At 38.9% G+C, this 72089-nt stretch overlaps 1 protein-coding gene across 1 annotated transcript; it reads right to left on the bottom strand.

The window, feature by feature from the left end:
• Nucleotides 1-37899: 37899 nt before the first annotated feature.
• On the bottom strand, nucleotides 37900-52034 carry LOC149252939 (purple acid phosphatase 8-like). The gene is made up of 7 exons (XM_089459838.1): nucleotides 51729-52034; nucleotides 51466-51622; nucleotides 51071-51184; nucleotides 38864-39000; nucleotides 38629-38757; nucleotides 38380-38447; nucleotides 37900-38267 (listed from the first exon to the last, which is right to left on the bottom strand). Exons 1-7 carry the CDS (start codon nucleotides 51903-51905, stop codon nucleotides 38069-38071), a joined length of 981 nt encoding a protein of 326 aa, XP_089315964.1. The 5' UTR covers nucleotides 51906-52034; the 3' UTR covers nucleotides 37900-38068.
• Nucleotides 52035-72089: the final 20055 nt, after the last annotated feature.

Below are 72089 nucleotides of genomic sequence, written 5' to 3'. Positions count from 1 at the left end.
TAGCCCTTGTCTCATTTTAAAGCTAGGTCACCAACTTCAAGATATCTGTTAGAAGAAGACTTATTATCAAACCATCATTTTACCAATTGTTGATGTTGATTTAAATTGGTTTTATCTTTCTACCTCTCTTCTTCTAAATTTAATAAAGCATTAATTCTATCCTCCATAGCTGATGACTTAATTTCTTGAACACTCTGGGACAGTTGCAGGGAAGGAAGAAAAATGTGAAGATGTAATATAAATTCTCTTCCATAAATGAGGAAAAAGGGTGAGTTTCCAATAATAGCTTTCGGTGTGACCCTATCAACCCATAATGAATTAAATAACACAGTATGCCAATTTTTATGATTTTCCAAAACTATTAGTTTAAGGAATTTTAATAAGTTCTTGTTTGATGATTCAACAATACCATTTCCTTACAGATAATAGTTAACTGATTATTTAGATGTTATCCCTTTTTATATGGCATTTTCATCTAACTCATGAGATGAAAATTAAGATGCATTATTAAAGACCAATAACTTAGGAACACCAAAATGGGTGATAATTTGATATTTAAGAAAATTAATAACTTGATTAGCATTTACCACACACAGAGGTGTTGCCTCAACCCATCTAGTAAAATAATTTGTAGTTGTTATAATGAATTTATGTTGTTGGGATGAGGGAGGATTAACTGGTCCAATTATGTCCAAGCCCCATTGTTGAAATGGAGCCTCAATAGTGACAGGTTGTAGGGGAAAGCATGTTTCTTTAGCCTACCACCGATCTTTTGGTAGGTTTCACATTTTCTAACAAGGGTATGGATGTCTTTAAACAAAGTGGGCCAATAATAACCTACCCTTAGAACCTTATGTGTGGTGGTATCACCACTAAAATGTCCTCCAGTAGGGGAAAATTTGAGTTCATGAAGTATTTTTGAAGCGTCTTCCTGCTCTAGATAGTGGAGTATCACTCCATCGTATTTTTCTTCTAAAAAGAACTTTATTAATAATATGGTATGATGTTTCTTTTAATCTTAATGCTCTATTTTGAGTTGCATTGTGGTGAGTGGGGGTTGTACCGTTTTCCAAATAAAATCTAATGTCTGAATATCATGAATCAAGACTATATGATTGACGCAAGACTTCATTTTGTATTGAAGATAATTCATTGTTTAGAGAGGAATCATATAGAAAAGTGGAATGATCAGTAGGGGAAGAAATAGGTTCAACAACCAATTTACAAATACCCTGACCTTTAATGAATTGTGTTGATTTAATTTCCAGGTAAAATTCTTGCAAGGTTGTCATCCAATAAGCCCTTTTCTCCTTGAGTTCCTTTTGGATAAAAAGATTTCTAGCTACTGGGTATGGGACTATAATTTTCTTCTTGGATTTAAGTAGGTAGAAACGAAAATGCTTAACTTCTTTGTACATAACAAAGGATTTTTTATCCAATGGTGCATAATTTAACTTTACTCCCTTAAAAGTGGAGCTCATGAAAGCAACAAGGATTTCGATACTAGGATCATCCCTTTGTGTAAGCATAGAAACATAGGTAGAGTCTGAAGAGAATGTATACAAGAGAAACTCTTTAGATAGATAAGGACTTATCAAGGTAGGAGCATCTGCAATTGCTTGTTTAATAGTGCTGAAAGCTTGTTTTTGTGATTTTCCCCATTTAAAAACAACATTTTTTTCACTAAATCTTGAAGAGGTTTCACAATATTAGAAAAACTACGAACAAATCATCTGACAAAATTAATATTTCCCATAAAACATTGAATGACCTTTTTAGAATTCGGAGGGGTTAAATTTTTTATGGCCTATGTCATATTGGGATCAATTCTAATTCCATATTTAGAGATAATAAATCCTAGCAATTTAGCTTCAATAACTATGAAAATAGATTTTTAGGATTAAGGGAGATTCTAAATTTTCAACATCTTTCAAACACATTTTTTAAGTGCAATAAATGGCCAGACCTATGTTTTCAAAAAACAATTATATCTTTCAAGTATATATCCTCTAAAAGAAATATCCATTGCCTGCTGGAAAGTTTCCCTGCGTTTATTAATTCGAAGGGAATTTTCCTATAGGCAAAGTTACCCTAAGGAGTTCGAAATGCGGTCTTTAAATTGCCAGTAGGTGCTACCATAATTTGATTGTAACCCGAGAAACCATCCAAGAATGACAACATCTCGGAGCTTGAAACACGCTAGAGAATTTGTTCCATTGGTGGTACCAAATAATGGTCTTTTTCAGAGGATTTTTTTTTTAAATTCATAAAATCAACACAAAGACGGATGTGACCATTTTTATTCCTAACAGGTACTAAGTTAGCAACCCAATCAGTGTTTCACACAAGGAAAATGATCTTAGATGTCAAGATTTTATTCAATTCTTCTTTAACTGAGGACTCAAGACTTAGGAACATTTTCCTAAGTTTTTGTTGAAAGGGCTTGTTTTTGGGTTTCATAGGAATACCATGTTTCATGGTAATTGGATCGAAGCTCTTGAGATCATTATAAGTCCAAGCAAATACATCTTTGTATTGCTTGAATAAGTTAATGAAATTTCGACCTTTCTTTTGGAGAACAATTTATTCCTAAATTGATGCATTGTGGATTATCTTTTGACCCCAAATTTATAACTTCATCTTCCATGGCAGAGTTATTAGTTTTATAGTTCTTAACTCTCTTAAATCTATCATGCAAGTCATATAAATTCTCCAATTTAACAACAAATTTAGGGACCAATTTTACTATGTCAAAGAGTTCATCTGATGACCATTGTTTGCTGATATGAGAGAAGTCTTATAGATTCTCCTCATGAGTAGCCTCATCAATGAATGCATCATTAAGCGTACCCTCGATATTTAGAAATTCAATAATCTATTTATCATCGTTAAACACATGCGAATTAGTGAAATTGTCAGGTATGGCTGGTCTAAAAGGAAATTCTACTATAAAAGAACCAGGTTTAAAATTTTCAGCTGGAATCAATTTAGAAGCTACATTATCTAACACGTTTACCTTTTGATTTTCAGTTCTAGAAATAGAATCAATATTGAAAGTTGAAAACATTGATCTTAAATCCCATACCTGAGCCCGATAAGCCTGTAAGTATGCTGAAAGGCAATGAATATAATTTTTTCCTGTCTAACAATTATTTCAGAATCACCATAAGCTCTTAAACCTTTAAATCTAATGTCCAAAGCTTTGTGAAGTCCTTGGCAATATTGTTATTACATTGAAATTCTAACCTACATGCAATAAGTTTTTTGTTTTGTATTGTTTGTTTGTTTGTTTGTTTTTTTTTTTTTTTTTTTTTTTTCCATAAGGATCTAAAAGCATACATCCAACACCAGTTCCTTCTTTAGACATATAGCCATTGAAATACAATGACCAAATTTCATATTTCTCAAGATTTGACACATTGCTAATATCAAGAACCCTGTGATGAGTTGTAACTAATGTATTGACTGTTTCCAAATCAGATTTTTGTTCTAAATCCAAAACAAGAGAAAAATCAACAACAAAATTTCCAAAGAAAGAGTCAACAACCAATAAATCACAGTATTTACTAGTTCATTTGAATCATTTAAATCAATAATTATATGTCTCATGTATGGATTTTTGTTAATCTTAATTTTATTTGGCTTCCCTTTCCAGGGTAGACACAATTGAGTCAAATCAATGTACGCAAATACCTTAAGGTGTTGCAACCAATCCCTACTTAAAAACATTCCACAGACTTCTGGAATATCAACAATCACAATATCTATAATCCGATGGACTCTATAGTCTTGTGAAAATATGATCAAACATCATTCAGTTCCCCTACTACTTTAACATATGTTCTGTAAATTGTATAATTTTTATATCAGAAGGTTTCATATTTGCATTAAAATTTTTACAAATGGAAAGTGGAATTACATTTGAAGAAGCACATGTTATATTAATCATACAATTTTGGACATTACGGTTAAAAATTTCCAAGGTTAACAAGAATGTAGGGGTTTCATTTTCTGAGTAGAAGGGTGTTTAAGATCTGAACATTTTCCAAAGAAGTCTTATCAAAAGCAACTATATATTTACTTGTATAAGATTTTAAGCCAACAATATACTCCTGATTTTTTTTTTGAATTACAAGAATTTTTCGAAGTTCATATAAGGATATATTATCTTTTATTTTCTTAAGATCATCTATTCGATCATATTCAATATTTAATGTTGTAGGTTTCTGAGTGCTAGGATATGAGTTGTTTACATTTTTATTTTATGTAGTTGGTGTTTGGCTTTCATATAAAGTTTTACTATGGGTTAAAATAGGACTAATATCCTCTTTAGAAATATTCAGCGAACTTTAGGAGGCTGAACTTCATCGTGATGTTCATATTCTGATCCAATTTTCTTTTCTTCATTTTTATCAAGGGTTGAATCAAGATCTGCGGTTAAAGCCTGAAAAATATTTTCCAATTCTTCAACATTCAATCCTTCAATCAAGGGAGGTTATTTTTGAGGAGGTGGTCTCCTAAATGGTTGCTTAAAATTTCCCCTGTCAGTTGATCGTTCATATTTTCCTTTTTTAAGGTGAATTATTTCATTGGGTAATTTGTTTATAACCTTTTGGAGGTTTTCTAAATCTAAAGCTAACTAGTCCTTTTTTACTGTCGGATGTTTTGATGTTTCTGGTTTTTTTCCAGAAGAGGAAGTAACATCTAATTGTTTATTAGTAACAAGTTTCAGACTAATAATGTCATTTTCAATTTGTAAGGCTTCCTCAAAGGATGCCTATAAATTTGGTTGTTGTGCCCTTTTTACCCACATGGTTATATCATGAGGTAAATCCTTGATGTAGTAAGTGACTATTAGATTTTGAGTCAGCAAGGATTCAACATGTATCTTGTTTTTCAATGAAATAAATCTAACGTTGAAGTCCTTTACGTTCTCTTTGTTCCTAATTTTTATGTTTGATAGTTCATTGAATAGAACCTCTGGTGACTTGTCGTCTCCGAACATTTCAAGAAAAGTTGTCTCAAACTGTATCCAAGAAATGATGCTTTGGGGAGGCTGAGAAAAATACCATGTAGTGGCCTTTCCCTCAAATGTATATGGGAAGAGTCTACAGACTACATCCTCATGGCGAAAACGTTTATGTCTGATGGGAGGCATAAATACTTTAAAATGATACTTAACATATTGCTTCGAATCAGGGTCAAACTTTGGTAAGAACTTGTGGGGATTCATTGGCAGAGGATGTTGCATGACAGGAACAATCACAAAATCCCTATCTAACCAAGGGGTTGTGGGATGATTTTGTGGGTTGCCCTGATAGTCACTCTGATTATCTTCCATCCTAGGAGATCCTTCAATTATGAGGACTCATAAGAGACTTCTTTATTAGAGGAATTATCTAAGGATGAAGGTGAACTAGGTGGAGAAGGAGAATCAAATCCTCCCAACAATGTTGGTTGATTGGTCTCACCAGCAGGTAACTCAGAAAAGTCAATAAGTTTATGAGTGAGGATGCCATGCAACCTATTGTTTGTTGTGACGGTAGTATGATGAATTCCTTCGTGTGACTCAAGCACCATAGGTTCTAGTAACTGAATATTAAGAGGTGTGACTAAGTGCTAAGACAATCTCCTTTGAAGAGAAGAAGTCCTTTCGAATCTTTGTTGAGTTCGAGTAATGAGTTATCGATATTTTTGAAGGAACTCGTCAATTTCAACTTGTGAATATGGTCAATTCGGGGTATTAGGCTTACTGTTTCATTCTTCAGGTTGTGGCTGAGAGCTAGTTGATGTCTCATCAAGGGGAGGGTTAGTGTGACTCCTAGTGACAATCAGTGACCTAATGTTTTGGTGTTTACAACTGCCCTTTTCCATCTGTAGTTGTTTTTCCCCTCCTTCTATTGCCATTTTGTAGACACATGCATTGTACAACTAAGTCAACAAGGGAGGAATAGCTTAGACCGAGGCTCTTTGATAGCCCAAGTCATTTTGTAAAACTACCCTCGATGGGTTTATAGACTTTTTTTAGCCTTGGATCCTTTCTTCTTACGAAGGATTGAATCCAAGAAAACTAATCCTAATATAAACTAATCTAAAATACGGTTATTCTATGCTAATATAAACTAATTTTACACTAAACTATGGTTAAAAAAATATACTACGATTAAATTTTTAAGTTAGTTTTGTAAATGAAATAATGGAAATCAAATAGCCTAGGTTCGATATATATATATATATATATATATATATATATATATATAAACGAGGGCTAAATGTTTCAATGTAAATGAGTTAAGATATACTAAATAATTTTAATTTATACATTTCATTTAGAAATTTAGAATTAAAAGATGAATATAATACAATATTTTATACTACAATATCATGCCACGATACAAAATGTACGAGACAATGTTACAATAGATAACAAAGACAATATCATAAATAAATTGGTTCAAAATAGGAATGTTTTGTAGATAAACTTATAAAGAGATATCCAGGAAAGATAAAATAAAATACTTTTTCTACATGCAGTTATATATTAAACTTATTCTCAATTTAAATGATAAAATAACATATAACTGTAAAACTACAAGTTCCTCATTCTCATAGACAAACACAGCGTAGCTATGTTTACTTCAAGGTTTCACATAATAAAAGGGATAATTGTAATGATCGTTTCTACAATTCATATTCTTCAATCCTTTGGTTTATGAATACAATCAATAAACTATCAACGAAAGAGATGATATAATTAATCCAATCAATCACAACCATAACATTAATTTAACTTGTAAAGAAAATAATACATTTTACATGAACTTGAACATCTGGAACACACTTAAAGACATTTACATCAATTAAATGCCTAAATGGATATCTCTCTCAGGACATAGGTCACTGGAGAATGATATCAATATAATTAATAAATAAAAAACTGGAATAATTCTTAACAATAAATAAATGCAACAAAAAAAGTCCTTTGTTTAAGAAATCAAATCATTAAACAAAATAAACATTTATCTTATAAATCTCAGAAAATAATTTACTAGAGAATAAAGAAGATATCAATACCACCATTGAACATAAATATATAAGAAACAAACTGAATCAAATCAAGCGAATTAATTGTATGTAAAAGTATTCCACAGTTAAAATTTGAGCAACATTCCCTTGTCCCAAGTTCCCTTTTTTGGATCTGTATTTAAATGAAAGTTAGGGTATATATAACCCTAGGCATTAAGCCTTTCAACATAAAGTAAAAACTAAAGTTGTCTTTAAATCAGTGAATTACAGAAAATAAAGAGAACTATTGCATTTTCAGGCCTCTCGGATGAATGACCAAATTAAAATAAAACATGTGGTAGACAAGATTCCCATACGGGGTTAAGAACAAGTCATGATGATTGAAGATATCTCAGGTCGTGATATCCAAGAGGACTATCTTGCCAACGTGGAAAACCTATTAAGGAAGCAAACTAAAATTCGACAATCTGATAATGATACTCGAATGGGGGTTGCTACATAATCTATGATTTTGTAGCAACCCTTTTATTCTAAAATAGAAAACTAAATAAAACAAATATTACCTGTAACACTTCTCATGCATAGATAAAGACAAATTGACTATTTTCCTCCATCAGATCCCTCTAATTCTGAGGAAATGGGAACCTCAAGATTGAGAGAATTGATCACAATGTGATTATAATTGGATCAGGTTTTACCTTCTGACACTGGGTGATTTTTGTTCATTATACTTATCCTTTGTTTGGAATCCAGCTATGAGTTGTTGTTTTCATAAATGAGTTGGCTGATTCGATATTCAAGACAAGGGACAGTGAGAAAATATTGTTGCTTCCAATACATATTGGTAATTAAATCATTTAGTTGAGATTTACCAGAGAAAGAATTATCACAATTGGCAATATTATCGTGATGAGGAGGAGCACCTTGGAAGTGAGGCTTGTTTCTTTTTAGTGATGGCTCAAGATTAGTTTCCAAGTTGACCAACGAAACAGTCTCAGGGGGGCTTTTCTACATGGTCTTTTAGGCTCTAGAAATTTTCCTTTGCAATTGTTTTACCTTAGTCATATCTTGTTCATTTCAAAGTATTTAACCAGTTTCTTATTTTTGTGCAGGTTAAACAAACTGTGGTTCAAGCTAAGGAGATTTGCAAAGGGCTTCAATTTGTGAGCTCTCGTTGCACTCCTGGTAGCCCGAAGAGAGGTCAATATTTTTGAAACCTTAACCTGACTATCCTGTGAAGAGGGTGACCCTCACACTTGGATAAATGCCTTGCACTTATCCTATTGTAATTCCTCATCCAATGATGGAGTTGAATCTATTGGAGAAGGGTCAAGAGAAATAGTGGCAGAAGACTAAACAAGGCAAAACTCCAAAGATTTATCATAACCATTACGAGAGAGAAAAAATTCCCAATTATCACCAATCTAAGCCAATGATGTATAACCAACATGTAGATTAAACTATGGTGAAAAAGGGACCTTTTCGAGGTTCTTGTGGTGTGCTTGGAAATCCATAGACATTCTGTTTAAGTGTTTAAGCAAGTAATAAGGTAGGTTAAACTTTCATCCTAAGAAATCCATCAAAATCTAAACATGATACATAAAAACAAAACTATACCAACCTTCACAAGTTATGTATCTAAAATGAAATACAAGAACTAGTGCCATTTTGGTTTTAGGAACAATATTGGCATACCTTTGATAAAATATTTACAGTTCCTTGTTAGCTAGCAATTTTCTCCATGGAACACTTTGGACTGTGTTACCACCATTTTGTGGGTGATATACCTAGGAGAATTTTTTTCTCCATGATGAGCCTCAGCCGGAATCCAACAACCCCTTGATGCCTCCTACTAGCTCGTTGTGCCATTTATCTGCCATCTGAACCAACCATGTGGTCCCTTACCCACCTGTATTGATCGTATGTTTGAAGGTGGGCCTCCTGAATATAAAGGTACGTCTTGTCATTTGGTAATTTAGTATTGGGTTTACTTATCATGGATACTTCTGGGTATGGATTGGTGGGGGGATTTGGTAGAAAGAGTGGTCTTAGTTTGTGCTCCTATACCCTTGATCTATTTTGGTTATTACCCTTGGATATTAGTCCTATGGGAAAAGCATAATTGGCCACATTTAACAAGAAATTGTACCACAAAATGCAAAAGATGGTCGAGACAAAAATAATTAACATGTGGGAAAAATCTATTACATGAGATCTACCCCAATCATTTTCCATCACCTTGGTTCCATAGGCCCTAGATGAGCCTCCTTTATAATTTAGGAACCCGTGATTATCCTAACCCCTAGAGGGCAATGAACCACCCTACCTAAAAGGGGTAATCATTGCTATATCTTACACATCATGCTCTTGTCCTTTCAGCCTCAAACAATTAATTAAAGAAAATTCGTAAAAGTAAAAGGGTATATGAAGAAGGGTGGAAAAATCAAGGTCAGGGCACCTCATGTACCACGACTGCTCCCTCCCACACATTACATACCCAGGTGTGGGCTTCCCCTTATCTAGCTATCCCTATGCCCCACTATGTGGCCCAAGATTTCCGCTCTCATTCCCTATTCCATTCCACTTATTTGTCCCTTTCCACCCCCATTAGAGGGATGTACCTCAGACATACTATCCCTTTAAGGGCTAAAACCACCTAATAAGGTGCTTGGCTAACCCTCTTTGGAGCTTGGAGACACTAGCACATGCCAAAGCCCACTAAGGAAGGGCATGTCATTATGAAGTGCCCATGTTGTTATCCAAGATTTGTAAGCATTTTACCCGATTAATTTAATGACTGGTTGTACTGGAAGCCTATGGGACGCATTAGATCTTATTCAGGATTACAGGTGGTTTCCATTTGGGTTTGGTTTCCCTATATGGGATCCTAACCCCTAGAGGTCTACATTAGCACATGTAGGTTGTGCATAGAGAGCCACAGGCCTCCACAACAATAGACAACACTCCACATATCTTCATGGATGCTCAAAGATTACTAGCGATACACTTTTGGGATGATGATGATATGCTTGGTACATTATGCCCAACAGGCCCTGACAGAGGCCCCATACTCTTGAAAGGTTTCCCAGGACTTGTATGATGTCATGGAAACATTCATTACACCACTTGGACCCTTGCAGAGGATCTTCAATTCATATGGAGACCCATGGGGTCATATATGTGCCCTCATACCCAATGGGAGCACCACAGGTCTACTACTTGGAGAACAAGGGGTCACCCCCTTGTCCATCATATTCCAAGGAATTTATTCCTCAATATGGCACTTTAGGATATCATTGAGCCTTTAGAGGGCCATACGACATGCACATATCATTATTTGGCCCCTTTTGAGGCTTGTTTTTACATTATGAGCTAGTATGGTGGGATTGTCATCATTAGGAGTTATTATTTGCACATTATTTTATCTTTAGAGGCCCATATGATAATTCGAACTCATTATGAGGCTATATATTGATGTTATATACATTCATTTGTATCATCACTTGACTTGGGATCTCTCTAATCATAGAGAATTTTCGCACTTTTTCCTTGGTGGATATTTTTGGAGATGGATGAATTTTGATATATGGATTTGGGCTATTTCTCTTGTCTTGGAGATTTATTGAGCAACCAAAATTCTGGTTGGATATAATCTATAACATTGTAAGTAAATTTTGATGCTATTATTATTGTTGCTACATACTGCTAAAATTAGGGCTAGTTGTTACATTATCGAAATGTGGGATTAAGTATGTTTTAACTAATTTAATGTATAGGCTAATGTTATATGAATGAAATATCCTAGAGATTTATTTTTCTTAATAGGCTTGCATAATTTGATTTGAAGTATAAATGCTTGAAGGTCACTTTTATTTTCTTTCTCTCAACATTGGACGAAGTTTACTTTCTAGGCCTCCTTGGCCAAGAAACCAAGTTCTTACTCATCATTATCCTTGAATCCATATCCCCAAGTGAACTAGGCACTGATCCCTCAAAAAGGGTGATCATTTCAACCATCTTTTAACCATTTTCCCTTTTTTTCCCAAGTCTATCCCCATTAGGTCACCTACGGAATCAATTTCCCGGGAATTGACCCAAGGAAACAATTGATCTCCTATAGGTTACTGTGCTAGTGGGTCCCCTCCCTCTCCTCCAAATTTGAGGCAATTCTATCAATGGAATCTACGAGAATCTCAAGCCCTAGCTCTAGGATCAAATTGTGCTTAGGCATCCCCAAGGCTAGACCTCAATAGGTTCAATTCAACCTTTTGAAGAAAGTATTATTGTTTGGTCCTTTCCCCTCACCTTGTCTAGGATAAAAACATCATTGGTTGCTACATTCCACCCCGAACCTAGGTTGGGTCCACTTGGCCCTCTGTGGTCTCGCTTCTCAATAAAGACTATTTGTCAAGGACTATTTGGGAATCCAATTTTTGCAAGGATTACAGAGATTGAGAAACTTGTTCATAAGCCTATCCTCTCCCTCAACCCTCCAATCCTCACCCCTTATCCCTCGTGGACCAAGTCCCTTGCTTAAAGAGCAAGAAAACTCCATTCTTCACTCCATCCTTGGGAAAGGGTTTTCAGGGTCACTTCTCACCTATCGATTGACATATACTTTACAAGTGAATTCCTACACTACTGGGGCTCCTCCCATCGGTGAAATTTTTTTAAAGAGCAGGGAGACTTAGCTATGGTGATAATGGGCTAAGCCTCCACTGTCTCCCTTAACCTAGCAGTTTCTCTATTAGGAACCCCCTTTAGGTCCCCTATTGGTTTGAGTGGTAACATTTCTGGCATTGTTGCAAGGGGCACGAGACATGTGTTTTGTTCCTTGTATAACATATCAACATATCATTATTGGCTACTCCATTGGAAGAACAAAGCCCGAGTTCTTCATTGAACTTTAAGGTTGATGCTTGTAGGGCAAAACAAGAATTTTTCTAGGCATATTTAATTTCACCTTGGCGAATCCTACATATGTTTCATGTATACCTCGAATAGGTTGTCATTATTTCATAAATTTCCTACTTTGGACATTGCTAGCATCCATGGACATCCTAATCATGTCGTAGGAAGGATGTTACGTGGGATGCTCGTGTTTGATGGTGACCCAAGCTCCGCAATTGACCATGTGGAAAAATTTAATGCACATACTTCAAAGGAGAAAGTGGTATGATAGGATGTCCTTATGTTGTTATTCTTTAGTTCCCTCTATGGTCATAACTCATGGTTGCAAAATCACGAACCTAGGAGCATATCATCTATTGAGGAGTTCGTTGATGGTTTTCTTACACATTTTCAAGTATGCCCCACATTGAGCATTCAAGAGGAAGCCTTCATCGAGAATCATCAAGACCCTAAGAATCTAAGTAATGAATGGGAAGATGAGTCCTCCTTGGGTCCACAAGATGAAAATGATGAATTGGAGAACACATATGTTGGGAAGGATGAATCCATGGAAAGTGAAGTTGAGAATAACCTTACCTTTCTCAAGGATATTACTCTTAATGAATATCCTTTTGAGAACCTTGAGGAAGGTGATCCCATTAGCCCCTTGGAAGATGACATTGAAGATTACTTCCACATTGAAAAAGGGAAATGGGAAATTGTTGGTCCTCAATTTGATTGTGCTCCCATTTATGACACCGACAAGGAATAGGAGGTTGAGATTAGTCTCCCCTTTCTCTTAGGCATTATTTATGATGACATATCCATCGATACCCTTGAGAAGAAGGATCATTATTTTCCCTTACATGAAAAGGATGATTTTGAGGAGGAAAAACTCGTTGAATATAATACTTCACCCTCCCCTTTTCCTTATCCTCTTGTTCATCACTTCAAATCTTCCACAAGTGATTCAATCGCCCTTTTTCAAATGATTCCAAGTGACCATGATCCCTTTCCCCCGTATGAGTATGATGTCAAGGAATAACCCCTCATTGAATATACTTTATCTCCTTTGACACACCCTCAGGATTATGATCACCCCACAACCTCCCCTCTCTAATGTGACCATCACTGTGAGAAATATATTTGTTGCACTCCTACCTTCCCTCACCCTTTGTTCCCCCCTCATCACGACCTTGTGGTATCTACAAAACATAAGATTGTAAGCAATGATTGGGATAGGGAGTTGCTGAGAGTGATATTTTATTCCACCTTTGTGTACTTAGAGGGAAACCCCTGCACTTTTGGATTGACCTATTCTCCTTCTCCTAGGGCTTCCTTTTACCTCGAATGTAGATCATGTTTTCCCACATTCCACCCACTTCACCCCGTAATCTGATTATGTCCACATTCACTTTGGGTTTTGTTTGACGAGTAATCATATTGGTAGGCATATGTATATTGATACGATGATGTGTTGGTTACACTGGCTTTATGATTACACATGGCATTAACATTATCATATGCATGTTAGGGTATGATGCATTGCACGATGATTTTTGGATTAGAACTAACCACATATGATGTTTCTCATTAGATTGCATTAAAAAAAAAATGCATATTTCATTTATTGTCGGTTTATGGGCTAACATTAAGCATGGGTGATCATAAGACACCGTGAAAATCATGCTACTCCATGGATTTTATCTTTAGGTCTACGGTGATCAAGAGATTGTTGGAGTTCTCGCGACCTCACATTCGAGCAACCTCGTCCACTTCTTCGAGAGATCACGTCCTAGTTGGAGCCAGATGTTACCCACCACTTTGTGGGCGATATCCCCAGGAGAAATTTTTTCTCCATGATGAGCCTCAACCGACAGCCAACAACCCCTTGATGCCTCCTACTAGCTCATTGTGCCATTTATCTGCCACCTGAGCCAGCCATGTGGTTGCTCACCCACCTGTATTGATCGTATGTTTGAAGGTGGGCCTCCCAAATCTAAAGGTATGTCTTGTCATTTGATAATTAAATATTGGGTTTACTTATCATGGATAATTATGTGTATGGATTGGTGGGGGGATTTGGCGGAAAGAGTGGGCTTATTTTGTGCTCCTACCCCTTGATCTCTTTTGGTTGTTACGCTTGGATCTTAGTCCCATGGGATCTCCTTTATTGGCCATTTGGTTCTAGGGTGGTACTACTTGGGAAACCCCAAATTTGGGTGCGTAGTCCCGCTCCTTTACCTGCACATATTACTCCCTTTCCACTCACTATACCCCCATTCATCTTTTCTCCCACTTGGGTCCACATTCCCATTTTGGTTCCACATAGGGCTAGTCTCCCAATCCCCTTGCCCCCACCTTGGGTTAGGCCTAGAATGATGCCCCAAAGTTTGAAGCAATTAAAAGAAAAAGTGAAGCATAATTGGCCACATTTAACAGAAAATTGTACCAAAAAATGAAAAAGATGGTCGGGAAAAAAATAATTAGCACATGGGAAAAAACCATTACATGAGCTCTACCCCAATCATTGGCCATCACCCTAGTTCCATAGGCCCTAGATGAGCCTCCTCTATCATTTAGGAACCCGTGATTGTCCCAACCCCTGGAGGGAAATGAACCGCCCTACCTAAAAGGGGTAATCACTACTATATCTTACACATCATGATCTTGTCCTTTGAGCCTTAAGTAGTTAATTAAAGAAAATTCATAAAAGGCAAAGGGTATATGAAGAAGGGTGGAAAAGTCAAGGTCGAGGCACCTCATGTACCACGACTGCTCCCTCCTACACATTACATAACTAGGTGTGGGCTTCCCCTTATCTAGCTACCCCTATGACCCACTATGTGGCCTAGGATGCCCCTCTCACTCCCTATTCCATTCCACTTATTTATCACTTGCCACCCCCATTAAAGGGATGTACCTTAGACATAATATCCCTTTAAGGGATGAAACCACCTAATAAGGTGCTTGGTTAACCCCCTTTGTAGCTTGGAGACACTAACACATGCCAAATCCCACTAAGTAAGGGCATGCCATTATGAAGTGCCCACATTGTTATCCATGATTTGTAAGCTTTTTACCTGATTATTTTAATGACTGGTTGTACTAGAAGCATAGGGGACGCATTGGATCTTATGCTGGACTACAAGTGGTTTCCATTTGGGTTTGGTTTCCCTATATGGGATCGTAACCCTCAGAGGTCTATATTTGCACATGTAGGGTGTGCATAGAAAGTCATGGGCCTCCATAGTAGTAAACAACACTCCATGAATCTTCGTGGATGCTCAGAAATTAGTAGCGATCTACATTTGGGATGATGATGATATGCTTGGTATGTTATGCCCAATGAGCCCAGACAGGAGCCCCACACTCTTGATAGGTGTCCCAAGACTTGTACGATGACATAGAATCATTCATTCCACCACTTGGACCTTTGCAGAGGATCTCTGATTCATATGGAGATCCATGGGGTCATTTATGTGCCTTAATACCCAATGGGAGCCACCCCCCTGTCCATCATATTCTGAGGAATTTATTCCTCAATATGGAACTTCAAGATATTATTGATCCTTTAGAGGACCATACGACATGCACATATCATTATTTGGCCCCTTGTGAGGCTTGTTTTTACATTATGAGCTAGTATGGTGGGCTTGTTACCATTAGGAGTTATTATTTGCACATTATTTTATCTTTAGGGGCCCATAGGCTAATTAAAACTCATTAGGAGGCTATCTATTGATGTTAGATACATTCATTTGTGTCATCACTTGACTTGGGATCTCTCTAATCATAGAGAATTTTCGCACTTTTTCCTTGGCAGATATTTTTGGAGATGGATGAATTTTGATGTATGGATTTGGGCTATTCCTCTTGTCTTGGAGCTTTATTGAGCAAATGAAATGCTGGTTGGATATAATATATAACATTGTAGGTAAATTTTGATGCTATTATTCTTGTTGCTACATACTACTAAAATTAGGGCTAGTTGTTGCATTATCAAAATGTGGAATTGAGCATGTTTTAGCTAATTTAATGTATGGGCCAATGTTATATGAATGAAATTTCCAAGAGATTTATTTATCTAGAGAATATTGCATCATTTTATTTGAAGTATAAATGCTTGAAGGTCACTTTTCTTTTCTTTCTCTCAACATTGGACGAAGTTGACTTTCTAGGCATCCTTGATCAAGAAACCAAGTTCTTACTCATCATTATCCTTGACTCCATATCCCCAAGTGAACTAGGCGTTGATACCTCAAAAAGGGTGATCATTTCAACCCTCTTTCAAACATTTTCCCCTTTTTTCCCAAGTCTAGCCCAATTAGGTCACCTAAGGCATCAATTTCCTAGGAATTAACCCAAGGAAAAAATTCGATCTCCCATAGGCTACTGCGCTGGTGGGTCCCCTCCCTCTCCTCCAAATTTGAGGCAATTCTAATGGTGGAATATCTGGGAATCTCAAGCCCTAGCTCTAGGATCGAATTGTGCCTAGGCATCCCTAAGGCTAGACCTCAATAGGATCAATTAAGCCTTTTGAAGAAAGTATTCTTGTTTGGTCCTTTCCCCTCACCTTGTCTAGGATAGGAACATCATTGGTTGCTACATTCCATCCCCAAACTTGGTCTGGGTCAACTTGGCCCTGTGTAGTCTCGCTTCACAATAAAGACTATTTTTCAAGAACCATTTGGGAATCCAATTTTCCCAAGGATTATAGAGATTGGGAAACTTTTTCATAAGCCTATCCTTTCTCCCTCAACCTTTCAATCCTTACCCATTATCCCTAGTGGACCAAGTCCCTTGCTTAATGAGCAAGCAAGCTCCATTCTTCACTCCATCCTTGGGAAAGGGTTTTCGGGGTCACTTCTCACCTATCCATTGACATATACTTTACAAGTGAATTCCTACACTACCGAGACTCCTCCCATCGGTGAAAGTCCTTAAAGAGTAGGGAGACTTAGCTGTGGTGATAGTGGGCTAAGCCTCCGCCGTTTCCCTTAACCTAGCAGTTGCCCTCTTAGGAACCCCCTTTAGTTCCTCTGCTAGTTTGAGTGGTAACATACCACAACATTTTTGGACTAGCATTCACCTTCCAAGGGTAAATGCATGTATGTTGCCACAAATTCCATATTAAATTTAATCTCCATGTCACCCACATAGGCTCTCCTTCCATTGAAATAATTAAGAAAGGCTTTGATTACTTCATTATTGTGTCCTCAAAATAGTTGCAAAAATTTCCACCATCCAACTTGGAAAAATAGAGCCCAGAATTCCTCATTTGCCTCAACAAATTATGCTCCAATATGTTCACTTTGGCCTATTGGTGGCATATTTCAAAGGAAAAGCTACAAGTCAGAATGAAACAAGGTTTGGGGAAACAAAGACTAGACATGAAACCTTGGTTGCAGATGCCTCAAGATCGAAACGAGAAGAATCATAATGAAGTCTTTTGATGAAACCCTCTCGAGAAAATATCGATGATCAAATAAAAAATGGTCAATTACCGAGTTGAGATAGGATTATGATAGCCTTGGCATATGAGAGATGAATGGTAGCCATTGGATCATGATCCATACAACAATTGTCACGGTTCCAAATCAGTGGATGACTAGGTGTAATAGTATAGCACATTAGCCGAAACCAACATTCACCATAAGAGTGAGTCCATAAAACAAATCATCGAAGATCATCTATTTGATTCAAAATCATAGGACCATTAATGAGTGCCTATACCAAGTGGATATGAGATAATTAAATGGTATGAATGAAAAATTAAAACATGCAATGCCACCATATAGGTTATACACATTAGGATAGCCCTGGTATTTTTAACAAGACAAGACCATCAATATTGGTATTTTTAACCCATATAAGATATGGAAGAGCCTGGTCTTTTCGTTCTCTTCCTATTGCTCAAGGATACTCATATTCACCTTCTTTTGAACTGATGTACATATGGTCTTCTCATCCATGTTTGAGTTTCTTTCAACTTGGCTAATTCGGCTATTTGAATTAGTGGCCATGAGATTCTCTTTCTTATTCTATTTATTTTTTCCTTTGGGCTAGGTTTTGGTTGCAACTTCCAACACTTATCCTTTCTATGATTTCCAATGTTAAAATGGTTGTTGGGAGCTTTGCACTGGTGTGTTGTGGCTATTATATTTTTATCTTCCCCCACTTTCAATTTTTTCTTCCCCTCCTTAGAAGCATCTTTGCTCCGGTGGATCAAAATAATGCTCAAAATTGAAAGTGTGTGACATAGCTCGAAACTTGTATGGTTGGATAGATATCAGTGATCTAAATCCAACGCAACTTGTTTCACTCAAATCTGACATTGGATACTCCCAGAAACACGTTCTGATCATTTCGGGAAACAACAATTTTTTTTTGAATTTGAGTCGCAGGGATGCCCAGTCAGCAGTCCATACTGCTGACTGGACCATGACAAGGAGGGTGACTGGGCCATCATCGACTAATGGGTGGTTGACAAGTGGAATAATATTAGTGGTTCAAATTTGGTAAGGTTTCATTGGTTAATGTTTTTGGTGAAGGGGCCCAATGAGAGAGTGCCACGTGGGCCAACCAGTTGCTACCACGTGGCCTCCTCATGGCATCGAAAATTGGTTTGAGGGCCGAAGAACAACCCCGAGGTTCAAAATCGGGACCTCATGCCAATAAACCAATCCCATTACCACCGTGCCATGATTATTACTTGTATGTACAATGTAAAATGGTTTGATTTAAAGTTTGTTGAATGGCACATTTGGGGAGTGGCTGGGTTAAGCCCTAGCCCCTGGCCACCCCTGCACCATAGGACCGCGGGAGAGGGGCCAAGGGCTAGGGCCTAGCCCAGCCCTCACGGCTCACATCACATAAGACCCTTGTTGTGACCAAGACCGAAAACCACGTGCAAACGGAGATGGGGCCAACCCTCATGATCCACAACCTTTGTTACAGGGTCATATGACCCACTATGTGGCTAGGAGCACAACAGAAGGGTGGCCATCCCACGGTGACAACCACCACCATATAACCAATAGGTGCATGGAGTTAGAGGGGCCGAGCCAAGGTCACATGCAAGAGCATAAGACTAGGGGCACGCGCTAGAGTGGGGGCCAAACAAAGCCCTAGAATATCGACACCTTTCATGGTTACATGGCGCCACATGAGCAGGGTTTTTGGGACTATGGGCATAATGGTTCCCTTAAAGGTCTTGAAAATTTGCCTGCCAGGCAAGAATTATGCCAGGTTTGGTGCATTGATTCCGCATTTGGGGCGCTTGAGCCAGATTGAGGCTGAATTGTAGGATGGTTAGTTGTAGAATTTGGGAAAAGGAGGAAACAAGCATAATTTTCTCAGTTTTTGATCAAATGAGGGGTATAAAGAACCAAAACATGGGTTTTTTACTGTTCTATAGCCATTGGAGCCATTGTTCAATATTTCAAGCACTGTAACTTGATGTAAACACATGCTTTTGCGCATAATGAAAGAGGCCCTGCATTGGAAGTTGGACCAAGAGAGGGGTGAACTCCCTTATCATGCTTTCGGTTATGTGTTTCAGATGTGCTTAATTTTCTCTGTTTGGCTATAAATTTTGGTTTAAATTTACTTGTTTATGGGTTTTTCACACACAGATCAATCTTGGTGCTTCTTCTACTTTGATCCACTTGATTTCCCTTTCTTTAGGCCTATGTTCTCTAGGAATTGTGCTTGTACAAAATCCTTGTCCACCAATCTTGTCTTGAAAAACATCACTTTCTTCCATATATGGATGTGTAGACCCCCTAAACATTTGAGGAGTACATCTTTTTCTTTGGGGAGATATCTAGCACTATGGCCATCATTTTAAATTTACAGTGTACTCTTGTACACTTTGGCCCTGTTTATGCCTGAAGTAGTTCCACCTGACCCATTGCTCCTCTACATACCTGATAGAGTAAAATTGTGAATTTATGAGGGTTTTAAAGTCCTCCCACTTAGTAACTAGATGATCTCTCTCCAACCTTAATGTCTTTGTGTGGCTTTCCCACCAGGTTAGGGCATGGCCCTCTAATTTTAGTTGCACAAATGAAATCATTTATTCTTCCTCTATATGATGAACATTGAAATATTAAACTTATAATTGTTGCAACTAGTGATTTAGCTTCATAGCATCGATCTCACCTTTATACGACTTGATATCTACCTTTGCTTCCATTTTGAATAGGGACTGTGAGTGTTTCACAACACTCAAACTTGGTTGATATTTTTTGGGTCCTTTATTCGACTCGTTCTATGTTTCTTCCCAATTTCTTAATCTCCCTTCTGATCAAAACTCTGTGTTAGAACCCCCATATTATCGAAATAGTCCGAGCTTATTGGTCGAGGCTACCATGAGGATATTCATATTACGATTTATATTTTCAACTTGTGCTTCCATCTACAAAAACCTCTCCTTTACAGGATCACGAGGGTTATTCACATATTTGTTGGCCATGACTTATGACTTTTGTATTAGCCAATCTAGGTCCCCCACAAATATCCACAATATATCCAAATAAACATGTCTCTAATACTAATATGATCCATATACTACCATGGATATTTTAGTAGACAGTTTGTCAGAACATATCTGATAAAATTATACTTAAAAATATGAACTACACTATGAAGGTTTATTTCTCTTTAGATTTATGGATTTGTAAATCACTATTTATTTTTTATGTATACAAATTATAATTATGTAGAAAAAAGAGAACAACAGAATAAAAAATTACCAAACCATGATTGGGACAAGCTATAACTTGGGAAACCATTTTAGGAAAAACCCAACTAGAAGGTGAGGTCACTTTGCTCTCTTTCTCTAAATAGAAAATGGTTACGAGTACAAAGAAGTAAGGCCTATCACTCATAGGCTACTATAGTGCACAAATCCTATGTGTGTGATCTCTCCCTATCCCTATCAGCTACTTTATTCGTCTATGGAATAATTGAACTCGAAAAGAATGGAACCCCTTTACCTCCTATTGGCCTGGTTATAACATAGCCCGATAGCCTACTAGCCGTTAGATTTGACTCCAACTCTTAACCCGAGTTACAATATGGACTCTTATAGAGTATTATTTATCATGATAATGTATCTAGCCTATTTTCCTTGAGTAATGGGGGATGACATGGCATCTTCTCGAATTATGGTGGTCGAAACAAGAAGGTCAACTTCTAAGTGGAATAAATTTCACATAAAAACTCGGATTGAGGCAATTCTTGTGCCATTGGAAAGGTATTTGTGTGTATAACAAAAATAAAAGGTTCAACACTAAGGCAAAAAAAAATTTACTACCAAAAAAATCTGTTTGATTCCTCTAAATGCTCTAGGAAGGTTTCATACCCCAATTTGTCAAACTAGGTCTCACTAGTAAAAATGGTCATGTGAGCTTATTCCCCAACATTTTCCTCTCTGAAAGCATTAAGATGGATGAAAAAAAATATAATGATTCAATCCAAATCATATTTCCTCAAGAACTGATCCATAAACTGTCATGGATATTCATTGGACAATTCGTCATAACATATTAGATAAAATTATATTAAAAATCTGAAATTCTACTCTATAACTGTTTTATTTCTTTTTAGATTTATGAATCTATAGGATATTGTTAATAGTGCATGCATGCAGATTAAGAATTATGAAAAAAAAAAATAATAACGAAATAAAATATCACACACACACAATTGACACAAGATATGATCTGGGAAACCCTTTCAAGAGAAAAAATCAACTAAAAGGTGAGGTCACTCTACTCTCTTTCTCTGAATAGAAAATGTATGTGAGCAAAAAGAAGTATGTACCGTAGGTAGTGGGATACTACAATGCAAAAATCCTCTCTATGCTCTCTATATCCTATCCCTCTTAGCTATTTTTGCTCAACTATGGAACAATTACTCTCGAAAGAATGGAACCCCTTTAATTTATAGTGGCCTGATTATAACACAATCGATAGCCTACTAGTGGTTAGGTTTGACTACCTCAACTCTTAACTAGAGTTGAAACATAGACTCTTCCAGAGTCTTCTACATCATGATCACATGGCTAGCCCATTTTCCATGAATTATGGTGGCTGACGTGGCATCCTCTCGAATTATGGTGGTGAAAAGAGGAAGGTCAACTTCTTAGTGACATAACTTTCACATGCGGACTCCAATTGACGCTATTCTTGCATAATTGGAAAGGTATACATGTGTAGAATAGGAAAAAAATGTGCTATGATACAACAACACAATTTTACTCCCAAAAAACATCATTTGATGCCTCAAAATTGTCCCGAAAAGTTTCAAACCCGGTTTTGCCAAATGGGGACCTTCCGGTAAAAATGGTTCCGAGAGATGATTCCTCCACTTTTTCCACTATGAAAGCATTGAGAGGGATGAAAAACAATATAATGATCCAATCTGGATGAAGAACCAACCATACCCTATCAATGGCAATACAACTTAGTTTGTAATCCTTCTCAATGTAACAACCTGTTTTTGGCCTTCTCCCTTCCCATAGAAGGGTGAAATTGGGCTTGGGCTTGACAGTGAATTTACAAGTGTTAATAACAAGATAAAAGTATGTTACATCACTTTTCCTTGTCTTTTTATTTAAGTTAACATTAGAGGTCACTTTCACTTGTTTTCCCCTGGCTTTTAAGCTCTAATATATGGTGGTCATCCTCATTGAGTTATGAACCCTTCTCTTGAGTTCATTTCTCTCTATCAATGTCTCAAATTGTAGTGTATTATTCTTTCCAAAATACTAATGGATATGCAATATTATCATCATAAATCAATAGCACCATAATCACAAAGTACATTGATAGCGATCCATTCAATAAGTGTATAATAATATCAACCACATCATCACAATTCTCAATCATGTCAAGTCAACATCAAAGATCATCAATGTGAGATATCCATTATCAAGAACATTTAAATGTTCAATAGCCAGTCAATAAGGAAACATCAATGCTCATCACAAATTAGTTAACCACATATATGCTCTAGGTATTTCATACTCAATCATGCGTAAAAATGAACAAGGATATGGTGAATCAAAAACACCAACACTAAAACCATCAAACCAACATCCAAGTGTTGCATGAAAACATTCGCCACACATACTACTTGAACAAGTTCTATGGTGAAATTTTTTGTTTGCATCCTACTTTCCTTTGGCAGTTCCAACTACTCCGTAAAAAATAAGAGTAGCATAAGGACCTATTGTGGAAGAACAACACATTGATAATATCCCTAAAAGGCACTAGTTTCATCTCCTTCGCAACATCAAGTTTCCACCTTGACTTCAAATCAAGCGATAGAACCTTGAGTACTTGGAAAAATATCAAATAGTAAAAGCTTTGCAATCTTCAATCTCAATGATGTGTTAGCTTTAGGCATGTCCCATAATTTCATAATTGAATGCCCATGAATGCATTTTTAGTATTTTTACATGCAAATGCCATGTGTTAGATCATAGTTGAACATTCATTAGCTTAGTTATAGGTCCTTGATAAGTATCATATTGTCTCCATGTGTTTATTTTCTAACTAGGCACTTAGTGGGTCAAGCTATTTGTTTATGAGAAATAGGATAGAGGGTGGGAGCGAGGTGCAAGATGGAGGGCAAGGGTGAGTATGGATTTACCCTTTTCACTCCACGTTTTACACATATGCTTGCTTGTATTAGCAGTGTAGGGTGCAAGATGCAATAGAAGAAGATGGGGGATGGATAAATAGTCCACCCTTATGGTAGACAGAGTGGTGCATTGTGTAGGGGTGTCAGCCTTAAAATTTCAAGGAAAACATGCAGGAAGGATAACCCAAACCACATCACCCAAGATTTGTTATAAGTGTTTTGATCATAAAACACCTTTAAATCATAAACTTAGAAAACATTACAATAGAATAAGGTTTGAGCCTTGAAGGGACTCAAAACTTATTTTCTTTACAAACCCCAAAAACTCAAAACTAATTTAGAGAGAAAATGAAATGACTTAGATGCAACCAAACACACCAACAAAGTCCTAAAGAAAGTTAGCCTTATTTTATATAGGAGAAATAAGTAGCCTTCTATACATTGAAGATTTAGCTTTTGTTGGAATGTATTAACACGTTCATAGTGCTATCCATGCCGAAGTGACACCAATGGAAATATTGATCTATGTTAGTTCTATATTCAAATTAGTGTTATCAGAACTGGTGGAACTGACCAACCTGACTGGTTTGGTGGTTAAACCAGTCTAGTTTGAGGTTTGGAACTGAAAATGGCCAGTTTGGTACCAAATTGACATTTTTCACTGAATTAGTTGGTTTTGTATTGAACTGATTGCTTTTGTACAATTTGACCAAAGATGTTCCAAACACCATTAAAAAAAACAAGATTTTTTTAGTGGGGCAACCTAATATTTAAGCCTATGGCCCTAGTATTGCTATGTAATTCATGATAATGTTAAATTCTTAAAGTAGCTTAAATTTTAACATTACCATGAAATGACTCAGGATTTTTGAGTGTGGTTTCGACCTCCTTGTATTTCACATGGAGAAAGTAGAATTTTAGATCTCACTTAAAATCCAACAAACTTACAGTTTTTCAGGATTTCAGAACTAGGGGGATTGCAACCTTTCCATCAGATTTTGTTATGTACGAGGGTATGGAACTAGTATTTAATCATGAGCACCAAGCTCTCTATGTACCTTGACGTTAGTGGCATTGGTCGTTGAATTCCTCTATCATGACCCTACTAAAAATGTATCCATCACTTAAACAAAATATTTTCTTGACATGCTACATTTTTCCTATCAACAATGTTACCAACTTAGCGAGAATTTTACCAAGTTTTCATTTTTTTGGAGGTAAGATCAAATCATGATTTTCATGCTGATTTTGAAAAGTGGTGATGTTGCATCATTTATTTATTTATTATTATTATTATTATTAATCGTGGCATTAAAGAACAAATATCATGACTATGAAAGATATGAAAAAACACATTAAAATGCAAAAGTGGTGATGCAACATCAACCTCTTTATTTTTATGGTTAAAATTCAAACATTTTTTGACCATTGCATTAAAAACCAAATATCATGACTATGAAAAACCTTAACGCTCAACACTTAAAGTTTCTCTTCCTTTCTATTTTTTTTAATAAATACTTGTTTTTTAAGTGCTTTTCAAATTTGTCTAACTTTTATTTTATTTTATTTTTTGTGCTAAAATTACCAATTAATTGACATTACAGACTTGATGATTGTACCATCGAAAACAAAATAAAAAAACATAAAGTCAACTAGAAATCTAAAAGTATCATTACATAATTTTTGTTTAATTATTTATTTTCTAATAATACATTAAAAAAGCTTGAGATTTTGTGTGTGTGTGTGTTGGGGGTGGGGGGAGAGGAATTCAATTAAAAAAAACTCATCCTTTTATTTAAAAAAAAAAAATATTGAAAAACACTAATTAAAAAAAAGGGGAAAAAACAAATTTTATTTTAAAAAAAAGAGAGAAAAAAATCATTAAAATTAAAAATTAATAAATAAATAAATTTTATCTTTAACACAAAAAAAAAACAAACAAACCAAAATTAAAAATAATAACAAAAAGTTAAAAAAATAATAATAAAAATACAAATTAATAAAATATACATTTTTTGTCAGCCAAAAATTTCTTATTAATTGTTCAAAATATTACATAAGATATACACGAGGACCATTGCTCTTCTGGCTTCAGTCTGACCAGATTTGTTGGCCAAGTAAGTGATATAAAAATTGAAAAGAAATTGCCACACTTTACATAATAACCAGAAGCAAAAAGACCACACAGCTCAAAAAACATGGAGAATCAATAAACACCGAACCCTCATCACATATTAATGGGGGAAATCAGGTGCATGACCAGTGCCCAGAGCAACACAAGGACCTAGGTCTTGATGGGCATGGAATTCCACATGAGATAGGTGAGCCTCCATCTCATAAAGTTTTCATTGGTGCACTTCTAGCTCCTTCCCATAGATGCCAAGCGGTCAAGACTGTCCCACTAATTTTATTGTAGGTCATTCATAAATGAAATGACTTCATTACGATCATCATGTCTTTGTTGCCTCATTTCCTCCAAGGTCGCCATTATCCGTCTCATTTGCATATCCAGAGATTCCATGGAAGGTGGCTGGTCTACACGGCCTAGTGACTGAACCCGGTCCTGGGCCAATTCCCCCGCCAACTTAGCACCCGCAACCCCGTCATCCTGAACTGGTTCCGCTTGTTCATCCTTGCCCATTGGTTGATCAAGAGGCCCCATTCCTCTCCCGATCCAACCTCGCTGCGTCAACATCTCCGAATTAGCAACAAAACACAAGAAAAAGAACTCAAATACAACAATAATACGATACCCGCTCCAATAGATCTCGATCTCACAAGCTGCATGTAAGAGACTTATCCAACTTTTCGACTCAAACGTCCAAACTCGACACTCAATTTCCCAACACAACCCCCACCCGTCTTGGGCACTGGTGTTTCCAACAACTAAAGGGAAGAAACCCCCAAGAGAAGCATTGCGGCAAGCCAGGCACCAAATTCCCACCTCCCAACCCCAGGGCACTAGTGCCTAAAGTTCCTAGGCCTAAATTCTCTCCACATAGAGTCGCCACACTAGTACAATAGAATGAAACCACATAAGTAACACTCTACCGAAACTAAGATAGAGGAAAGACTCTTCTAAACAAAATTCCACAATAACAAACTTACCAGAGTGCCACTGAGGTTTTTGAGAACAAGCCTTTGGCTGGACTCCTTAGACTGGACCATCACCACGACATCGCCTTGTAGGACAAAGCAGATGCAATGTAGACTCCCACCAACCCTTTCCCCATGATCACACACTGTTTGAAAGGGTTTCCAAGTTGACCCTCTCTACAATTCTCCCCACCCAATGACAACGACAGAGACCTAGTTTACTAGTTGAACGAGCATGCATAGTTTGGAGACCCCTGCATACTCAACGTTAATTATGCCACCCCTACTATTGTTGAAGAAAGTGTAACTAGGTTAGTTCTTCATAAATTTACTTTTGATATTTGTATTTATTCAAGAAAAGAAATATTATTTTTGTTATATTTATTAATGAGCTTCTTTCTCATTGAAGTAGGTCAAGCACATATTTAAGTGCTTCTAGGAAGTCAAAGAGTCAATGTATTTATTGAATATCCTTAAGGGCATGTTACACTATGTATAAACTTGTATAAGAGTCAAAGGAAATATATCCAAGCAAAGTCAAGTCCTCTCCATGCAACGAAATCCTCCTAGTAGCAAAAATGATGAAGAAACACCAAGTTGGCCTACAATCAACAAGTCAGCCTCAGGTCAGCCTAAAGGAGGGACAATCCTCTATATATAGAGGTTGTCCACTCCATCATAAAAAAACATACTGAACTCTGAAATAAACGAGCAAGAGAAGTCAAGGAAAAGTGAAGAAGGACGAAGTTTAAGGGGTCTCCAAGTGCAGCGAAGAAAGAAGGAAGAAAAGAGAAGTTTTGGGACCGTTTCTAGGGCAAAGTATAGTGACACGTGCAAGAAAAAGGAGGGAAGTCTGCGGTTATATTAGCAACAAAGTCACAGTCATATATTCATCTTGGTTTGGGATTGAAACTTAGGCCTACAAGACCTCCCACTAGAATGAAGAGAAGACTCTCTCAAATGAAGGAGAAAGGAACCAAATACATTACTAAACCTCCCACACGTGCGAGAATTTAGGGCTTCATAATTGTCCTATAAAGTTTGTACCTACCCATTGAAAAAGGAGCTCAGTTGGTCAAGAAGAAGAAAGAAATCATCATTGATGAAGGGCTTCACTAGAGACCAAGGATAAGTGTCTCTTCTAGGGCAAGTACAACAAGGACTACCAACAATTGTAAGAAGAGAAAAGTGCCGAAAGAAGGAGAACAAAGTGCTAAATGAAGGAGGAATAAGTGCCGAGGAACAAAGTTCAAGAAGGAGGAAGGACTTGACTTGTGCTTGGAGGATATTGTAATCAAGGGTCTAGGGTTTGGCATTGATCAATAAGAAGCTTCAATAAGAGAAATTTATGAAAGGGTTTTCCTCCCAAAGAGAGAGAGGTTTTGGCCCTGGCAAAGAACCAATATCTTGTGTTATTGTTTCTTAATTTTTGGTAGCAATTTGATGAAGTAAACACACACACTAATAATAAGAAGAAGATCAAGATAAGATAAATTGCAAAGGTGCCTCACAAATTGTTATCAAGTTTAGAAGAATGTTATTATACATAACTTCCCTTGATTCTTCAACATGGTATCTGAGCTTAGGTGACACATCAAGAAAAGGGCATCTCAAGAGCACTCATCAAGGAAGGACATCTGCAAAAGTTGAAGCATCAAGCCAAGAAGTCTCAATATCATCAAGGACAAGAAAGGACTACAATAAGACTACAAATAAAAAGGAGAATCCTTTTGTATAAAGGCACCTACAAGAAGAGAAAATCAAGGAGGGGCCTACATTAACCCACACCATCTTCAAAAGGAAAAGCACTACAAGCCAAGTCATTAAGCAATCAATCAAGTCCATTTGAAGAAAGCAACTTGAAGAACATCAAGATCTAAGGAAGGCAAGCCATCAAGTCTTCAAGAAGAAATCAAGTCCACTACATCTCAAACTCTATCAAGTAAGTATATGTCCCCTTCTAATTATACATCAATGTCTTTTTGCAAGGAAAGCAATAAATTGGTTGGGACCACTAACTTCCTTGCATGGAAGAAGAGGACTGATTTACTTCTCAAGGAGAATGAACTTCTAGAACACATCAAAGGGAATATCGCTATCCCTGCTAAGGAACAAACTTAAGCCTTAGCCAAGTACAATAAGGATGAGACAAGAGCTCAAAGGATTATAATAGAATCCATCAAAGACTCTCTCATTCATTATGTCTCCAAACTTGAAACATCAAAAGAAATATATGATAAGCTAATAGAGCTATTCTCAGTAAGCACAGCTGGAGAAGTGATATCTCTTCGAAATGATTTGTATAAGATGAAGATATCAAAGGATGGAACATCTCCATATTTCATGAAGATATCTGAGATGAGGTGTCAACTTCAAGAGTTGGGAGAAGTCATGTCTGACGTAGAAATGACAACCGTAGTACTCAATGCTCTACTTGAGGATTGGGGCAACTTCACATCAAGCATATATGCCAAGAAGGAAGCTACCCCACTGAGTGAATTATGGTCTCTATGCAAGATAGAGGAAACTAGACTCAAAGCAAAAGAGGATGTGGGATTAAAGGAGCAAGCATTTGCAACCATGGCCAAGAAAAAGGGAAAATTTGGTTCTCGAAGAACAAACAATAGAGATATGTCCAAAATCCAATGCTTTGGATGCCAAGAATATGGACACTACAAAAGGAATTGTCCAAAACCTAAGAAGGACAACAACAACACAATAAAAAGGGAAGAAGCTCACATGACTCAAGAGGTGAAATAAGAAGACAAGAAGCAAAAGAAGGAAGATCCTTTAGATCTCAACTATGACTAAGTCTACTTCTTTACTTAAAGTCTTCTTTCAAAGTTTTGAGTAGTATAGGAGCATGTAGGAATAGAATAAAAATGCATGGCTAGAAACATCTTCTAGAATCTAGAAGCATGATGTACATAGAGTTCAAAATACTTATGTAGAAGGAGCATTTAAAAATAGAACAAAATGCATGGTTAGAAATGTCTTCTAGAATATGGGAGCATAGTGTACATATAGCTCAAGATATTCATATAGAAGGAGCATACCTATTATAAGGCCTCATCTATGATAAAAGAATAAGTGATCATGATTGTAAATCCTATAAGGCCACCATCATCAAAAGAAAGATACATTTGTAGGATGAGGATCTACTAGATCCTATGACAAGAATCTTCAAAATAAGGTTCATAAATAAGAGTAGATGTGTCAACAAGAATTCCATTCATGGAATAAAAGGAAGAATGATGTGTAGGAAAGAATGGATGAAGCAAAGAAGGGCTACATCAATCAAGAAGGACCATCAAATTAAGCCGAGATGATCAAAGCGAAATCAAGATGAGGTATGTATGCACTAAAAGGTGAAGTCATGCCATCTTATATATTATTGAAGTCATGGGAATAGATCTAAGACATGATCAAGTACAAAAAGATATCTTTCACGGAAGACATACTAAAGAGCATGTACAAGTCAACAAGAGAAATGCTCACATAAGGAGCATAAGGTTGTTGACTACTCCATGAAGAAAGTGAAGAAGAAAATACTATCCTAAGGAGTAAAAGATTGCTAACTAAAAGACTTGTGAAGAAGAAATGCTGACTAGTTCAAGTAAGCATGAAAATAAGAAAGTTCTCTCATGGGGAAGTATAAGGTTGTTATCTAAAAAACTCAAGAAGAGGAAAATGAAGAAAGAGATCAAGCATGTGAAGAACACCATCATCATAAGGAATCACTATCCGACAAGATCCTTTAAAGACATCTCCTAAAAGAAGGCATGAAAACTCTGACAAAGGAAGAAAAGGATCAAAGGACCCTTGACACCTATGAAGGCCTTGGAGATATTAAGGTGCAAATAGCTGATTCAACTCTACAAAGATGTCATGATGAAGAGGCCATCCAAAAAAAGCACTATCTAATGTTGAAGCAAGTTAGGATGAAGTCATGAAGGGCTACCAAATCGAAGCATGGAAACAAGCAATTACAACTAAGCATTTATGTGATAAGTACTCTACTAGCATAGACAGATGATAAAGGAGTAGCCAGATGATGAAAGAACCTCACACACATCTAGAAGGACACTTTCCACGAAGAAGCAATGACATGACAAGCCAAGAAGGAAAGTGATCGATGGTCGGTGCCCTACCAAGAAGAAGTTAGAACAAAGAATTCATGACATCAAAGAAGGAGATCAAGAAGTTGAAGGACCCACAAAGAAGAAGTTGTTGATGAATGGACAAGTCCATAGTTAAGAGGGAGTTATAACAAGTTCCCAATTACAAAGGAGCTTGGACAAGTATCTTGTCATAGGATACTTGGACATATCTTCCTCAATTGAGAGGAAGAGATAGACACAACATTCTTGTCTTCACTTGAGAAGAAATAATGGGAGGATTGGGTAATCATCTGGCATCTGATACTCTTTGAGGATGTGTAGGGCATCCAAGACAAGAGTAGGAAAGAGGACCGATATTATTTGAGGGATGGGAACCCAAGACAAGAATAGTCCTAGAAGGTCATACTCAGTGAACACTCGGGTGGATATGTACCTTGAGAGGCAATGGCTATGGTGTCTATAAGTCATTGGTCTCGACAACATTGTGCTCTGATCTAATAAGAGATAGAGTTCTTAGTCAAGGCCTTACTATGGAAAATGTTTGTTACTATGATGTTATAACAGATGGATTTCCGATCCAGTTTCTCTTATGTGAATTCTTCAAGATTGAAAAATAGCCAAACACCTTGTAATGATTTATGAATACCTCCCTAATTAAGAGGGAGTTTTGAAGAAAGTGTAACTAGCTTAGGTCTTCATAAATCTACTTTTGATATTTGTATTTATTCAAGAAAAGAAATATTATTTTTGTTATATTTATCAATGAGTTTCTTGCTCATTGAAGTAGGTCAAACACATACTTAAGTGCTTCTAGGAAGTCAAAGAGTCAATGTATTTATTGAAGATAATTAAGGGCATGTTACACTATGTATAAACTTGTATAAGAGTCAAAGGAAATATCTCCAAGCAAATTTAAGTCCTCTCCATGCAACAACATCCTGTGAGCAGCAAAAATGATGAAGAAACACCAAGTCGGCCTACAGTCAATAAGTCGGCCTCAAGTCAGCCTAAAGGAGGGACAATCCTCTATATATAGAAGTTGTCCACTCCCTCATAAAAAAAAAAATACTCACCTCTGAAATCAACGAGAAAGAGAAGTTAAGGAAAAGTGAAGAAGGACGAAGTTTAAGGGGTCTCCAAGTGCAGCGAAGAAAGAAGAAAAGCGAAGTTTTGGGACTATTTCTAGGGCAAAGTACATTCACACATGCGAGAAAAAGGCAGTCTCCGATTATATCAACAACAAAATCACAGTCATATATTCATCTTGGTTTGGACTTGAAACTTAGGCCTACAAGGCCTCCCACTAGATCGAAGAAGAGACTCTCTTAAACGAAAGAGAAAGGAACCAAATACACTACTAAACCTCCCACACGTGCGAGAATTTAGGGCTACAGAATTGTCATATCAAGTTTGTACCTACCCATTGAAAAAGGAGCTCGGTTGGTCAAGAAGAAGGAATAAATCATCATTAGTGAAGGGCTTCACTAGAGACCAAGGATAAGTAACTCTTCTAGGGCAAGTACAACAAGGACTGCCAACTATTGTAAGAAGATAAAAGTGCTAGAAGAAGGAGAACGAAGTGCTGGAAGAAGGAGGACTAAGTGCTGGTGAACAAAGTGCAAGAAGGAGGAAGGACTTGACTTGTGCTTGGAGGATATTCTATTCAAGGGTCTAGGGTTTGGCATTGATTAATAAGAAGCTTCACTAAGAGAAATTTATGAAAGGGTTTTCCTCTCTAAGAGAGAGAGGTTTTGGCCTTGGCAGAGAGCCAATATCTTGTGTTCTTGTTTCTTATGTTTTGGTAGTAGTTTGATGAAGTAAACACACACACGAATAATAATAAGAAGATCAAGTTAAGATAAATTGTAAAAGTGCTTCACAAATTGTTATCAAGTTTAGAAGAATCATATTATACATATCTTCCCTTGATTCTTCAACAACTATCACCCATACCAAAGGACCATAAATAGAGAAAGCAAAATGCCATCTAGGGTTTATAGCTCGCTTTTGCCTTCTCGAGGCTTCGACACCCCCGGGTCCAGTTGTCTTGGTTGCCCTTTACATTTTCTGCATGTGTTAACCACATGGGTACCATCCACCCCAAGCCGTGTTGCTTGTACCTTGTTTACTCACCCCCATCGGGGTATAAAATAAATAATTAAAAAAAAACAAATATATATTTCTAAAAATTTAGGTATTATAAATTATATATATATATATATATATATATTTTCAGCTTATAAAATAAATTTTTTAATAAAAACCATTAAAAAAAGAAAAGAAATAAACAAAAATGAAAATAATAATAAAAACATTAGTAAAAAAGGAAATAAAACAAAGTAAAAATAAAACATGATGTTTGTGGGGAGTGGGGGAGGTCAATGCCCGACATTGACCCTCCGCCCACCGGTGTTTGGCGGGGGAGATGTTTGTGGGGAGTGGGGGAGGTCAATGCCTGACATTGCCCCCTCGCCCACAGGTGGTTGGCGGGGGAGGGTGATGCCCGACATCGACCCTCTGCTGCAACAAGTTGTTGGACATTACGCTGCTCCCCGCTCGCCCTCCCCAACTACCCCCACACACGTAACTCTGTTGGACATTACGCCGCTCCCCGCTCGCCCTCCCCAACTACCCCCACACACGTAACTCTGTGCATGAGGAGTGGGGGAGGGCGATGCCCAACATCGCCCCTCCTCCCACGCGCTCCTCCTCCCACCCATAGTGGGCATCGCCCCTTCTCCCACCCGTAGTCGGTCACAGGTGGGTGATACCCTCCCTCACTCCCATGCATAGTCAAATGTATAGACTTTTCAATTTTCTTTCTTTATTTTTGTTTTTATATCATTGTTTTATTTATAGAATTAAATTTATTTTTTTTAATTTTTTTCAATATGTGTTTATTTGTTTTAAAAAAAATTGTTTACATTTTTTAATTTATTATTTCTTTATTTTAAAAAATTAAATATGTTTATTTTTAAAAATTTAAAAATATTTTGTTTTTTATTATTATTAATTTTGAATGATGATTTTATTATTGATGATGATGCTTAAAATCCACTATAATCAATGTGGTCTATACCTTCAGAGAGTAACCAACTAATTGAGACTTTGTAACATTTTATTTCTACGGTAAAAAGGATGAGAGATGAGCATTCCTAGGTCACTATAATTTTGTTGGCTTAACAAGTCAAGGAGGTTGGTGGTGTGACAAATGTTTTGGAAATTTAAACGAATATGAGTGAGGGTCAAGCGATTCAAGAGAAAATGTTTTTCATCTTCAACCCTCTTAGTATCACAAAGGTGACCGATTCTTTCATCCCAAGGTGTTTTGTGGATAGACCAATGTCCGATTTCACTTTGGAGCTCATATAAATTAGTTCTGATCTTCACAGCGTTCATTTCCTTTTTAGCACTGACCAAAATAGAAAGCTAATTCTGGTTAGAAAAAGTGGGGTTGATCATCTCCTTATAATACCTTGGCTTCCTTTTCCCCTCTAGCTCCTTATCATCCCACAACTTATCCTTAAATTTAGAAGTAATAGTTATTTTAATATTATCCTTATTCTCCAAGATGATCTCCTCATTTATCACCCAATTTTTTATCCAAGACTGTGCATCCTTGTGCCACCCTTACTTGAGTCAGGTGGGGGCTTTGGCCAGAGGTAGAAACAATTTTGGGGAGCCTCTTGGCCTCCATGTTGCACGACTTCTTCTTATACATCAGATACCTTAACATAGTCATGCTTTAAATGGAGGAAAGGCTAGCTTCAATCAAAAGGATAGGATATGGAGTATTTATTTTAATCTTGAGTTTGTATGTTATAAATTGGTTTTGGATCAACTCAATCTTCGTCCATGAATTCTAGATATATTACAACCCCAAACTTCACAACCATATAATATAACAGGGGTGACAAGAGTCTCAAAGAAAGACTTTTATTACTCCAAACCCAAAGATCGGCCAACTTACAATTGTTTTCAAGCTCATAGTAAGCTTTCCAAACTACAATAATCCTTTTCTCAATGTTGTAATTCCAGTTGAGTTGATGATGAATGTCAATTCCTAAATATTTATATAAAGAAACCTTCTCCAAGTGACTGTTATCGTATATGAAATTATCATGGTTGATCTTTTTGGATTTAATTATCATGACCGTAGTCTTGGCGGTATTAATAGTCATACCCATCTTGGAGCAATAATTGTGGAGGGTTTTAAGCTACTTGTTAAGAGCCTCATGGTTTCTGGCTAAATGAACAATATCGTCAGCATAGAGGAGAAGAGTAATGACCATACTAGCAAGCTTGTGGCCAACGCATCTTGCAACTTCCAGACACTCTTCCAACTTTTCGATGTAAATGCCAAAAAAGGTAGGGGATACGGGACACCCTTGCTTTAGTGCCTCAACCCGGGCAGAAATTAAATGCCTGACCCTTGTTTTAGTGCCTCATGGAAAATGGGTTAAGTTATCTTAAACTAAGATCTCAAAAGAACTATGTTTTTAACCTTTAAAAAAAATGCTATTTTATTTATTATGCCTTAAACATACATATTCAATTTAGCATTGATTGTTTATTAATTTTTGTTTTAACCAAAAATTAAATCACATTATATAAAATTTACATTACCAAACAGAATTATATATATATATATATATATTTTTAAATTTTTTTTTTCGTTTTTTTGAATTGTGATTGGTTTACTCATTTCATTCTTATTGCCTAATCATATTAGGCACAGTTGTATCCATCAAAGGTATGAGGCATGCCGCATGACACAATTCAGTAGATTTACATTACAGTAAAGGCTTGGTGAAACAAATATGAAGCATGACCCTTTGGTAGCACCCTACACGATAGTAAAACAAGCAAAAGAATTGTTTATCAATGCTTGCTATATGTTTAGCACCCTACACGATAGAAAACAAGCAAAGGACCAGAAAGTAATTGCAGGAAGAAGATTTGGAAAATGATAACACATAAGTTACTTTGTGAAGTGATTTTTAAGAAAATATTTATTAACTTGAACTTCGTAAAAGATAAATACAATAAAAAAAATAAATTGGTTAATCCAGACAAAAAAATAAAATTTGATGGGCATGTCCCACATGCTTCCTTGATCATTTTTTTACCATATTTATTCAATGATCATTTTTTATGCTCTAGGTTACATTTATTCAACGTCCTTAACCTAATGTCATCTTTTTATGCCCTAGGTTCAAGATAGATTATAGCAATATAAGTAGTATAGATTATAATAAGATAATTAGTATAATTGTTTAATTTGTTGCTAATGAATATAAATGTGTTTTAAATCAATCTTTCATTCATTTTTATCATGAGAAACTTTTCAACTCAATAATGCATGTTAGGTTGAGTGAAAATTCCTAAAAGTTAATGGGTTCAAAGTAAAAATTAAAAATGAAATATTTATTTTATTTTTAAATAATTATTTTTCTAAGAAAATTATAGGTATCTTAACTATTTTTTAATAACTATATTTTTAATTGATTAGAATCATAAATGGGTATGGTAAATTCATGAATTAAATTATTTATTATTATTTAAGTTTTTTTTTTTTTTTTAAATAATTATTGATATACAATTTAATGTTTAATTTCTATTATTCAAATAGTTTTGGAAATAAAATACAAGATGTTGGGATGTAATGTTAGAATTAAGTTCAAAATAATTATTTAGAATATAATTGGAATGCTTTGTGTAGCAATTATTGACTAGTGAAATTATATTAGTGGAAGTGAAATGAAAAGAGATAGTAATTAATATCATTGTATAAATATAATAAGTTTATCTTTACCTGATAAAATAATAGTGTATTTTTTTATAGATCATTTGTAATTTTCAATATATATTATTACTTAAGTTTATTTTTTACAAACAACTATTAATATACAATTTAATGTTTAATTTCTATTTATTCAAATAGTATTGGAAATAAAATACAAGATATTGAGATGTAATGTTAGAATTAAGTTCAAAATAATTATGTAGAATATAATTGTAATGCTCTCTGTAGCAATTATTGACTAGTGAAATGAAAAGAGATAGTGATTAATATCATAATAAAATAATAGTGTATCTTTAAAACCAATAAAATAATAGCGTATGTTTAAAAGCATTATCCATCTTGCTTAGAAACTTATAGCTATGGTTATTGAATAATACATGCATGTCTTTTTGAGAGCTTAATATGGTTCAGATTTTTCAAAGTTCAATAATTAAACTAAGAGGCACGCTAGCTATGCGGCCTTGTCTTTAATGTTATGGTTGGAAATTTAAATATTTTCATGACAATGTTTTTTATTTTATTTTTAATGTCATGGCTAAGAAATGTTGGAATTTTAATCTTAAAAAATGGGTTATGCAACATCACCACTATTCAATTTCTAAGTGTTTTTTCATTTTTTCACAAAAATAGAGTTTTTTTGGGCTAGAGTTCTCATCTGGAGGTTACAATTCTGGTTAGGTTGGTGACATTGTTTATCTTATTTATATGCTTAGAGGATGATATTGATGAAAAAGATCCCAATATAGGCAATGATTTTGATTACATGTAGGTGTTTGTTGTAGTACGATTTTTTTGGATGCTACAAGTCATCTAGAACCTATTTTTGATGTATTTTCAGTTCAATGATGGATTACAGTCAATGCTATTTTGGTTATGTACACCTGTAGATGCTATACAAATGAAAACTTTTGCTTATTTGTGCATAAATGATTTGGATTCATATGGTTGCACATGAATATATATATGTTTTTCTTTAAAATTTCAATATTTTATGTGTTTTTGGTTGACCAATTGTTTGATCCGTTTTGTTTACCGATCCCAGTCTGATTCTCACCAGTTCTATGTTTAAAGAGTTTTCTAATTCAATTATTGGTTCAATTCCAATAACATTGCTTCAATTTTTATACTTCTTTGTCTAAGTCACAAGGCACATCAATTTTTATACTTCTTTGTCTAATTCACAAGGCACATCCGGTGTCATGTGACTTAGGTTGATGTTTGTATTTTTGCACTCTATATACCAGGATTCTTAGAAGGTAGCCAAAGGATTGAGGTAATAAAACTGTGAGAGAAAATGCTCCCAGCGGTATTTTGCAACATCATTGTATCATATTAACATAAAACAGGTACAATAAGAAGAACAACAATTTGAAACATTGAAGGATCTATGCAATGACCACCTGACTGGAAATTATACTCAAATACTTATAACAACCTCTTAAACGTCTACTGCAACTCTTTCGATAATTGAGAACTATTTTTTAGTTAAGTTTAAGCTATGAAGTGAATTTCCATCAATGTCATAGAATACAGCATTAACAAACGTTGCTGTAATTTGCACGGACATGAATCCTTGACCAGCATAATAGAAGTTCAATCCATCCTTGTTTGCATTTGAGCTTACTCCTCCCCATGCTTTTGAACCACCTCCACTGGTCAGAAAATGCATGGAACTGAAATGATGACAAAGTATGCAGATTTAGAAGTGTTCTTAAGAGGGGAAATGCTCATTGCATTGTATATAAACAAAAAAAAGCAAGAGATCATAAGAGAGATTAGTCAAACCTTGTCTTGCTTTTGATGTCCTCCAGACAATGGGAATGCCCATTGACATACAAATCTACTTTGTTGGCCTGCCAAACAATCCACAGAAAGGGATTGAAGAATAGCTATCAATAACCAAGACCAACCAGGACCTTATATAATATTTTCTAAATCATGAAAAGAAAAATTAAAGGTTACACTCTAAGTGGATACTATGATAACATTTGAACAGATACGACAGTATTTTTGTTTTGAGTTTTTTCATCATACCTCAAGAATTGGCAGCAACTGTTTCTTGAGCTCCGCTGTATCGTCATGTGATCCGATGCTTCGTATGGGATGATGACCCACTACTATTTTCCAGGTTGCCTTTGAAACTTTCAAGGCATTGTTGAGGTCCTTTGTTAAACCGAAAGAAAATCGTAATAAGAAATCGGTCCAAGATGATTCAGAGGATAAAAACATGGCCTTTGTGAATTGACTGGTAAGCAGAAATCAGCCATACCTTCAATTGTTTCTTGAGGTGGCGTTGACGAGGTCGAACTCCTCTCCAATCATACTTATGTTTGGTGTAGGTCCAATATATATCCACAAATGGGGTTGTGTCAATGAAGAAAAAATCCACAGATGAACAGCTCGCTCCTGCATCCTGCATATAGTTAGTTCATGGAGTTGAGCTGTGAATAAACTAGAATAGAGAAGGGACATCTAAAAATCCTTCTTGTGTCTACCATATGAGCATATTGGGCAGACGGATAGAGAAATTATAGCTTTACATCTGTTGAGTTAGTTTAAGGCAGTTCAAGATGAAGCTCCAGAGCTAATTGTAGATTGAATAAATTGAAGTTAGTTCAAGTCACTTTGAGATGAAGCTCTGATCCGGATTTAAACAAGAACGCAACAAATTACAGAGATAACCATATACACAAAGATGCAGCGGAAATAATATTTCATTTCATTAATGGAAAATACTGAAATATGCTTACAACCAGAAATGGAAATAAACCAGTTAGGGCGATGGTAGCTTATCTCTGAGAAGAGATGTGGTGGTTACATGCCTTTGAACTGTGTTACAATGAGGCTCGAAGGCCTATTTATTGTTGAGAAACAATGGAAAACCCTCAACATTCCAAAACCTAACCCTAGGAGATGAAACGCCAAACTGTGGGCCCCGTTTGGGTAAATTGGTACATCAACTTCCCGGGGTCGTAACTTTGGCATACGATCTCCGTTTGACGCATACAATAGCTCGTTAGAAAGATCTATCCGAGCACTATCACTTTGGGAAGGGCAACATCTGTCCATGGACCCATGTTGCCCCTAGATTTCCCAAAAAACGTCGTTTAGGGCCTCAAAACGGCTCCAAAAGTTCAGGACCCAAAAAACTGCTAAAAATAGTAAGTTGTGCTACAATTAAGGAAACTGAAAATGCTGAGAGAAACAATGGTGGGGGTCCAGGTGGACTTGGCAGGTGGCCACCAATATCCACCTAGATCATTCCTCCCCCCTTAGGAAGCAATGGTCCCCATTGCGTTGAGTTCCTCCATGAGATGAAGAAACTTTTGCTGAACTTGTTCCCTGGTGAGCCACTTGCCCTGCTGAAGGAGTTGGCCTGCTTTGACAACTCGATACAGTTGGATATTCTGTTGGCGAGTGTTCTTGATCTGTGTGTCCATGATCCGATCAGTTGCAACTTGTTCCATGCAATCTGGATTTAATTCTGTGGGTTTGAGCTGTTCTGCAACGTCGGATGTGTCTAGCAATGGTGGAAAGTATGGCCGAAGGCGGTCCACATTGAACACTAGGTGCAGGCCAAGGAATGGGGGAATGTTGAGCTCAAATGCATTGTCTCCCATAGCCTTAGTAATGGTGTAAGGACCATATCGGAGTGGTCTCAATTTCCGATAGGCTCCAGTAAGGCGTTCCTTTTGCAAATGCAACCAGACTTTGTCGCCCACCTGAAACTTGTGTGGCACCCGATGTTGATCATGTCGCTGCTTGTACTTGGCATTTGATTTCTCAAGAATGTCATGGACCTGCTGGCGAATATGTTGGATGCGCTCAATGTAGTTGGTGGCCTTATCCGTTTCGGACTGGACATGAGCTGAATTTATGTGAGTAGCTGCAAGTGGGATGGCCACATCAATGGGGCATAGTGGCTGGAATCCCAAACCCACCTGAAAAGGGCTATGGCTAGTGGAGCTGTGAAGAGCTCGGTTGTAGCTGTGCTGAACATAGGGGAGGCTCTCGTCCCATGTGCGTGGATGCTTTGAGTTATACATGCGCAAAATGTGCACAATCATCCTATTGACAACCTCTGTCTGGCCATCAGTTTGAGGATGGAAGGCTGTGGACTTCGTGAGTTTGGTGTCCAGCATTAACCAGAGATTGGACCAAAATGTGCTGAGAAACCGACTATCCCGATCTGAGATGATAGACTGTGGGATCCCAAAGTGCACCCACACTCGTTCAAAGAAGAGTTTAGCAGTGGCTTCTGCTGTGATATTCTTCTTGCAGGCCGCCATAATGGCCATCTTCGAGAACCTGTCGACGACCACAAAAACACAGTCATTTCCATGCTTAGTGGAAGGAAGGCCTGACATGTAATCCATGGAGATGGATTCCCAAGGTCGACTAGGGGTAGGCAACGGGGTATAGAGGCCGTGCTTCTTAATGGTCGGTTTGGCAATGGCACAGGCAGTACATGATCTGATGTACTTCCCAACATCCTGTCGAAGATTCGGCCAATAGAAATAATTTGCAGTACTGCCACTGTTTTCTCGACCCCGAAATGCCCAGCAGGCCGACTGTAGTGTGCTTCCCAAATCATCTTGGCACGCTCGCTTGAAGGAACACAAAGGTGACCCAGGTGGCATAACAAGGCATCCTGGAGGTGAAAATCTGGAACATGTCGACCCTCCAAGAGTGTCTGGTATGTGTGGCCGAATTCTGGGTCGCTTTTGTAGAGAAGTGGCCAATCAGAAGTCTCGTGCCCACAAGAGTTGAGCACGGTGGTTAACGCCATGATCGGTGGTCGACTGAGACAATCTGCAACATTATTGGTGCTACCCTTCTTATACTTGATATTCAAGTGGAACTGTTGCAGGTATGTAGACCACTTCTGATGGCGATCATTCTGCAATTTTCCTTGGGTCTGTATGAACTGCAGGGGTCGGTGGTCTATGTGGATGACCGTTTCCTTCCCCAAAATGTAATGCTTCCATTGTTGGCAGGCCTGTACAATGGAATACATCTCTTTATCATAAGTGGGGTACTTCAGACTGTGTCTGAAAGTGTTTCACTGTGATATGCCACTGGATGTCCATGTTGAGTAAGGACTGCCCCAATAGCATAGTCAGAGGCATCTGTCTCGACCTCAAATGGTTGTTGTAAATCTGGTAACGCGAGCACTGGTGCCGTGCAGAGGCGATCCTTCAACTCCATGAATGCTTTCTGTTGAGATTCAGACCAAAAGAATTTTGCTTTCGCCCCTCCCTTGGTGACTTGACTCAAGGGCCAAGTAATATGACAAAACCCCAACACGAACCTGCGGTAGAAGTTGGCAAGACCTAGAAAGCTGCGGAGCTCTGTTAGAGTGGTTGGAGATGGCCAATCCCGAATGACTTGGATCTTGGCTGGATCGACATGCACCCCTTGTTCATCAATGATGTATCCCAGATACTGAACCTGGGTCATGCCAAAAGTGCATTTCTCCAAATTGGCACATAGCTTGTGTTGCCGCAGTGTTTGGAGAACCTGCCGGATGTGGTGGAGGTGCTCTTCCCAACTCTGGCCGAAGATCAGAATGTCATCCAAGTATACTACTACAAAGGAGTTGGTGAATGGCCGCAAGATATCATCCATTAGCCTCATGAAGGTCGCAGGAGCATTCGTCAATCCGAAAGGCATAACCAACCATTCGAAAAGGCCCTCCTTGGATTTGAAGGCAGTCTTCCACACATCAGAAGATTCGATTGGTACTTGGTGATATCCTGATTTCAGATCGATCTTGCTGAAATATTTCGCCCCCTTTAGTTGGTCCAGGAGGTCATCAATCCGCGGGATCGGGTACCTATTACGGACAGTGATCTTGTTCAGCGCCCGATAGTCAATACAGAGTCTCCACGTCCCATCCTTCTTCTGTACCAACACGATCGGGCTCCCATAAGATGATGAACTCGGACGGATGTGTCCTTTCTGTAGGAGCTCCTGAATCTGCCTCTTGATTTCATTGTTCTCCAGAACGGAGCGCCGATAAATTGGTCCATTGGGTAGCGGCGCACCTGGGGTCAGATCGATGGAGTGCTTGACCTGACAGTGCAGAGGAACCCCTACAGGGGAGGTGAAGATGTCCTCGTACTCCTCCACAACCTTGTCCATCTGTAGTTGTCGTGCAGAGGGACCCCGTCTGGAGGCCGCAACCACCGTCTTCTTCTTTCCTTGAGGGCGTATCATCAGGAAAACAAATTTCCTGGTTTTGGAAATGATCTTACTGCATTGTTTTGCAGTAATCAAAGAGATGGCGGTAGGTGGTGCTACCTCTGGTATCCTGTACAACTTATTTCCCAATGTAATAATAACAGCACGGGGCCTTGATTCATACATAGCATGTCGCTTCCACAAGTATGGCTGTCCTAATAATACATCACAAACTTCAAGGGGAGCAATGTCACACAATACCTCATCCGTGAAGGGCTTGATGTTGTATGGAAGGCGACACTGCTGGCTCACGCGAAGATCTCGTCCTTGGTGAAGCCACCCAATGGTGTATGGTTGTGGATGTGCTGTGGTCGGTAAGCCCAACTGCTTCACGACCTCTGCCAAAATGAGGTTATTTTGACTCCCACTATCAACAATGAACTGTATCGGGGAGCCCTTTACCCACATCTGGGAGTGGAAGAGACGCTCCTCCTCCTCTGGATCTTCGGGTTCATTTTTCTGGATCTTGGCGGTAGCAATAGTGGCGTTGGGATCCGCATCAATGATCTGCTTCCCTTTTTCATTCCCCTTATCGGGTTCTGACTCAGAGTCGGAACATGCATCTGATTTTGAAACCTTTAGCTCAGCCACCAGTGACTGCTTGGCCCGACACTCACTTGTGTTGTGAGTGGAACTCTTATGGAACTCACACCATTTTCCAGTGTCCTTTTTTGGCTTCGCGGCGCTGTTCTTTGCTTGCAGCTTCGGCGGGTTGTCTTGGGCTGTCCCGCCTTGGCTTTGTCCTTTGTTCTGTGGTTTAGGGGCACCTTTCCCCTGCTGTAGATTCGCAGATCCAAAGTCTCGCTTTTTTTGTTTAAACTTCTGCTCGACCTTGACGGCATATCGGTATGTTGCGCCGAGCGAGGAGATGTTCAGGAATTGTATTTCTTCCTGGATGTACTTGTGTAGGCAGCCACGGTATTTGAGTATCAAATGTTGCTCCGAATCCTTGATACCCAACTTTGTGCGAAGGGTATGGAAAATATTGGTGAACTTCGGCACGTCTTGGTCCCTTCCCTGCCGCAGCGTGGTCCACTTTATGTATTCATCCTCATAGCTTCCGACAGGGTAGTACTGCTCCTTGATGGCATCCCGGAATGAATTCCAGGTGGGTGCGGCTGAAAAATAGTGAGCCAGTACTTTCATTCTTCTGCTCGCAGTAGGTTTCCCACCAATCCTTGACGTGGGGGGCTGCTTTGAGAAGAGCGAAAACAATCTTTTCCTGACTCGAAAATTCATGAACAGAAAAATAACCCTCTAGCAGATTTAACCATTTATCGACGGCATCTGCGTCTATCTGACCCTCGAATATGGGGATTTCAAAATTAACTTGTACCTTAAAGGGCGTGGGGTTTCCAGAGTAGCTGCTGGAAGCCGATGCGTCGCTTCTGGGTAGCTGCTGAAGGATCTGGGCAAAGCTGTCCATCATCGCGTTCCGTTGTCGCTCGAGGGCTTCTTCGAGCAAGATTTTGATGGGATCTCCTGCCCCCTCGTCTTTCTTCTCATCCGCCATGGGAGGCCGTCGGGATTTGCGAGGCTGGTCTTGCAAAGGTTCAACCAATTCAAGCCCTAACTCCTTATATCCCGACCTTGTTGGGGACATGCAAAGAAAAACAGAGAAAAAGCAGACCGCTCTGATACCACTGATCCAGATTTAAACAAGAATGCAACAAATTACAGAGATAACCATATACACAAAGATGCAGCGGAAATAATACTTCATTTCATTAATGGAAAATACTAAAATATGCTTACAACCAGAAATGGAAATAAACCAGCTAGGGCGATGGTAGCTTATCTCTGAGAAGAGATGTGGTGGCTACATGTCTCTGAACTGTGTTACAATGAGGCTCGAAGGCCTATTTATTGTTGAGAAACAATGGAAAACCCTCAACATTCCAAAACCTAACCCTAGGAGATGAAACGCCAAACTGTGGGCCCCGTTTGGGTAAATTGGTACATCAACTTCCCGGGGTCGTAACTTTGGCATACGATCTTCGTTTGACGCGTACAATAGCTCGTTAAAAAGATCTATCCGAGCACTACCACTTTGGGAAGGGCAACATCGGTCCATGGACCCATGTTGCCCCCAGATTTCCCAAAAAACGTCGTTTAGGGCCTCAAAACGGCTCCAGAAGTTCAGGACCCGAAAAACTGCTAAAAATAGTAAGTTGTGCTACAATTAAGGAAACTGAAAATGCTGAGAGAAACAATGGTGGGGGTCCAGGTGGACTTGGCAGGTGGCCACCAATATCCACCTGGATCAAGCTCCATAGCTAATTATATATTTGTTGGACACCTAATCCTCAATGGGTTAGTGTGGAAGTCGAATAGACAAAAGGAAGTCCAAGAGACCTTGGGATGTGAAGCCCAACGGTCAAACCATGTACTATAAATGTATATCTCTTGTTAATAAAAATGCACTCTCATCTTTTATCCTTTAGATTATTATTGTTGCCCATGTGTGTTTAACATGGTATCAGAGCCATGATGTGTGGCCTTCTCCCACCATTAGTTGGGTGGTCTTCTTCAAACTAGGTGCTTTGCCATTGTGCATTATTTTAATTGTCCTCTCTGCTTTTTGCACTGTCCTTCCTGCAGAAATGTTACATTTACCTCACAGTGAATCCTGTCAGCTATATTGTAGTCGCGATTTTCTGCCCATATTCTGCATTTCTGTAGCCTGACATATCTGACCTTTGCGTCTGTTCCTTTAGAAGTAACTGAAGTATTTCTCTGCAAAAATCTGCATACATTATTTTTTTTTGGTGTCAGCGCAATCACTCAGGCCAAAACGCCTCCACAATTCCTGCGTTATCAATGCTCACATACGTTTCAGAAGGTATTAGAGCTCCAACGTAGATTACAGACATGTAGTGTTCAACATGTGCCTACACGCAGGAATATTGTCACAGTTATATCAACTTATATACTCCCAGTTTAATCCTTGTTGCAGTGCGTTCAAGCCCTTATTTATGCGTGGGTTAAAACGGTTCAATTTAGAGCCTGAGTAGTCAATAGAGTCTGAAGATGGGTGTATCTGTGGATGTTTTGAAAAGTTAACTTCCAATCGTTTTCCGAATAGCAAAGCTCCCTTCAAAAAGATAAAAGTTGATAGCCAATTCTGCTTGTAAACCATCTGCTATCTAGATCAGGGCATGATCAGGCTTGTTCTAGAGTAACTTAATGCGCAATATATTTCCGTAGATAGAGAACAAATTGAAAATCTTATCTTCATCTATTTTCTTGGGGTTTAAGTTGGCAACCAGAACAGTGCATCTATCATTATTACCCATTACTCCTTGTCGTAGGACACCTCCAAAGGCTTCCATAATTGCAGACGCATTGGCAACAAGCCTCTGTATTGAGTTTAGTCCCATTGAATGAGCATCGACCATATGATGCAATGACACTGGTTGGATGCCATACATGCCTTTGCCACTTCTTGCAGCGCCTGTAACTGAAAATCCAAATGCAAAGGAAAATATACGCGTTCGGAACATTTTTGTTCTTCCCTCTTCTTTGGTAGCGCTCTCTGTATCCGATTTTTCATATTACGTGGCACCCGAGGTGATTGCTGGCAGAGGATACGATGGGTTGTAAGTTGAATCAACTCTATATCCTTCATTTGGAATGTTGTGCGATTGTTCCTTTGGCATTGGTCGTATATGTGAGATGGTGATGGCTTTAGACTGCCACCTTCTAACTCCTAGCAAGTGCCCCATGCCCAGAATATGTTTTTAGAAGTGCTCGGTTCTGATATCTCAGGAATGACTACAACTCTGTATAGTTGTTTTGTAGCGCCTGCATCTTATAACTGAGAACTGCCTGGTGGTCTTGAATGACATTTCAAAGAAGCTAATTCTGAAGCCTGAGCAAGGGTCAACCCTCGTAAAGCTTGTTTCAATGTGACTGATCCTGATGTGCTAACTTCAGGTGCGCGTGAAATGCCTGAGAAATCCCTGTTGCACCTGGTCTTGGATATGACAAGGACTTGTCCTTTCATATTCCAGACTACTCAAAGGCAATTCAATTTCAAACTGCTGGATTTCTTGAGGATGATTCATCTCCACTTGTTCTTCATGATAGTTCACCTCCAGCTGTTCCAGATTCTGCCCCTCTTCCACATCAACAACAACAACAACAACAAATTGTGAAATGCCAACACTGTGACCGAGTTGGCCATTTGAAAGATCACTGTTTTGATCTTCATCCATGTAAGCACTGTCATAAAACCAGTCATTCTTCAATCATATGCTTCAGAAACAAGTCTCCTACAAGAACAAAGATTCATCTAGGATGGATTGCTTCTTGGCAATGGGCATCAACAACCAAGAAGATATTCCAATCACATGTCAGAACTTGTTCTAGAGTATTGAACAGTCTTGCAATTGAGTTTTCTCCATCATCTCACCTTGTATCTGACAAGGGGGGAAATGATAGTCATCTACAAGCTTCAAAGTCACATCAAGCGAGCCTGAGCCACAATCTGTCACACCAGTTTCAGAGTTGTAGCCAGAGACAAAGATGCCCCTGAGCATGCCTTCAGTTGGCAATCTAGGACACTTCCTCTAGCAGAAGACTTTAGCTTCTTGCCAGCTTTGGAAGAATTCCAGGAACGAAATTGAGGACACTTCCTCTAGCAGAAGACTTCGGCTTCTTGCTAGTTTTGGAAGAGTTCCAGGAATTGCATTAAGCATTCCAGAGTTGTTGGTCATCCTTAAACCATCATAGGTTGAGACTTCTCTTTTCAGGTTGAAGTTCTCCCTTTTATGCGGGGTGAGACCTCTCTTTCATGGTTGAAGGTTTCCCTCTTCAAAACAATAGGAGCACTTCCTCTAGCAGAAGACTTCAGCGTCTTGCCAGTTTTAGAAGAGTTCCGGGAATTGCACTAAGCATTCTAGTGTTGGTGGTCATCCTTAAACCACCGCCCTTTATACCAACACTTCAGAGAGCACATTCAGCCTAGTGCTGCCATGCATTTTTGCACATTTTGTATTACAGCTCTCTTCTTGGACTCATACATAACCCTTCGGATTAAGGGGGGGAATGTTGGACACCTAATCCCCAATGGGTTAGTGTGGAAGCCGAATAGACAAAAGGAAATCCAAGAGACCTTGAAATGTGAAGCCCAATGGTCAAACCATGTACTATAAATGTATATCTCTTGTTAATAAAAATGCACTCTCATGTTTTATCCTTCAGATTATTCTTGTTGCCCATGTATGTTTAACAATATTGAATAAATTGGAGTTGATTCAAGGCACTTCAAGATGACGCTCCACAGTTAATTTGTAGATTGAATAAATTTCAAACTAAGTTGAAGGCCCTCCTGGGAATTTGATCTGAAATGTTGAAAACCAAGTTGGTATTAAAGCCCAATTCAGATTCAATATTTCGGTCTACCTCTACGTACCCAACTAAAGGAGGTGGATGATCAACATATCAATAGACAAGAACATTTAAATAGATGAAATTATTTACATTGAAAATAGTGCAGCCTATATATTTACTGTGTCGTGGTAAGTTAATTGGGAGAGTTCACTGTTTGCAAAATAATTTTAGGATCCCATAACAGGGAAGTCTTGCAGTTTTGCAAAATAAACTTCTGGGTACTGCATCTAGGCATTTGCCACTTGCAAACTATCTTTTGCAGATCCTATGAGAAGAAGGTTGACACATGGCACAAACACAAGTTTTCAGGATTTGCAGAGAGTATATTTCGACTATTCTACAAAGGACAACCATGTGGCTGTAGAAGTGTTGGTGCAATTAATGTTTTTCAGATCCTAAGTTAATGGATTTCATTGCCTAAGTTAATGGTTGTCGATATATGGGTATTGGTGGAATGCCAAAGGTCATGCAACTGTTACAAGTTGCAGAAGGAGGAGGAGCAAAGGTTCACGTGGAATGCATCCCAGTCATGGATGCCGTTATAGATGTAATATTCACAATTATGACAGGCATCACATAGAGAACAACTGCAAGCGAAAAAGGGCCCATCGTCATCACACTGAAACCATCTGCAATGATAATACTGGGGTGAGGGGCAGAGGATGCTATAACCCAGGGCTGGCCCCAGATCCGGAATGGACAAAGATTGCACCAGAAAGTGAATTGGCAGTCTTTAAAAATAGTTCTGTATTTGTCTTGTAAATGTACATGATGATGAGAGTTTGTAGAGAGGCATCTTTTGGCTAACGAAGAATAAAACTATGGCAAAGGTTATCCTTCCTGGAAATATTTAGTCTGCCTTATGCTATGTTGCATTAGTTTTCGGGATGGTTAACTTACTATTTGATTATGACTTTACAAAAATAATGGAGGGGAAGAATTATATTGTACAATTATCAATGCCTATCATTTCCGGAAAATATATGCCCAAAAATTCCTGAAATCTATGTAGAAAATCCCTAAAATCGGGTAGAAACAACCTTGAAATCTGTTTGGAACGTTGTTGAAACCTCCCTGAAACGACTTGGGAATGGTTAGAAAGTACCCCAGTCCTCAATAAAATGGCCAGCAATTTGCGAACATTTCCTTAAGGCCCATAAATCCTCAAAACAAGGAAAAAAACGCTGAGGTATACAGGGTTTCTTTGGGGCGACGGGTCCCCGTGCAACATAGGCTTTATGTGATAGAAATTTCTACTTCCAATGGAATGTAACGCACATATTTTTTTGACAATTCCCAAGGTGTGAAGATCATAATAACACGGTATGTGCTATAGGATCGGAGTATTCAATCAATAACAACAGTTGAGGTATTTTAGAGAATCAGTTATACTTGCTTCAAGGTGAATCTCCGCAGTTATTCATGTAAGCACTGAGGCAGCAATTAATTTGTAATTACAGCGAGAGAAGTATTGAGCCAGGGGTGAAAGAGAGTTCACAGTCAAGTGAACATGTAAGATGTATCATTGTAGGTCACATTAACGAGCTAAAATGAAAAACAAGTTGGCATACCATGTATAATGTTAAAAAAATAAGCATATCTTATAAATACATTTTAACTCTGAATGTATGTGCTATAAGATCGGAGTATTCAATCAAGATTCAATAACGACAGTTGAGGTATTTTAGAGAATCAGTTATACTTGCTTCAAGGTGAATCTCCACGGTTATTCATGTAAGCACTGAGGCAGCAATTAATTTGTAATTACAGCGAGAGAAGTATTGAGCGAGGGGTGAAAGAGAGTTCACGGTCAAGTGAGCATGTAACATGTATCATTGTATGTCACATTAACGAGCTAAAACGAAAAACAAGTTGGCATACCATGTATAATAAAAAAATAAGCATATCTTATAAATACATTTCAACTCTGAATTTTTCAAGCAGTTAGTAGTTTACATTTAAACATTTTAATTCTGGATTTTAGAAGTAATAACAGGTGTATAAAAAAAAATTAAATACAACTTTTAGTACTTAATCAATTTTGGTTACCATTTATATTATTTTTATTTTTTAAATAAAAACACCTATTTTTGACAGAAAAGACATGTTACATATATATCTTTGCCCTTTAGATGTTTCAATAAATTCTAGGTTAAGATACTTCACGCTGTAAATCAGTTGGTGATAAGGTGCACTGCTAAGGCAGTCCGTGTGACATCATTAGTTCAAACCTTAATTAGCTTATATATAATGTGTAAGGCTGTGTAGATATATTTGAAGAACCCAATCAAATTGTCAATTCCACCCATCACAAAATGGTTAAAATAAATGTATCCTGATTACAGTTTATATTATTAATATTATTTGGACTAAAACCGCCTAATTTTGAATCACAGGGATAAGCAAAACCAAGCCATTTGTGGTAAAGTCACCACAGGCTACCAGGGGACTGTGAAATGGCAACCCTAAAGGAGAACATCGGAAGGGCTCGGACCTTGGGTATGTAGTAAGTCCGAATGTGTAGGATCGAGAAGCAAACCCAAGCCATTTGTGGTAAAATCACCAGAGGCCACCAGGGGACTATGAAATGGCAACCCTAAAGGGCTTGGCCCTTGGCCCTTGGGTATGTAATATGTCCGAATGTGTGGGATCCGTAATGGAATTCATGGCCCTTGTACTCAGTCAATGGAAAAAAAAACAGAGGTAGTAGGCCTAGTACAAATAAAATGCAGAGTCAAGACCAGCATCTTTATATGACAATGGCAATTTCTGATCAGTCGGTGTAAAAGAAAAAGGAAGTAGGCCTCGTAGAAATAAAATGCAGAGTCGAGATCAGCACCTTTACATGAAAATGGCAAGTTCTGTCTGTAACAATTCCATCGATCATCCCGGCGTTTCAGAGCAGGATCCAACTGTGACAGTGTATCTCCCCTGTAGTCGTGGTTCCCAAGTACTGCCAATAAACCCCAAATTTCAGAATTCTTTATTAAACCTATGCCTTTAATATTCACATTAACTTCAAATATAAAAAAACCATGCCAACGAGTTAATCCAAGAAGAATCTCATGCCCATGCTCGCAATGCAGAGGGCAAACTCAATACTGGTAAGAAACTGCTTAATAACACGCAGTTTAATTAGGAATTTGCAGGGTCTGGTGTTGAGAGCTGTACCAAGTTTCTCTCTTTCTGTAGTTCTATATAATGGAAAAAAAGTATGATAATGACGACAAATACCCAAATGCCATGGCTTCTGAAGGCTACTGGCGGTATAAATGGCAGAGAATGACTGCTCAAAGCTTTGATCATCTGTTCCATTCAACCCATCTTCATAAAAATTATCTCCAGTTGAAATTACAAAATCGATGTTCAACGGTTGGGCGATTTTCCCCATCTGTTACAGAGTCAGATATTAAGACAGTATACATTTTAATCAGAAAACTCCAAGCAACTGCAGACAAACAATTGAAGTAATGAACAGCGAGTGGGAGGCAGCGTGCCTGTGCAGCAACTTGGGACTGATTGTATAAACCTTTTCTGCCCCAGTCGCCCACCACAAGGAATTTGAGAGGATCGGCAGCCATGATACAGTTGCTGGAAAGTAGTAGGAACGCCATGGAGAACATTAAAATGCAGCGCCAGGAGTAGTGTAGGGCAGCTTGAAGCTCCATCGCCATTTTCAGTGGAGGAAACAATTTCGATACAGGTGTAATGGTGGGAATGTGATAAGCTTGAAGGCTGCTTACTGAAACAGTAGACTTTGCTATGGATATTAACAAGTGTGTCACTTATCTATGGAACAATTTTATTTATATAACATTGTAGAATAAGAGTAATCTGCCATGTACTATCGAATGTCCTCTGAGGTGGGTATATACCCTTAGCATATTTTCGGAAGTATTAATGATGTGTAACTAGCCTATAATGGTGATTTAAATAAAAATAAAAATGTATTAGATTCTTAAGTCACTTCGAATTAAAGTAGCCATGTTTCGTTATTGTTTTGCACCGTACACCCAAAAAAAAATCAATTTTTTTATAGATAGTTTCACTTTAGATTTTGGGGTTTCCGAGGTGACGTCAGCCCACCGCCACAGATTTTGGGGTTTTCGAGTGGTGATGTCAGCCCGCTGCCACCACCAAGGCTTCACACCCCAATGCATGGCATCAACACTGTACGCAGCGGGCAGCTCAGGCTTTGGCTTTGATTATGAGGAGGCCTACGTGTTTAAGGTTCTAACAGACGAGGACAAGGTTCTGGCAGACGAGTGGGAATATGACGATCCATCCCCAAGAAAGATCAAACACACATGAACCAAGTGATCATACCCTCAATGCAACCCAACACAATAAATGATGCAGGGAAGGAGTGCAGGTCTGCCTGTCAATTAGGTTGTGGTAAGGCAACTCATGTGAGATTTATGGCACCCAACTCACCTTCCAGGATGTTCTATCGGCTAAATAATCGAGAAGGCATTCTAGCGAAGGATAATATGTCAAGGAGGATGGCAGATAGGAGGGAATACACGGAAGTCACTTTTGGAAAAGGCTCTGGTTTGATGCAACTATGCTTGGTAATATGTTGACTTGTTTCTTAGTATAAATTAAATTCTTTAATATATATATATATAGCTATTTAATATTAATAAGGCGACATTTCTTGTGTTTCAATCATATTTTTATACCTAACATTTCATTGAACCAGGATAACACTCATTCCTAAGTTATGTATGTTTCCATCCATAACCTTGAGAAATTCCATACCATATGATCTTCTTTGCAAGGGCGAGATGCGCATATACAATGTGCTCACACTAACCAATGTTTTATGCAGCGCATTTGGTAGCTAGTGAAGCCTCTAAACTTTCTATATGCATCATGTTATGCTTTCCAGGTGGCATTAATTACGCATTGATTTATCATTTAATGGGTTGATGATGTGTTCGAATCATGACGGTGCATAGAAATCAAACGTTCGATCTACAACTATCCACAACTAGGGTTAGTTGTTGTAACTGCCCTCTACTCCGTTGTCTCCCTCAGAGCCATTTTCTCTCTTCCCTGCTCGGCTCAAGCTCTGCAATGCCGAGGTTTTTCCTCCTTTGTTTTCTCTTTCTTTTGCTTTTCTTGAGTTGGGGAGGCTTCAGGGTCTAGAGTTAAAAGGATTCAGATGGCCACCATGCAGTGCATAGTCTCTAAGTGGTTTTTGTTTTTGTTTTGTGTTTTTTCTTTCCTTTCTGCTATATTGCTGCTCACACTGAGAGTAATTGTGGTCATGCTCTGTTGTTTAAAGATGTTGTCGACTTACCATTTTGTGTCCTGGAAGGTTTAGTTCCAAACAAACTTTGTTGGACCAACTCTGCGAAGCATGGTTTCCACCCGAGTGTAATTCCTTTGCTTCCAAGTGAAGCGTATGTCGAATTTTGCAAGGGAACATCAGGTCACGACTTCTATAATTGCTTCTAAACCATTTTCTTCTTATGGGCCAATGGCTTCTTGTTAACTCTATTTATATAACCTTTGTAATTTCTCTGTATGTTCAAGACGGCGTGGGAGCAAAACTCGTGTCTTCAATAAAGTAACTTTTGTTTTCTTGAAAAAAAAACTATAATGGGGTTTCAACTCATTCTTCATGTTTGTGTTCCAACGGGTTTGAGTGTTGACTTTGTTCCAGTCGTTGTAGGTTCACTTCACCCCCTTGAAGATCTGGAAGTGCGTATAAAAGCTCTCTTCACAGGGTTGACTTTCATATGAGAAATTCTCAGGTTTCTAACAAGGCTCCCTTGTTTCTTTTCAGGGTGCTTCAACCAAGAGGGCAAGCCCTGTTTCACTTTTTAACACTGAAATTTAGACTTAGGTCTCTTGTTGAAAATATTGTGTTTCCAGCGAATTTTACATCTTTGGCCGAGCCTCATGGAAACTTTTTCCTTAATGTTTTATGTGCACATCTATTCAGCGGACTCCAAAGATATCATGGCTAGTCAGCATTAGAAATCTCTTTTCGTAGTTTATTCAAGAATTTTGTAATGAAATTTGTACAACAATTTGAGCATGCAATGTTTTTTCTTTTAACTCTACTTTTTATTTTCAATGCACTCTAATAAAGAAAATCTTCGTATAGTCAATAGGCATGACATACACATCCAATAGGTCTCTAATTAGATTAGAAGGTTTAGTTGAAATTTTCCATACACATCCAATAGGTCTCTAATTAGATTAGAAGGTTTAGTTTGAAATTTTCCATCGTAGATTCCTTGGATGAATATTCGAATGCTCCAGTTGGATGAATATTCGAATGCTTCATTGTAACAATTTTGGTCAAAATTTTATGTAAAAAGTTAATAAAGGCAAAATATAATAACCACAGTTGATGGGACACTTATTCCAAGCAGAATGTTGAGCAAAACATCCTAGTGGGTGTTAATTTCAATTAGTATGGCTAAAATAAATTGACAAAGGCTTTGGAAAAGGAAAATGACATTTTTGGTACATTTATTTATGAAAATAATGGAAACTAGGAAAAAAGGAAGGTGAAAGGTCACAGGTTGCATGTAAGGAGAAAAACGAAGGAAAATAATGGAAAATGAAGAAAATAGAGGCCTCGTTGATAAAGAGGCTTCTGAGGATCAGTTAGCAAACGTTTGCTCAGGTTTTGCATTAGATCAAGAAAGGCAAAGAATGTAAGAGGAAAGAAAGAGCAAACAAGGAAGAGCAAGATAAACAACTACATTAGGATTCTTTGCAAGTATCGATTTGCATGTGTAATTTCCTTTCTAGATTTAGCATGCATGGTATTGCATGTGGTTTTTTGTTTTTATGGCATGGGTTTTGCCAGATGTAACAGTGATTTCATAATAGCGTTTCCATTTCTAGATAGCCATGGTGTGATGGGGTTTTCATGTTTTGGTTAAGCTAGATTGTTGGATGGATTCAAAGCTGAGTGAGGTGGATCTACGAAAGAAATAACACATGGCCTAGTGATCCCTGAATCAAACTGTGGATTTCGGTAAAGCCATTGACCTAGTGACCCCTAAACTAGACTATGGGTTGCGGTAAAGCCAAGTATTGTGTGCCTCGGTGGGCCTAGGAATCCTCAATGAGTTAATAGCAGGATATATGGTAAAGCCTAGAGGTGGGTGCTATCCATCAAGCCTAGTAATCCTGGGATGAGATATGCGGTCACTATGTGGTAAACCCTAGAGAGTGGGTCTTGGTTTAGGGCCTAGTGATCCGGTGTGGATTACAGTAAAGCCCGAGAGACTAGGAGACAAAAAAATTCCTCACGGTGTAGGTGGAGAAATTTAGTGGCATCCATGCTTGATTTGGTCTAATGATTTGGTGGAGATCATGGTAAAACTTGTTATTACATGTTTATTGTTTTGGCCTAGTGATTTGGGATGGATTACGGTAAAGCCTGGTTTCTATTGATGAGGGTGACATGGTTTAACCTCGGGATGCCCTGGTTGGTCTTGATTGATGTGTTTTATGAGATCCCACACTCATGCTTGGAATATGGCATGGGGGTGATTGGCTAAAGAGAGATTTGGCTCAACCATGTCTACGGTCGGATGGAATGTGGTAGTCCCATACTGGGTTGGCTTTTGCATCATTAATATGAGGTTATTTTTTCTTGTTATTTCATGAGTATTATATTGGTTTATATGTGGATTATATTGTTTTTGTTTCCTTGGTATTTTTGTTGTTATTATGCTGGTTATGAATATGTATTATGACAGTGGCTATGTATGTCTCTCATCATGTTTTTACTTGTAATTGAATGAGAAATGTATCTATGGCCTAATGGATGAAACTGCAACTAGTGTGTTGAGGCATCAATGCTTCTTAGCAATTCTCAAATGAGTATGAGACCCCTATGCTTAGATCTGTTGTTTACACCTGTAAATTACATATTTGTGATATGTTTGAAGAAATGCCTATCATGGCTAATAGGGGTCCAGTCAAGGGCTTGTTTAAGTAATTACATTTGTATCATCATTCCATTATTGTATTTATATTTTGAAGGTGTCATTTAGTTCTGGACAGTGACCTAGGCTTTGGGCCTAAAAAAGTGGCTCAAATCTCGGGCATGCAAGCAAAACAGTGGGCAAAAAAGTCCCTGGACGTTGGAATACAATGTTGTGGGAGCGTCCAGTGCCTCCTGGACACATGCATGCCCATATCAATGGAGTGTCCAAGGGTTTAATGGTCAAAAACTCTAGTTGGTCTCAGGGGATACCTACCTAAGTGGTTGGGATGGCTCTTGGGAATTCTATTGATGATGTGGAAGGTCTGTATGGTGTGTTTCCGTCGATTCCACTTCCTTAAGGTCACCTAGGAGGTTGAATCCCATCATAGTAGCCTCTCATCACATGTTTATCCCGGTTGGTCGATTACATAGGTAGATGTGGGAGGAGGGTGCTAGGGAGTGGTATCAAAGCATGGTTCACCCCTCGAACTAGATGGGCGGTGCTTTGGTCATGCATTCATATCGATTGCATATGTGTTCCTTACGCTTGTAGTCGTGTGCTTGCACCATTTGAATGGTGTTGATCATGGTTGTAGTGATGTCGCAATGTGAAGGTTGATGGTGTTGTTGTGGAATGTGTCGTCATGAGTGTATGGTTGTATATGCATTTGTTATGCATGTTAGTGTCTATATGTTGTTATGCATGTATTTTCATGGTTATATTTATGCATGTATGGTAGGTTAGACGTGCATTGTGAAGTCATTGCATGCAATTAAGTCATCATGATGATATTGGTATGTTATGATGTTAATGTGCTCACTGAGATAGAGTAAGGGATGCAGACCATCAAAGTGAAGTTGCAGCATTGGGCTTGAGGCAAGAGCATGTCGTTATACAAGTTTGTATGTTGGGCATGCAGGTATGTAGGTTAACGATTGTTATATGCATTATGGTTATATGTATGCCTTTAATTCTACTGATGTTATGGTTACATGTATGACAAATGCTAGTTAATTAGTGTAGTCATATGCACATGTGTCAGAGAGTCATGAATGATAGTAACATGTGGTGATATGCACTGCTATTGTTGTTTTAGCTTAGATAACTTAATGATTATGTTATAAGTCGTTCATGAGTATGTTATAGGTTAACTTCTTGTTGTTATATGATAGTTGGTTTGATGATTAGGGTTATTACATTAAGATATTGATGTTATATGTATCATACTAAGTTGGATCGGCCTATGCATATGGTTAGGGTTATGACATTCAGGTATGAGTCGACATATTTGTGATATTATGTTGTACTAATCTAGACTGATTATGCAGATGTGATTATTATATACGAACAATATTTGTTTATGAGTTTATGATGTGAACATGTTAGTTAGTGACTATTAAGGTTATCATGATCTTATTTGTGTTTGAGCTTATGTGTTGTGAAGTTATATCGTGATAATATAGATTGATTGTGCAGATAAGATAACCTCCCATGAGATACATTAAGGCGTGAGTTTTCTTATGTCGTCTATTTAGTGTTTGAATTTTTGACTTTGTCGTTTATTTGGTTTTTGAGTGTTTAGTATGTATTATGTCGTCTATTTGTTGTTTGAATGTTTGATTACTTCAATGATATTAGGATGTGTCTATAAGATTTCTTGCTGAAATGATATTGTTTTAATATGGTTGTACTAATATATATGTGTTGAGACAATTGATATGTACTTGAGTGTAAGTAGGTGATAGTAGTAGAATTATGTATTATGACTGATGAATGTGAGTTAATTGTTGAGTAGGAGATGGTTGTTAGACTTGGTAAAAATTGATTTCAAATTAATATACATGATGTCTTGATCTTTGGAACATGAGATTAACACATTATGTGAGCAGTTGCAGGGAAACATGCTTGTTATTAGCTTGACAAGATAATAGTTGATGTGTTTATATAACTAACAGTTGGGTGATGTGACAGTGCATAACAAGACTCAATTGCAACAAGGAAAAGGTAAAATAAAGGAATTGGGTGAAAATTACTTTGGCTATGTTTGATAAACGAAATTCCAAACGAATGAGTGCTTTGCATACAAGGAGTCTTCTTAACCTTGAATTTGTCTGACATTATGAGGATATGTATTATATTCATAAATATGTATTTGACATGTATAACAGTTGGTTCTAGTTATGGCTAGATTCGTCAAAGGATTGGAGTCCCTCGAGAGATGGTGTGGATGTGTTTAGTTGCAAGCATGTGCTTGGCACAACAAGGTAATGTCACTAGTGTATTGTTATGTTTATTTATGCATTGAAAATTATGTGTTTATGGTAGTATGATGTAGGGGATTTCATGGCAAGAGACTGTCATAAAATTTTGAAGAAGGCTCAAGTTGACCTTTCCTTTAGAATCACTCGAAACCATGGGGATTGAGTCATGGTGTCTATTGCTAGTTTTGTGCCTTTGGTATTTGTGATTTGGTTGCGCTTGATTGCATCTTTGTTATGTCTCGTGCAAGGCCTTGCCACTTTGTTTGCAGTGTCGTATTGTTATTGATTTTCATGGTTTTCTTCTTGTTTGTTTCTTGTCTTTCCCTTTATGTTTTTCAATCTTGGGAATTGATTTGGGAAAGAAGAAAGTTAATGGAGTTTGGGAAGAGTTGTGTGGTACCCAACAAGGCCTAGATGAATCTCAGTGAATGAGTAAAGGAAATTGGAAGGAAAGAATATGACATCCAATTGGGTCGGTTTGGTCCATTAGGATAATGGACGGTGGCAAGACAGTCATGAGAAAGGTAAAGTAAATGGGCTTAAGGTAACATATGCCCTAGCTATCTTGGGAATTTTTGTTCTTAATGTTGTGCATGAATAAAGAAAGTTCTCTTAACCTTGGCCCTATGATATCTAGTAATTATGCCATGATCATGATTGCTTTATTCTAATGTTTGTATGCATATACATATGCATGCACGTTGTTATCTATCAACATGATTGTTTTATGTTGATGTTTATATGTATACATGTATGTATTCATGTCATTGTCTGACAAGGTCACCAGGGATCATTCTTGTGAAGGAATGATTGAGTATGCAGGTGAATGTCATGAAGAGGTTCCTAGTTTATGAGGAATCAAGTGGGAAGAGTAGTCATGAAAAATATATGAGTTCAGTATCATATGGATATGGATTGATATTGTATGCTTGTATTATGCCTATGTTTATGTTATGACAGGTAACGCTGAAGGATACATCAATGAAACGAAAACAATGTGCTTTGCGGCATGCTAAGACAAGCATGGATAAGACACTAGAAGCAAGATTTCTTGGTAGAGCCAATGTGTTTTTGGATGTGTGATACTATTTTTGTGCCTATGTTGTATATGTTGTACATGTTGCATCTGTGATGTTGTGCGCATACGGTGTTGTGTATATATAGTGTGTGTACATGTTGGATATGCGGCGTTGTGTACATATGGTATTGTATGCATGATGGAAATGTGGTATTGTGTGCATATGGTGTTATGCACTGTACATAGGGTTATATGTACATGTTGTATATGTAGTGCTATGTTCATATGGTGTTGTGTGCATGTTGTACATGTGGTACTATGTACATATGGTGTTGTGTACATGATTGTACAAGTGGCACTATGAGCATGTAGTGTCGTATACATGTTATATATGTGGTGTTGTATACATGTCGTGCATATGGTGCTATGTACATATGGTGTCGTGTACATGTCGTGCGTGTGGTGTTGTGTACGTCTGGTGTTGTGAACACATTGTACAGGTGGTACGATGTACATGTGGCGTTATTTACACATTGTGCAGGTGTGTCCTGTACACATGATGTTGTGTACACGTTGTGTATGTGGTGTTGTGTACATGTTATACATGTGGTACTGGTGTACATGTGGTATTACGTGCATGTCATACATGTTGTGTTGTGTACATGTGGTACTATGTATGTGCATTGTGTAGTTGTGGTATTGTGACATGTGTACTCATTGTGTTGTACTCTATGTATGTGTTTGGGTTGTGTCGTACACCGAGTGTAAGTGTTTGTATTGTGTTGTGGTGTACACAAGATGTAGGAGTATATATTATGTTGTGTTGTACACTGGGTGTAGGTGTATGTGTTGTGTGTCAGGTTTAGGTGCATGTATTTCATGGTGTTGTATGTCATGTGTGGTTATATGTGCGTGATGCACATGGTTGAGAAGAAGGCACGACTTCTTTGTCTGGTGTGGCAACCAATCTAGTGTGCGTACAAAATACAGACAAAGGTAGAAGTTAAGGGCTGATTAAATGTTAAGTATCAGTATTTTATTTCAGTTTTAGTATGCATGTGATTTATGATTCTGGTATATGATGATTACATGTGATTTATGATTCTGGTTTATGATGATTACATGTGATTTATGATTCTGACTTGTGATGGTTACATGTGATTTATGATTTTGATATATGATGGTTGTGTCTTAAGCTAACCTGATGTGATATTTTTATACATGATGATTTGGTCAAAGATGCTAGTTTGACTTGTTGTGACAGGAAGCGAATAGAATTGCGAGTGTACCTTGTTGACGGGCCACCAATGAGGTATGATTTGAAGTTAGTTCAATTTATTTTGAATCTAATGGAAGTTATGTGCTTGGTACAAGAAGCACAAAAATGTTCGGTTGGGTGGTCGAAACTGTCTGTAAGAATTAGCAGTAGCAGTGAAAGAAATTGGAATAGGTAGCAGTATGCTGGTAAACCACTTTAGGAACATGGCCATTGTGGGACATTGGTACCCAATAGTGTCCATTGATTTCCATGAGCATGCTATGACAGTGCTGAAGCCCCGAAAATCGGGTCGACAACAAGGGGGATACCCACCCGGTCCGGACCTTGGTTGGCAGCTCCTTATCCGTTTGGTATAACGGGTCCGACTGGGGATAATGGGACCAGTTTCCCAATCTAAGGGTGTGTGTGTGTGCAGAGTTGGATGTTTGCTGATCTAAGAATACTTAAAGCTAATCTAATTCAAACTTTTAAACTAACTCTATGCTATTGTAATCTAATGAGAAACGGCACATCTAATCTATGATAACCCGGGGTGTATTTCTTCTACTATGCGATCTAAAAAGATTCAGACAATAACTGGTAATAAAGATCATTTAGCTATCATAAGAATGGAAATCAATTTAAGATGAACCACTTTGCATAAAAAGTTAGGCAAAACAGTTGTGAACAACATATCGCATAATAAGTTATTCATATATCAAACATAAATAAATGATTCCACCGTACAAAAGTGCCAAATGGTAACTCAGACATTCATGCAACAACATATAAACAACTAAAACTGTATATCACTTTAAGAATATAAGCAGAAATGGCCAAGAGATAAAAGTACCATTTATGACTGGTCCTACTCATAAGCTTCAAGCAAAAATGATTTATCTCTACTTGTTCTAACATCTACTAAGAGTACAGAAGTGCAACATCAGTAGCAGATATCAAATGCAAACATTAATAAACCTCGATCCATCCATTCATCAAAACCTCCTCTGAGGGTGCAAAAGTGCATGTTCTGAGGACAAGTTTTTGACAAATTTCTGGACCCTTCTCTAAATGCATGAGAAGGGTTAAAATACTACTTCCTAATTCTAATAATAGTTTATTTACAAAATTTTAGGATGCGGTTTTCAAATGACCGTCCTTTTTCTAATCTAACTGTTAAAAAAAAAAAACAACATTCTAAATAAGGCTATTTCTGAATCTGATCTTTAAAGCTGCAAGTGTTCATCATGGGCTTGAGGAGAGTCGGCTGGCTGACTTCTGCTTTGAGCTGGGCTGAGAAAACAGAATCTATGAGAGCTGGCACTACTTTCCCGGTCTCATTTATGATACATTTCACAGTCATCCGCTGACTATGCGGCTTCACTAAGTATGCCCAGTAACACTCCCAATCTAACCTGTTTAGTGCTTGGATCACTTTTCCCTTTTCCCGTGCCTTCTGCTTCCATTCTGCGTCCAGTCGTAGTTTATTTGGTAGATACCCCGGGGTGGTCTCTTCGATTAAATTTGCTCTGTGCAAATTTTCATTTACACAGTAGATAAGAATGCTTGCTTGCGTGGCCGCTGTTTCCGCTGCTTGTTCCGCCTCTCTGATCTGATCATCCCACCTGTTAAAGAGCAGCTCTTTATGACTCTCGTTTATTCTAGGTGCACTTGCTCTTTTTCCCTCGTCTTCATCCTGCTAAGCCAAGTACTCCGTCACTCGTTTGTCAATCTGATCATAGTCAGCTCGCAAGTCTACCACTTGATTGGTTATTTTATCACTCAGCTCGCAATAATGACTCCATTGTGATATCTTCCGTCCCAACTCTTCCTGTTGCTGCAGTAGTTGTTCATTTAAGCTAATAGACTCTGAAATAAATTCTGTAAGCTTAGGCTCATCTTTGTGCATTTCTTGTAAAATTTGTAATTGTTTTCCTTTCTCGTATAGACTTCTTTGATAGCCTATCTGCATCTGCTGAAAGTCTTCTTGCAACTTCTCGAGCTGTTTGTGAACTTCAATATTAGCATTGGCTTGTTGCAATTGTCGTTGTAGTAGCTGTATTTGATCTTCTTGTTCTTTCAACAATTGCTGAACTTCCGATGCCTTGTCAACAGTTGCAGAAGCATATGCTCTTGCGATCTGAGACAATTTAGTGAGATTTTCAGTTGGGTTATTGTTGGGGTCTTTCCATAAGACGTCCAATTGTTCAACATCTTGTGACAGTGTATTTTCTAGTTTTCTTTTCTTTCTCTGTCTTCTTACAACTGCTTTATGTTGGGGACTATAGAATACGTCCAGTGGGGGAATTTCTTCTACATTAAGTAGAAGCTCAGAAAGTGGAGTGATAGGAATGTGCTCTGTTTCTGTGACACTGCTAACTATGGTCGAAACCGCTTCTTGTGCTACCTGTGTATTGCTCACAGGCGTTCTTGGGGCTTGCCCTTCAAGATTGATCAGCTCGTTGAAGGTTTCCCATTCTTTGTCTAATTCTGTCGTGACGGGTTGTGCTTTAATGACGAGAGGGGGGACATCTCTTGGCGGGGCAGCGATAACCTGTTGTTGCGACATTGCACTTGACTGGGCCGTGTCCTTAGCTGTTTCTTCGTTCTTTCCTTGGTCGCTTCCAGACCCTTTAGAATGTTCAGGTACTCCTTGCGTAGTGTTAGATTTAGATCTGGAAGTGCTTGAGTTCCCACTGAGGCTAACGCTTGGAGTTGGTTCTCTGTCAGGCAGTCGCAGCTTTTCTAGAGGAACACTGGCTAATCTTCTTTCCCTGTATAACATGAATCTTTGGAGGTCATCTGGAGACAATTTCGACTGAGCTTCCCGCAAAATTTCCTGGAGTGAGCTTTTATTCTGAATTAAATCATCAAATAAATCTTTCTTTCCAACGAATACTTTTATTTTGACATTCGTTGTGAACTCTTGGGCAACTTCATTTGGGTCAAATGGCCTTGCCGGGAATTTAAATAATTGTAGACACGTCATGTTCTCCACTTCGGTGAATGCGTGACCTACATCGAACAATGCAAAGGCCCCACAAGCTACAGGAAACTGAGGCTATATGGCCTTCTTTTTGTCCTTTAGGTCTTTAGTTAGGCCGCCTTCTGAACAGGTTTGATATGCAATTTCTCGAGCCAATAGTTTGTCAGGAATATACAAAGGCAGGACATGAGGAGGGACGGTGCTTCCAAATACTCTAATATAGGTGAACCATTCTTCCCCGAACCATCTTGCGATGGGGATGATATCTATCTGTGCCTCGGGTGAGCACCTCGGGGGTTCTTCATCATACATCATTCTATACAAGGGTAAGATAAGCCCGTGACAAATCTGGTAGAAATGTGGGATGAACTGAGAATCCCATAATATCTTATGATAAACATGGATAGGTAATGGGTCCTGGGTAGTCCATTTCCAACCCATAATGGGAAATTTAGGCACATAACAAATAGAATCCATGACATATGCGGATAGATAAAAAGGAGGATAGATACTTTGAGAGAAGGATCTCTTAGACTGGTAATTGATAATAGCAGTGTATAGATTATCAGAAAAGATCTTGGCCCAATCCATAATATCGGCATTTGTGGTAGCATCTATTAATGGTAACCATTCAGACGAAAACTTATTGATATCTGGCATCCCAAATAATCTACAAAGCATTGCCGCAGCGAAACAACACGGAGAGGTGAGGGAACCAGTGCTGTACATACCGTTTTTGTCTTTCTTGAGTGGTTCCTCTTTTCTGGACCAATCTTTGGTGGTCTCTGATAAGTTTGGGTTCTCCGCCACAAATTTCTTAACGAATTGTGCATTGTAAGTCGCCTGCGGTTTAGGAAGATGATACATAAGCTTTAAATCTTGTGCAGCGAATGATCCGATGAGACCATGTCCTTGAATATTGAATTTGGTGAGCTCCAGTATTGTAGCAAGAATGCTACAACTCCTGGGGCTTCCTGTCTCTCATTTTATCAACCCGGTAGTTCGTACAAACTTGGAAGCGACGGTGCTATATGCACAAGTACTAGCTCTTGTCGCAGCTGTCACTTGGTCAGCTGGCACAAGTCCGCTAGGGCTCAAGCCAACTTCTATAGGCTCTCAGAAGAAGCTTGCTAATTGATGGACGAAAGCTATTCTCAAAGGGAAGCTACTTTACTTGACAAAAATGAACTGAAAGCGAATCAAAGCATGTAAACCTAGGAAACCCTAATTTAACTAGTCTAACCTCTATAATGCAAAGAATATGAATGAAACTTCTACCAATGCTGCTGTTACCTCTAATAAGTGAAAATGCATGGATCTAAGCTGCTTGCATCATAAAAGACATGTTTTTGTATTTTTCCTTTAAGTGTATGGAATGATTGTGATTGTGTGCTAATTAGGGTTTGGTTGTGCAGATGGGATGGAGAAGGAAGGAAAGCGTGGGACAGGTTGGGGAGGCTAGGAGAGGTCCCTAGGGATCCTTAGCATCCATCCACAGAGGTTCCTCGCATTCAGAAGCTCAGCAACCGAGTGAGTGGCCTCCTACAGGATGTCTGCAGGGGATCCTACAGGATACGCAGAGATTTCTACAGGATGTCTACGAATGCTACAGGATGACCTACCGTGAGTGTTTGAAGCGATGGGTGAGTGATGGAATGGTAGGGGGAGATGTGTAAGGTAGGAATAAGGCTGGTGATGGCTCAGAAGTGGAGGAATAGGATGGGAAATGAGTGTAGGAAGTAGGTTGGAAGATAGAGGGCTAGGTCAACAAAAGGGCTAGAGAATGGAAGTACGTGAGGAGTGAAAGACTGTGGGAGAAAATAGGGCGGAACAGAGGTCAAAGATGTGTTTGCATGCGTGATCAAGATGGAGAATGAGGTAATGGAACGAGAGAGAGCAGTGTAAATGAAACAAATGCTTATGACTGTCAACAAACCGAAAATGCATTAACCTAAACTACCCGTGCGTATAAATTCAATGAACAGCAATCCAAAACGTGAAGAGAAATGTGTATGAAGCGGTGATGAAGGTGTGTGGTGCAGGTGTGAATGATATGGAAGCATCTAACATAACCGTGACTGTATTGCAGCAATCATCAAGTAAAGAAATGCGTATTTTTGGTGGTTAGTTATGGAATGCACCCCAATCTCTAAGGGAGATGGCAGTGAGCCTTAACAACCTTTTTGCTGGAGCTCCAATAGATTATATCTATCCTCTGCTAACCTAAGCAACTGGAAACAAATTTACCATAAGCAAATCCTATCTAAACTCATGAAAAAGACTAATTCAACAACCTGTAATTCAAATTGCATGTGAAAATGAAAACTCAGAGTGCTGAAACGAAATGCAAACAACAGTACAACAGAGGGGATCTATGGCTCTCAGGTTGGGCCCTAACCTGAGAGCTATAGTCTCCTTAAGAAAACTCAGAGCTAGATCAAAATCTGCCTTCTTTATTCATAATCTGATGTTATGCCAAAACTGGCTTACAACAAGAACTAACACCGAGCTGTGCTCAAAAATTACAATAGTAATGCGAAAGTTTCAACAACCTATCAAAGGCTACGGCCTCTATACTTATGCAAAAATGATCATCCAACAGGTCTCCTTGATTTTAGGAACTCGGCTGTCCAACTGAAGTTTAACTTGGTGATCCTGTAGAACAGTTATGACTGCTGTTCCTGTAGAACAGTTGGCTGCCTCTATGCTCGGTGCTCTATGCTCGTGGGGAGATTGGTTGGAGCTCGGAGCTACGGTGGGAATCACGAGGAAGGTCCCCAAGACTGTGGACATCCTCTCCTAAAAACCAGCAGTGCCACCTCATTGTCCCCTTGTCTCCTTTTTCATGTCTTTTCTCCCTTTAAATGCAAAAAACTTGAAAGCATCATGCATTAGTCACGTAGATAATATGTCTACCCTTCTTCCTACAAACAACACGAACAAACTAAGAAATGCATGCATAAGCAATAAAATATGAATGGTTTGAGCAAGTAGAATAGGCCAAAATGAGCCCAAATTGTACCAAAATTGGGGCTCATCATCACCCCCCAGCTGAACCATTTGCTCATCCTTGAGCAACCTTGCTCCTGCTCCTTGTCCTTGGCCGAGGACTCGGGACCGGAACAGGCTCTTTCTTTTCCGCTTTTGATGGCCCTGCCTTCTCTGCCCCTAGTGGTGACGAGGGTGGAACTTCTTCCCTCTTTCCTGTTTCTTTGAGCCAGGCTTCGGAAGGCGATTGGCCTATCTTTCGTGTCCAGGAGGTGACCTTCGGGCTTCCTTTCTCGGGGGTGGCCGGTGTCTTAGAGGGAGTTTTCTTACTGGGTGAAGTAGGACCACTCCCTAAAGTGGTTTGGCTGCTGGGAGGAGGCTGCGACATGTCTGTTTTCATCCTCTGACTTCTCCTGGTTTCGGAAGGTAGAGGGATCTCCCTCTCCCTCTTTTTTGTTGGTTTCGCCGGTGTACTGAGGGCGGCCAGCGCAGCTGCCGCCTCCTTCTCGAGAGGATCAGCTTTCTCTCCCTTGCTTTTTACTTTCCCGGTGCTCCTTGTGGAAGGCCCTTCCCTTTCTATTTTCAGGCTTCCTGTAGAAGACCCCTCTTTATCCACTTTCGGCCCTCCTGTAGAAGACCCTTTCTTTACGAGCTGTGGGCTTCCTGTAGAAGACCCCTTCTCTGTTTTTGGGCTTCCTGTAGAAGCCTTCGTCTGCTTTCCTGTAGGCGTAGTTCTTGGGCTTCCTGTAGAAGCCTGCTTTTGTTTTCCTGTAGGTGTTGCTTCCGGGCTTCCTGTAGAAGCCTGTTTTTGCGTTCCTGCAGATGCAACTCTCACCTTTTCTTGCTTGGCTGTATGGATTTTGCTTTTGGCTTTGACTGCAGGAGCTGACGAGGTGCTTGGGCTGGCAGGGACCACCTCGGTTTTAACTGCCCTACTTTTCAACCTCTTTTCCCTTGCTGACAGGATGGGGGTGTCCTCTTTTGCTCTGTCATCCTTTCCCTCCTCCTTCTCCTTTCGTTCTTTCTTCTGTGTTGGAGTCGGGATCTTTTGGCTTTTCCCTTTCTTATTCTTGGCTACTGGCTCTTCTTCCGCACCGCTAGAGGACCCCGTTTCTTTAAGCAACATTTTTATGTCCCCTTCTCTTGTTAAATTCCTAAATGATTCCCATGCGAGGGGGACCTTATATGAGTGGAGAGCATCCTCCACAAGAAGATTGATTAGCCCATGGTGGGCTACCTGATCCGGAATGCCGTCCTTGAGCTTTGTAGCGCACTCCGTCAAGGACTGTAGTAGAAAGTAAGGAATGCTCAATCTCTGTTCTGCAGGAAGATCAATCCGGTGTCTTAGTTCACTGAGCAGCCGGAAGTGATATGCATACACAATGCTGTAACGACCCTCACACGTAATATATTTCATGATTTGCAAACTGACTTCGTTCCATGGTGGCAACAGGCTTGTCCTTCTCACCCCATTTTTGTCCTCTGTGAATGATTCTTCAGGTGGGAAGAACTCTTTCTTGGCTTGCTGGCTTAGCTTTCGTTCTTCTTTATCCCACGGGAGACCCATAGGAAGCTCAGTGATTCTGCTGATAGACTCCGGGGTGATCTTGAAGCTTAGGCCTCTGAAATTGACTGTGGCCAGCACCTTGGATTTTGGCCTCAGGGCCTGCAAGAATTCCTCGGCCACTTCCTCATCGTACCCTTGCAACTTATCACAAAAAGACATCCACTGTGCTCGTGTAAAAAGCTCTACCACGGCCTGATTTCTCCTCAATTTTTCTGAATCTGTGGGTTCTCACCTGATAAATCCACCCGACATGATGCACAATTTTCTTAACTGGAGGTGGTGATGGTGGAGGAGTGTGAAGTTTCGGTGACAGAGTGCAGAACAATGCGTATAATCCACAAAATTTTACAACACATTCTAACTACTTCAACAATCCTGTAGAATGATAGTATAAGTCTACAGACAGCAATTTCACCATTTTCTCTATACCCAGACAGTAACTGACAATTCTACCACCTTACATGACCATTTGCATGAGAAGTCCAAGGTTACCTCGTTACTCGGCCACCCTTTTTTACGTGAACACCCGCGTTCCTGTAGAAGACTGCGTTCTTGTAGACTGCGTTCCTGTAGAACTGTGTTCCTGTAGGAGCAGTGCGCAAATTTCCGGGAGGACTGCAATTGGACCGCGGTTGAGGTGCGCTTCACCGGTGTTCTGGTAGCCAACAGCTCGGCGTATCAAGGTGCAGAGACGATCGGAATAGCCACTCGAGTTCGAAGTGGTGGTTGATTGAATGCATGTCAAAATCTAGCCGATTAGATTTTGAATCGGCGCGATCCGTGGCGCGGGGGACAGCTCATCCCCTGCCGGACCGTTGAGCGACGTCATCAACCACTCACCGGCGTATTCACTTGCTGCCGCATTCATTCCCACAGATCTGCCGCCGCCTTTTTCTGCTGAACTCATTCCCACGGATTCTCCCGTGCGTGCTGCTGATTTTTTTGTGGCCGCCACCCGAACATTCAACGATACCATAACTCGCCGACGTGGCTAGTCTACTTGGCCATACGGCTGCTCAACCATTCACCTTTACGCCATGCAAACAAATCAAAGTAATATTCATGCGATTTGATGGAAGGAAGGGGTTAGACGCTTACCTGCGTGGCTGCACACGATTTTTCCAGTTTTTTGATGATGGTGAACGGATCTACCTGCTGCATGCGCACTCGCACAGACCCGGAGGCTCATGGTTACAGGTTGCTGACGATGGAGGGAATGCTGTGGTTGCATGCGCTCGCATTACCTTGGAAATGGCGGTGTTGTGAACGGTATCCACTCCAGCAGGTTGAACTGTTACAGGATTCCCGCGGGTGTCTCGTACCAGTTCTTCTTCCTTGGGTGTATGTTGCATGACGAAGGATCTGGTCTTTCAATCCCGCTTCCGGAGCTTCTGATGCCTGTGGTGTAAGATCTCCGCGCTTGTTTATCTTTGAAAATGCCTTTTCTTCGCAAGAACTCATTGATCTGTTTTGCTGGTGCAGGGGACTTGGATGCATGTTGACGAGGATGGTGGAGCAAGGTAACAGCGTCGTGCATGGGCCCAAAAGAGGCTTGCATGCGTCCACACCAACCCGTAGTCATCAGATCTGCTCATGAAATGCATTCTGGCCCGTTCTGAGCCTCTACAGGAAGTTTCCTGTAGAAATACAGAGCTTCCTGTAGACAGGCAGCTCTTCCTGTAGAAACTGGCACCTTCCTGTAGAAACTCGCACCTTCCTGTAGAAAATCTGTGTCTTCCTGTAGGGGACTCAATCTATAATGAAAGTGCATATACCTTGAAGAACATAAGCATTCTTGGAGGAGGTGCTGGTGAGGTGTCCTGGCTGCATGATAAGGACCTTTGACCTTGAGTTGAGAGGCTTCCTCTCCTCCATAGAACACCTGCAATCTGCATGCAAATAACTTATGGATCTTGTTTTTTCTTTTTTTCCCTTTTTTTTTGAAAGATAGCAGGGGCGCCTCAAGGAGGTTTTCACCCGTGCCATCTGCCCTGAGCGCCTCAGAGAGGTTTTCACTCAAGGATCTTTTTCAACTTTTTCCTTTTTTTTTTTTTTTTTTTAAACAAAAGCAATAGGAGCGCCTCAATGAGGTTTTCACCCCTACTACCTGCCTTGGGCGCCTCAGAGAGGTTTTCACCCAAGGATCTTTATTATTATTTTTTTTTTTCAGATCTTCTTTCAGGGTGTGCCAGAGGCAGAGGCAGAACCCTTCTCTATGACCAATACAGATTTCTCCATAGTTTTGATAAACTCTTGTCTTGAGAGAGGTCTCCTGTAGATCTTCAATCGATGCCCATTGACAAGCATGGGAATGGCTTCCTCATCAATGGTTCGAATGAGGACAGATCCATTGTCATGGCATTTCTCCACTGTATATGGTCCTAGCCATCTGGTTCTCAACTTCCCCTTGAAATCTTTGTATCTGGAATCATACAACAAAGCCCAATCTCCCGGCTGAAATTGCTTGTCATGGAGATGTTGGTCATGCCACACCTTTCTCTGAAGTTGGACCACTTCTGAGTGAAGGAGGGCCTGCATGCGGTGCTCATCCAGTCCATTCAGCTGCAGTAGCCTTTCTTGTTGTGCATGGCTGAGATCTAGATCCAGCTGAGCTGCCATCCTCAAGGTGTTGTACTCAAACTCAATGGACAGCAAAGCTTTCTTCCCATAGACCAGCTCATAAGGTGTGAAGCCGGTGGTGGTCTTCCAAGTGGTGTTGTAAGCCCATGTGCCCTCAACCAGGCGATCTGCCCAATCTTTTCTGCTGCTGCTCACCACTTTGGTCAAGATCCCCTCTAATGCTCTATTGGTGACTTCCACCTGCCCATTTGCTTGAGGATGATAGGGAGTGGAAGTCCTATGCTTGATCTTGTGATGAGCTAGGAGATCTTCAACCAAGTTGGATGTGAACTGGCTCCCTTGATCGGTCACCAGCTCTCTTGGGTAGCCAAACTTGTAGAAGATGTTCTCTCTTAGGAACTCGGCCACTTTCTCTTCTGTTGCTGCTTTGATTGCTTTGGTCTCTGCCCACTTTGTCAGATAGTCAGTACACACAATGATGTAGGATCTTTGCCTCGAAGAGGGATTGATTTGACCCACAAAGTCCATGCCCCACTTCTCAAATGGCTCAAGAGTCACTTGAGGTTGGAGAGGCATCTCATCCCTTTGGGTCGGTTTCCCCATTTTTTGGCATTGGTCACACTGACTGACATATCTTCTGACATCTTGATGAAGTGTGGGCCAATAGTAGCCTGCCTGCAGGATCTTGAAGGCAGTTCTCTTTGCTGCAAAATGCCCTCCACAAAGCCCATCATGACAAGTGAGGAGGATATCAAAGACTTCCTCCTCCCTTACACAACGCCTTAAGATCTGATCGGGGCCAAGCTTGAACAGGTTGCCCCCAATCCAAGTAAATGAGGCACTTTTTCTGATGATTCTGCTCTTCTCTTTTGAAGAGAGGTGCGGAGGGAACTGAGCCGAAACAAGGTAGTTTGCTATATCAGCAAACCATGGAGAGAGTACTGAGATAGCAAACAGATGCTCATCAGGCATCTGGTCATCCACCGTCCCATCTTCATCTGCAGACAAATCCAATCTAGACAAGAAGTCAGCAACAACATTTTCTCTACCTGGTTTATCAACAATGGTTAGATCAAACTGCTGCAATAAAAGTAACCATCTAATAATACGAGCATTCACATCTGGTTTATTCATCAAATATCTAATAGCAGCATGGTCAGTATGTACAAAGGTCTGGTAACCAGTAATATAATGTCAGAACTTGTTTAATGCATGGACCACAGCCAAGAATTCCTT

Source organism: Pinus tabuliformis, chromosome 7, assembly GCF_031772625.1.
Source record: "Pinus tabuliformis cultivar Carrire ecotype Pingquan chromosome 7, CPIR1, whole genome shotgun sequence".
Taxonomy (NCBI): domain Eukaryota; kingdom Viridiplantae; phylum Streptophyta; class Pinopsida; order Pinales; family Pinaceae; genus Pinus; species Pinus tabuliformis.
Note: the sequence above shows the minus strand (reverse complement) of the source record. Positions and strands in the feature narration are given on the sequence as shown.

Coding starts and splice junctions, on each gene's coding strand:
- LOC149252939 (XM_089459838.1), bottom strand. CDS start 51,905: ATGGCGATGGAGCTTCAAGCTGCCCTACACTACTCCTGGCGCTGCATT. Junction 51,185..51,465: donor TCAGAAGCCATGGCATTTGG/GTATTTGTCGTC, acceptor GTTTATTGGCAG/TACTTGGGAACCACGACTAC. Junction 38,758..38,863: donor ACCTCAAGAAACAATTGAAG/GTATGGCTGATT, acceptor GGTTTAACAAAG/GACCTCAACAATGCCTTGAA.